The 69100-nt window shown below is 49.8% G+C and overlaps 2 protein-coding genes, 1 long non-coding RNA gene and 2 pseudogenes across 3 annotated transcripts; 2 read left to right on the top strand and 3 right to left on the bottom strand.

Annotated features, from left to right (window-relative positions):
• The first annotated feature begins 129 nt into the window (after window positions 1-129).
• On the top strand, window positions 130-10481 carry LOC116999772 (annotated as a pseudogene).
• A 9700-nt stretch (window positions 10482-20181) lies between these two features.
• On the bottom strand, window positions 20182-25154 carry LOC116999771 (killer cell lectin-like receptor subfamily G member 2). The gene is made up of 8 exons (XM_033066744.2): window positions 24996-25154; window positions 23529-23614; window positions 22391-22828; window positions 21972-22120; window positions 21494-21589; window positions 21214-21392; window positions 20935-21035; window positions 20182-20844 (listed from the first exon to the last, which is right to left on the bottom strand). Exons 1-8 carry the CDS (start codon window positions 25152-25154, stop codon window positions 20730-20732), a joined length of 1323 nt encoding a protein of 440 aa, XP_032922635.1. The 3' UTR covers window positions 20182-20729.
• Window positions 25155-32622: 7468 nt separating this feature from the next.
• LOC116999277 lies at window positions 32623-34679 on the bottom strand. The gene is made up of 4 exons (XR_004418548.1): window positions 34546-34679; window positions 34072-34167; window positions 33540-33970; window positions 32623-33449 (listed from the first exon to the last, which is right to left on the bottom strand). It is a non-coding gene; the product is annotated as an uncharacterized LOC116999277 (long non-coding RNA).
• Window positions 34680-48226: 13547 nt separating this feature from the next.
• Window positions 48227-54585, top strand: LOC116999769 (annotated as a pseudogene).
• A 2947-nt stretch (window positions 54586-57532) lies between these two features.
• On the bottom strand, window positions 57533-59473 carry LOC116999274 (C-type lectin domain family 2 member B-like). The gene is made up of 5 exons (XM_033065774.1): window positions 59068-59473; window positions 58593-58688; window positions 58313-58491; window positions 58031-58131; window positions 57533-57940 (listed from the first exon to the last, which is right to left on the bottom strand). The coding sequence occupies exons 1-5, from the start codon at window positions 59141-59143 to the stop codon at window positions 57826-57828; spliced, it is 567 nt and encodes a 188-aa protein (XP_032921665.1). The 5' UTR covers window positions 59144-59473; the 3' UTR covers window positions 57533-57825.
• Window positions 59474-69100: the final 9627 nt, after the last annotated feature.

The raw sequence follows: 69100 nt of genomic DNA, 5'->3' as shown, positions 1-69100 counted from the left end.
ATCCCGTGGCAGCCCTGAGCCGGGCAGGGACACCTCCCGCCTGAGCAGCGGCGCCGAGCCCGGGGCGCCACGGGCGGCAACTGTGGCGGGCACGGAGCAGCCACCTCCGGGCTACCGAGAGCAGCCGGGATGAGCCATCGCTGCTGCGGCACCGGCTCGTCCCCAGGGATCCGCGGCGAGGAGGAGACCGCGGGCAGCCGCTCCCTCCCTCCGCCAGCTCAGGCCAGGGGCACACGGGGGACCCCGGCCCGAGGAACTCGCCAGAACCGCCCCGTTCCCCTCAGCGCGGCCCCTCCGGCCGCAGCGAGCCCCGGGCTGGGGCACAGCCGAGCGCGGCTCCTACCTGGGCTGGAGCCGCTCCGAGCTTCAGGGATTGCTGCCCGACGCCGCTGCTTTGTTCACTGAAATACTCACAAGGCGTGACCGCTGCAATTTAAACCCGGACACAGTGGGCGGAGCCATTTTTGCCCTTTTGGACATTCAGCTTGCGGGTCAGAGAGCGAGGCAAGAGCGATAATATAATAGAGTAATAAAACGGTGAAGTAATTAAGCAACCCCATGCCCGAGTGCTTTCCCTCAATTCAGAGCCATAGAACAGCACCATGAAAGTATTATCCTTCCATTTAAACAGGAAATTAATGGAAAACCTGGATTCCACCTTGCCTTCAAGCATTTAAACATGAACTTCTGTTTAAACACGAACTGAATACTTAGGCTCTGTCAAAGCAGCAAGGAAGCAAGAGTATCAGTGTCTCGGATTTAACTGAGAATTCCATTATGTTCACTACGGGTTCTGTAGGTACACAAGTTGGTAAGAAACCACATTTTCATGGAGGAGAAATGAAACAAGTTTATAGACTTGCTAGCTATGTGGGAAGGGTGAAAGATTGGAGAGCTGCAACGCAAAAGCTCTGAAATTGGAGAGAAAATTCATAAAGTGTGCTGTGTCTTTCAAGGCATGTGGTGATTTGGGGGGCTCTAAGATGTTCCTGCGTGACTTACAGAGAAAGGAGAATTTGAGTGTCACAGAGTAGGAGTTTAGAAGCAACCAAGAAGAAATTCATAAGCTGCCGTAGATTCTCAGATCTCTGAAAATTTCTTGTTGCCAAAAAAAAAACAACTCCATAGAGAAATTGTCTGTCATGATGTCCTGTTTAGAGGACAGTATTCCCAGGAAAAAAAGCAAGAGTTTTTCCCAAAATGGAGAGTGAAAATCCCCTGCCTCCCAGTTTACTATAATTTGGAAATTAAGGGGCTCTCAGGTAAAAGGTGTGGGTTTAGGAATAACAGTTCTTTACTGATACATCTACAAGACAAACAAGAACAACATCAGCTATGAAAAATCAGTGACAAAACAGAACGAAACTCAGTCTCAGTCCTTTTGCCCAGTCAGACCCTCTTCTCCTCACAGCCCCGGTGGAGCGGGGCGGCCTTCTCTCAGTCGCAGCAACTGCAGGAGCAGGCAGGTGACAGCAGCAAGTCTGTCCCGGATGGGAGAAGGGTGAAGGAAAAAAAAACTCCGCTCACCGTTTGTGTCCCGGTTCTCAGTGCTGTTCTCAGAAGCAGGAAGCTTCAGCAGGGCTGGAGTGCAGGGCCCGGTCCACTGCAGAGAAAAAGAACCTCTCTGCTCCGCATCCGGGCCAGCAAGAGCGAGTATCCCTTGGGAGGACAGAGCAACTCCCAACCATCCATCCCTACCCTCTCTTTTGTCTTGAGCAATTAGAAACCAGGGAGTTGCCTGGCCAGGATTCTTTAACATGATAATGGAAAAAATTTCTCCACCAAGGGAAAGAGTAAAAACTCCCCCAACCCCCAACACATGACCAACATACTCTCAGACAGGAAAAAAGATTACAGTTAAAAACTATAATAATATGCTCTGACCGAAGCCTAAAGCCATGATGTTGTCGTCACAAATTTTGCCGAGTTCATCCTGGGTGTTAGCTTAACTTGTTTACTGTGCATCCAGAAAAATACCTCACATACAGAAATAAATCCTATTTCAGGAAGTTGAAACTTCCAGTTAAATAGGCCTTTCACCCTTACAATCAGAAAAATGCAGCACTTTACCCTCAATTCAAATGCAGAGAACAGCATCATAAAGGCATTTTCCTCAGCAGCTGTCTAAAAAAACAGATGGAGAAGGGGGCATTTCTGCCTTACAGACCCAGCTTAGGTGAGCTGGCTTAAAAAATACACACATATACACACACTCACAGGGGGACATATATATAGGTCTGGTCCAAAATCAGATCTGTAAATATATATTTATAGAGCTCCAAATATTTCAAACCCCAAAATTAACTGAATGAAAACGTGGGGTTTTTTTCTTTTTTTTTTTTCCTTAAAATTACCTGGTTTTTAACTGGTTAACACAAGCACCAGTCACAAACTTTCCTTGCTCACAGGGCAGGTCATTGGCTACCTGGCAGGAATAGAAATCATCTCCTAAGGCATTTGTCTTTTAAAAAAACCAGGATGTCTGCACAGCATTTGTCCCCTTATCTCACAACATTTATGTGACGAATTCAAAGGGCAGACCTCAAGTGCTCCAAGCACTTCCCCAATAAAAGCCATTGCACAGTCATGAGTCACCTGAAAAATCCCACACATCTCAGAGCCATGTGTCAAGGGGAAGCAGCAGGAAGAAGAGGTGGATGTTTTGGGTATAGGAACAGCTCCTTGGACGATCCCAGCACTAGCAGTGCCCTCACCAAGAGGGTTTCTCTAGAAGGATTTGGGGCTGGGTTCTCACAAAAAATTCCATCAACACTGTCCAGGGCAACAAGAGCACAGAGAAACCTCAGGTCCATCCAGAACCAGCAAAACCAAAAGACAAACCAGGACTGTAACACAGCCTAAAAACCCCACCCAAACTCAAGGCTGAGCTTCAATGGGCTCCCAGTCCATGGGCGTGGGTGGAGAGCACAGGTGAGGCTCATTGGGGTCATTAAAGTTCATTGGGGCCCGCAGGTGCTCACTGGACACACCTGGGGCCTCTTGACCCACAGAGCCCCAGGAAATCTCTCTATGCAGGGATTTTGGAGACTTTTGAATGCCACCAGTACAGTCATATAGGAATTGCTCATTCCCCTTCAGTTTTTGTCTTAGAGGGAAGGATTGGTGGAGTTCATTGTCACCAATGGCAAAAAGGGAGGTGACAAGGCAGGAAAAGATGCTGGGGGAGCAGGGGGTACTCTTGGAGCTGAAGGTCATTTGGAAGAGAAGAGAACTGAGGTTTGCAGGCTTTGATGCCACAGCCCCTGTTGCTTCCATCCAGGCAGGTACAGCCTGGGCACCCTTTGCCAAATCCACCTCGATGTCACAGCTCTGGCAAGGTCTGACCTGGGAGTGGTGACCTTGTCACACCGACTGCCCCTGCTCTGCTCTGCCCCTGGGTTTCAGCCAGGCACTGCAGCTGGAATCCCCCATGGAGTTCTGGATAGAAATGGGAGATCATGTTTCCTCTGAGTGATACACAAGTGGCTGGAGGAGCACCCAAGATCCAGCAGCACTGATTTTAGGGCCATGCATCTGTCCACAGGTGTCCATAGTTCCATAAGGCACCTTTCCAAGAGCATGGCAACCCCAGATGAATCTGAGAGAATGCTTCACAAAATTTTATAACTCCCTCTGGTTTCTTCTGCTTTATTTTTTTTTACAGATTCTCTCAGTGACAGGAGGAAGAACCAGGTTTTCCCCCAGTTTTTCCACATCCTAGTTCTGGAAGTTGTAGCAGCCAAGCCTAAATAACCAACCTGCCAAAGTTCAGTTTCACTCTGAGGCCTCCTTATCAGCAGGTTTTTTTCTCAGGCTATTTCTGTTTTGTTTTTTCCTCTCCAGGTACTGTGTTGAGATGCAGCCAGCAAACATTCCGGGGCCTTACCTTCATGGCTTAGCCTCTCCACAACCACTTCACTCTGAAATACTTCCTTTTCCCTATCCAGGATAAAGAACTAAAACTTTCTAGTTTTAGTTTGTTTTTTGGTGGATTTTTGTTTGTTTGTTTGTTTATTTGTTTTTCAGCAGCACTTCCATCCTCTGCTGTGCTGTGCTCTCACATTGCACTGCAGAGCACAAATCTCCCAGAGCCATAAAATGGTTTGTGTTGGAAGGAAACTTAAAAATCATCCAGTTCCAGCCCCCTGCCCTGGGCAGGGACAGCTTCCACTATTCCAGGGTGCTCCAAGCCCCTCCAGCCTGGGTCTTGGACACTGCCAGGGATGGGGCAGCCACAGCTTCTCTACCCATGACAAGGGATTGAAAGAAATCATCTTTAAGGTCCCTTCCAACTCAAAACCATTTTGTGATGCTATAAAACCTAAATGAAAATACTAAAGAGAATATTTTTTCAAGCTAATATGAGGTATTTGTCCATAAAGACCAAGTGAAGACACCACATATGGGAAACCTATAACTGAAGTTTCCCCAGGCTGCTCCCAGCTGGTTCTGTTCTGTTTTTCTGATCATAGCAGTGGCCCAAAAGCCCAGGGGTGATGCAGAGTTTGGAGATGTGCCCTTGAAAATGCCAAAACACCAAAGTCCCGGGGTTTTGATCCCACTGTAATATTCAGATCACTTCCACAATGACATGTGAAGTGCTCCCTCTTCCACTCCCCCATTCTTCTTAGCAAAAAACCTTCCAGGAGCCTGAGCTGCATCACCACCACTTACTTTGGTGTCTTTGGAAAACAATTAAACTCAGCAATCAGAAAGTTCATGCATTTAAAAAAACTGTTGTATGATTAGTGGGCCAAGGGATTAAAGATGGATTTCAAGATGGATTTCCTAAATCCTTTCCCTTTCTTTCTGGGGGTAGCAGTGCTCCCCATCCCCTCCAGCCTGGCCCTTTAAGTAACTTGAACCTCCGGGCTGCAAATCCCCGTCTCCAACTAGAAGGATGGAAAAGCTGTTTCCCTGCTTCCCCCTTCTGGTCTTTTCCTTTGGAAACAATTGTCTTCTATCCCGTGATGGGAAGAGAGAGCTCACCAAAGACAGAGCAGCTTTCTGAGCATCCCCTCCCACATCAGGACAAATGGGCAATTTCTCCACCCCGCAATGCTCCTGGCAGCTCTTTTCTTCCAGCTTTCCTCCCCTCCCGCCGGCTTTTGGCAAACCTCAGCTGATTTCCAAACCCTCCGTGGCTGCTGGGGGTGGGTACAAAGGTTTAATTATTCGCCTTTTCTTGGGTGAGGCGGGGACAGGAGAAGGTCGGGCCCCTTCGCCCGACACTGATCTCGCCCCTTTTGTTGGACGGTCCCTGTCCCCCACCCCCTTCCTTCCCCGTCTCCTGCCCAGCTTCCAGAGCTCACCATGAAGCCGCAGGCGGTTTGGGGATGCTTTTCCCTGCTTTGCTTTTCCCTCCTGAGAGCAGCAAAAGGTAAGAGAGACTTCGGGCTGATTTAGGACTCGGAGGGGTCTGGATGCCGGGAGGGGTTGGATGCTCATCCCAGCACTCACCTTCCCGGTCCCCAGCCAAGCAGGGAACAGGGACTGGGAACCTGCAAACAGCACGAGCATCTCCTGAATCCAATACAAAAATGGACATTGCCACGGAGACCCCACAGGCCCTGGCAGGGTCTCAGCACCACTTTGTTGTGCAAGTCCCTGTGGTGTCACCACTCTGCCCATCTGCATCAGCCACGGGTGAGAGCATCCCCTGCTGGTCCTCACCTGGTGTTGCCTTCTCCCACACCTGGAAAGAAGGCAGGCTCTTATGGATTTTCCTTTCCTACGTTTTGCAAGTGAAGTGGGTGACTTTGTGGGCTGGAAAGTTCTGTTTTCTGCTGATGTAAAGAGAGAAATCTCCTGGGGAGAGGACAAGAGAAAAAAAGGTTGCATTTTTTTCTCCTTGCTTTTGCTTTTCCAAGATTTTTGGAGTCGAGTGGCAGCCCTGCAGCAGCAAGCCAGTACGTGGTGAAAGACAACCTGCTCCAGTCAGTCCTGGCAGAGGAAAACCACGAGGTGGCTCCAGCCCTGAGATCCCGCTCCGGTGTCAGGATCAGTTCAAGGTGAGGATGATCCCAACCACAGAGGGGGAAATCACAAAACATTCCATTGACACTTTGTCCCTTCACAGGCAGCAGCTCCAGCTGGTGTCCCCTGCAATGCCTGGGCCAGCAGAGGTGTCTGGACAAAGCCTCAAGGATGTGCTGGCCAGCACGGAGGCACAGCCCCACCCCTGGGCATGGCCAGCCTGCCCTTCAGGAGGGTCTGCACCCACTGCCCGTCGGTCAGTGATGCTCCCGACCCCCAAAACTCCCCAGGGGCTCCCCCTCAAGCTGGACACTTGTGGGGTGTGGGGTTAAACCCCAGTGGTGCTTTAGGAGGGGCTGGTTACTGCTGCTCTGTGTAAACGTTATCCAATGATGACATGGGAAAAGAGGGTAAATCCCACCTGACAAAGCTCACCTTTCAGCTGAGAGCCTTCCTGAAGGCTTTGGACAGGCAGAGGGTCCAGACAGACACCTCGAAGGTGGCGACCACCTGGCAGTTCCAGAGGTTCATCCAGATGCTGCGCAGTGCCAAGAAGAGGGACGTGCTGCAGCTGCTGAGGAGAGCGCCCGAGGAGACGTGGTGAGAACCCCTGGGACTCTCTCTCCAAAATTCCCAGCGCTGGACACGACAACCAGGGACAGCTGGTGCTGCTCCATGCCCATCCCTGCTCCAGGCAGCCATCCTGACTAGTGGCAGTGTTCTCTGGCTTTTCCTGATGCCTGTCCTGTCCAGCCCTGCATGGATTTTGTGGCCATGCCGCTGATGACTTCCCTCTTCCGTTCCAGCCCCTTCCTCGTGGAGGCAGCAGTGGCCACACAGTCAGTGCCTTCCTTGGCAGCGCTCTCAGACTTCCTGGATTTCAGCAAGGAGCCCAAGTCCCTCCTGGAGACGTTTCTCTATGCAGCAGCTTTCTCTCCCCGGCCTTCAGGAGAGCTTCTCCACCTTGTCTTAGTGAGTATGGACATCTCTCTCTCCTCCCGAGGGTCCTGCATCTGGGATGGATCCACACACCATGGAACAAGGAAAATGTCTCTGTAGAAATCGATTTTCCTGCTCATTGTTTAGTGCATTTAAGGACACTGGTGGTGGGAGCAGATGCTCCTCAGAGGAAAATAATTCAGCAGAAAATGCTTTGTATCAGTGCATTAGGGATAATAAAATATAATTTAGAGCACAGCATTTTATATTAAATCATGGCCTCGAGAGGGAGAACTATTTTCCTTACTTATAGGAAACACTTTGAGGTAAGAGGTAAAGCATACTCCTTCTCTTTCCCCCCCTCATTTCTTTTTCCTTGCTCCTGTTACCCCTTTGCTGATGCCCAGGACAAGCTGGAAGGGAAGCAGCTGGCACCTGAGATCTGGGAGACAGGGATAGTTGCCGTGGGCTCTCTGGTGGGCAAGCTGTGCCAGCAGAAGCTCTGTGGGCTGCAGGTGGGTCTCTGCAATCCCTCAATTCCAGGAGAACCAGAAAATCTCCTGTCCCTCACCTCCCTCTCCTCCTGCAAATCCCGAGCAGGTGGTGGAGCGTGGGGTGGAAACCATCCTCAGGGGGCTCAGGGGTGCCCAGGAGGAGCCCAAAGCTCTGGCTCCCAGGGCAGTGCACAGTTTGTACCTGCATTGATCCTCCTGTCTGCACAGAACAAATCAAGCACTCACATTTTTCAGAGCTGAGCAAAAACTGCACAAAAAGTTTGCCTGGTTTATCCTAATAAGCCAGAGGAAAGGAAATTCCAGCCCAGGTTTAACGCTTCAATTTTTTACTCTGCTCTGGCAATCAGCAACCATGAGAAATATTCTGGCAAATTATATTTCCTTCTGTAGCGAGCACTGACATTTCTCTCCCTCCTCCCAGTGCTGACATGTCCTTTCCCTCTCTTTTCCAGGAAGTCAATGAAAGACATCATGGCATACCCATGGATAAATAATTACAACTTCTTCTCTAGAGCATCTCCTTTCTCAGGTGACAGGGCAGAGGACACTGAGCCCATGGCCCTCAGAGGGTTAAAGGAGGGTTGGTGGGAAAAGGCAGCTTCCAGAGGAGGGTTCAGCTCTATAGAATGCCCAAAATCTTGGGCAGATTTCTGAGAATGTCCCCAGCACCAGCTGGCTTCCCTCACCTGAGATATGAACACACCCTTCTCTAACAGAAACTTTGCCCACATCCTGCTGGTTTGAAAGAGGAGCTTCAGCTGGAGATGAAACCAAGAGCAGATTGCTGCTGGGGGTTCTGTGCTTTCCTGACAAGTCAAGATATTTCGCTCCACTCCTCAGTTCCTTTAGGATTTTTAAGAAATCTTCCAGAGGAGGATCCTGTACTAGATTTAAAAGAAAGAATCAAACTTCAGAGATGCAAAAAGCAGCACTTGCTAAATATCTGCTGAGTTCTTCATCCTTCAGCTGTCATTTCTGTCCTCTCTCCAAGTTAGCTCAGTCTGGCCTTGCAGAGGGTCAGTGAAGGTGAAATAGCCAGGGAGAAAGAAAACAACCTTGCAGTGCTAAATCATTTGAGTATTGCAAGAATGAAAGGAGGAAAGCAGAATGACACACAGGTTTGGGTTGGAAGGGACCTCAAAGATCATCCTGTGACACCCCTTCCACCAGACACCCAGGGGTGCTCATGGGCCTCTCTGTGCTTCAGTCACCCAGGACCTGACTTCCACTTTTGGGCTGGACCTGCTGTTTTTGGAGGGTGGATTCCTGAGGAAGAGCGTCTCCACTTCTCCCTGCTCAGCCACGGCCAGCGGCTCCGTGCAGCTCAGGTGGGAGAGGGGCTGGAAGGGCGTGACAACACCAACTCAGCATGCCACTGCTGTCCCTGTGCCCCTCTGATCCTCCTTGTGTGCTCTGCATGTCCTGTATCACAAACAGGCAAATCCCAAATCACCAGAGAAACCAAACACTCCTGATCTGGAGAAGGGAGCCCCAGCTACCCCAAAAAACAGAGGATGCAGCACTGAGAGCTCAGGGTGCTCAGGGATGGCTGGGATGCCTCATCCCAGTCACTCCATCCCAGTGTCCTGCTCCAAAGGCTCCCTCCTTCTGTCTCCCAGGTCACCTTTGAAGCACAAGGGATGGAGTCGATGATGGCAGAAAACCTCTCGGAAGGGGAAGAGGAGCCAGAGCTCATGGCCGGGATGTCGGCCACCTTCTTTGACGTCCAGCTGCGGCCAATCATCCTCTTCCAGGGATACACAGACCTGATGGCCAAGGTGCTGCTGAGCAGTGGAGGGCCCACCAGTGTGGTCAAAGGGAACCTCCTGCTGATGGACCATCACCAGGTACTGCACGGGAGGAGGCAGTGACTGTCTCCACAGCACATCCCAGTGAATCCAGTGAAATGTTACACACCACAGATGGAGATCTGAGAGCGAGGTGGCACTGCCAGATGTGTCTTGGGATTGGTAAAGCAATGGCTTTACCTGGCTCTGTGACAGGAAGCTCTGCTTTTCCATCTCCCAGGCCATTCCTCTGCAGTCTGGCCTCCAAGTGCCCATCAAACTCCAGGGTGGGCTGGGGCTGGACATTTCAGCTGAGCATTTGGGAGCAGGAGCAGAAAACCAGCGTCAGTGCGAGGTCAGCAGGCAAGGAAAGAGCTTGGCTCTGGGAATGGGAATACCTGGGGGTGAGGGTGGATTTCCACAGCTCCCTGCTCTTCTCCTGGTGGGCCCAGCCTTTCTGGTGGTTGCACACACGTTTTCCATGGCCAGACCTCTAATGAGGGGTTTATGGAGTTGTTCAGTGCCCAGTGCAGCCACTGCTCTGTGACCAGACCCTACGTGCTTCTCTCTCCCAGGGGAAGCCTTGCCATGGATTTCCAGGCAGAACTGGATTCCCCTTTCCTCCAAGCCACCCTGAGGAGCCAGACAGAGGTGGAGACCTCGATCCCTTCGACACCAAGCTGAGGTTTTCCAGCAGCCCTGTGCTCATGTGCCTGCAGCTGAGAGAGGAGCAGGTCCCATACAGGTAATCCCTGGGTACAGCCAGATCCTGTAGAAACATCCTGGTGGGCTTAGATAAGGAGACTTCTTGGGAAGAGGAGAGAATTTATGGTTGCACTTATTGGATTGGAATGGTAGGGATGAAGTTCCTGATATGGGTCCAAACACCATCCACAAACCATCAGGAGATGGTGGCTGGGCTGGGTGGAGAGAAGATGAGATCCACCACAGCCTCCTGACCATCCTGCTGTCGCTTTGTCCCTCAGAGAAGTCCTCACAGTTTCCCAGTCTGCCGGGAGCCAGGGCAGCACTGCTCGGAGAGGCCGGCGTGGCTCCGTGCCTGGGAGGGAATTTGCCTTGCACCAAACCAATTCCAAGGTCTGCAACCTCCTGCTGACTGCAGAAAAAGAGTGAGGAGTCAGAGCACTTTGGGATTCTCTCCACAACCACCTCTGGGTTAGAAAAATGCTGCAATAAGGACATCAGAAGGGATCACAGCAGGAACTGCTGAAGAACAGACACACCCCTTGCCTCCAAACCTGCCTCACACCCCAAGGCTGAGATTTCCTCCTCCTGGACTCCTCCCCTTCATGGGAATGGCTTTGCAGGAATCCAAGCTTTTCCTCGTGAAAAACAGCCTTGTTTTGCAAGTCAATGAGTTTCTGAGAGCCCAAGAAACCTCCTGGAAGACTCCATCCCAAAATGCCGTGTTCTGTCCCCATTTATCAGAGCTGCCAGGAGGGGACACATCTGCAGGCAGCTGAAAGTCCCCAGTGGAAGGAATAAATTACCTTCCTTGCTTGGGAGCTTGAATTGTTATCATCCAACACCCCCAGCACTAGAGGGAGGCTGGTGAGGAACAAGCAGCATTTCTCCATTCCTTCCTGATAATAATGTGCCTTGGAAGTATTTTTAGCCCTTTTTTTGGTGTGCGTGTTATAAAACAATCTTTCAGGAAAGAAAAGAGGGATATGAGATATTTTTTTAATTATGAGCTTGAAATGTTAGCACTGAGTATCCTGGATCAGTGAGGAACTTGCCTGGTTTTCCATGTGGAGACACCGATTACGAGCACTTTGGTTACGTGCAGAAATAAATTCTGTGTATTTTTATATTGTCTCTGTTGGACTTAACTTTCCTGGACACATGGATGGGAAGAAAGGAGAGGCACTTCCAGCGAACCTGCTTTCTGGGTCTGTATTTAGGGTGCTCCCTTTCCTCTTTCTCCTCCTCTAGAGATTGACAAAGACAGATTTTCCATTCAGCTGATCTTCACCCCACATCAGCTGAACTTCTAGTCCCAAAGGATACTTGTCCTGCCAGAGGGACCAGGTTGTGTAGCTGGGATTGGAGATGGGAATGTGTTTCCAGGCCCTTTGGAAGGGGTCAGTGTGGATAGTTTTACTGAGCAGTGGTTGAGAGACAAAGGACATAGGGATAATAGCAGACTGGCTAAAGTGTGAACAAGGGTTGCAGCAAGGACAGAATGCCCTTGCAGAGATAGAAGAGGAACGATATCAAGGGAGTATAACAGCATGGTGTGGGAAAAGCATACGAAAAGAAACAATTGTAACTGCAAGGTTTTCGCTATGCGCCAAAGGGCTGATAAATACTTGTACCGATCATGAGCTATAGTTTTGCAATATGCATGAGCTTAATTATTTACTGTATAAAAGGACAACAGCATTATAATAAAGTTGAGACTTGTTGACCATGATAGCATGAGACTTGTCTCCCGCGTCGTCTTTCAACAATTGGTGACCCCCGACGTGCCTCGCCCTTTTCGGAACCGGGGGAGGCCGTGGGCAGCCGTGCGGAGTACTGGCGACGCGTTGGGTTCGGGTCCTGCAAGCAGAGGGACGGCAGAAGGGCAAGCGGAGCCCCGTGCCCGAGGTGCCACAGCGGTGGGTCTCGCCGATACGTGCCGCCGAGACTTGGAGAGGCTGCAACAGCGCTGACGTAAGTATGCACAGGCAAGCGGCATATGAGTTATTAACAGCCACTTTGAAACATAGGCAGGTTAAGGGGATAGACTTAGATAAGGAACTTCCTGCTTTGCTACAGCACGCAGTATCTTATGGGTTTTTTGGGAATCCTCACTCGGTACAGACGCTGACTGAGTGGCGGAGGTACAGGGATAAATTGTAGGAGTTAACCCTAGACGAATGATAAGACAGCAAAAAAATACGGGAAGCTGTGGAAGATAGTGAATACTGAGTTACTTATGATACAGGCTGAGAAGAGGGCTGCAGAAGGCGCACGTAGTGCACAGGAAAAGAACAAGAACTATAGTATAGACTGGGGTACGGTGAACCCTCCCATGTTCACTTCGGTTACCCTGCCTTCTGCTGTGCCTTCAGCGCCCTCTAGCGAGGAAATGGCGGAGCAGCCTGGTCCGTCCACTCAGCCTCGGGGCGGGACGGAGCGGCTCGATCTGCCTTCCCAGCCTCAGGATGGGAACTCCGTCCTCGATCCACCTCTGCCACCGCCTCCAGGGCCCGTAGATTCCACCCCCTGAGATGAATCCGATTTGGGGGAATGCGGCCAGGGAACGGGCAAGCAGATGTGGAACATGCTTGCCCTGGAGGGTCATAGGATAAGGGGGATGAAGGACATGATAGGAGGCAGCGCTAAGAATATGTTGGCGATTCCCTGTGACTTTACACTCAGGACTGCAGGCTGGGCTACAAGGCCAACAGTTACATCATTGGATTGGAAGCTGCTTGCCTCAGTTCCGCTCCTACCATAGGGACTTACGGGGTGGCCAGTGAGCCTGCCAGGCAGATGCTAGATTATATATTCTCTGCATTTTGTGCTATTGCCCTACTGACATTCAAAGGCATAGCTAGCTATGATGTTCTCAGCGCATCCAGAAGTTATTGTTTGAATGCCCATTGGCAGCAAGAGGCTATGAAGGTCGGTGCCACTCAAACGTGGCCCTACTGACCCCTTAATGGCATAACCCTTGACGAACTAGTTGGGTTTTGATGCATATGCTCGGGTAGAGGCTCAGGCCTTTGATGGGGCCAGAACGCTGTAGGGAGGCAATGGCTGTGGCCAGACGGGGCTATGGATAAGGTTAAGGCCCCAGAGGGAGTGCCTATATATATGGGGATAAAACAAGGGAGAGAGGAGCCAGTTAGGGTCATTTGTGGATAAGGTGATAGAGGCTATAACAAAGGCAGGAGTACAGGAATTTATGCAAGGAGGGCTGCTGAAGCAGTGTATACTGCAGAATGGCAATGCCACACACGCTCTCTCGTTCAGTACAATGCCTGGGGATTGGACTATAGCTGATTTGCTAGAGAAAGCATCCTCAATGCCTGTAGGGCCACAAGCATTTCTAGTCCAGTGCATTAGATAAGATAGGAGAGGGAATGAAGGCGCAAGCTGAAGCTTTTCAAGAGCAGTCCTAAAGCAGCTCAGGAGTCAGGTGTTAGCTGCCCTTGCACCTCTCCAAGCGGCTGTGGCGAACCCCCACTCTGAAGGTCGCATGAAATGCTTCCGGTGTGGCAACTTCGGCCATATACGTCGTAACTGCCAAGCAACTGGAGTGTGGTGCGGAAAGTGTCAATCAAATACCCACAACACAAGTGCCTGCCGAAGGAAGTCGGGAAACGGCAAGAGCAGCGCGAACAGCGGCCGCGCAGGGACACAAGTTGCAGCTGTCACGTCACCATGCAATCACTGCAGCCAGCCACCGCAGGGAGCCTCGGCCTGGACCTGGCAGCCGCAGTAGACGTCACCTTGTTCAACAACCATCCTGTTAAAATACCCACGGGACTTTATGGACCAATATTGTTGGGGAACAGCCTGCTGGAGGACTGCTGCTTGGACGATCGTCAGCCAGCATGCAGGGTTTGTTTGTGCTTGCCCGGGGTGAATTGACTGTGACTATACAGGGGAACTTATGATAATGGCGTTTACTCTTTTTCCACCATTTACAATAACCAAGGGCCAGCGCATTGCTCAACTTATTCCACTCCCTCAACTGACCAAGGGTATTGCTCCCCTCTGTCGACAACCACGTCAAGATAAAGGTTTTGGATCTACTGGGGGTTTGGTTCTTCTTACACTGGATCTTACATTGCGGCCCCGAAAGACTTGTAAAATTACGCTCCAAGGAGAAAGCATCACTGTATCTGGACTTTTGGATACGGGAGCAGACACCTCTATCTTAGCACCTGAACATTGGCCAAGTGAGTGGCCCTACGCTCCCTTCTGTCTACAACTGTCACTGGCATAGGTGGCATGACCTTAGCTCGTCGTACTCCCTGTGGCGCAGGCTGGAGGTAGAGGGTAGGACTGTTCCTGTTACGCTCTCCATTGCCCCCTACCGCCAACGGTACAGTGCCTCCTTGGGCGTGGACGTACTGTCTCAATTGGGTTTAGTCCTCACAAATGACCACCCTTTAACGTGAGTGCCATTGCTTGGGACTTCCCAGCTACCACTCACGTGGAAATCTGAATCCCCCGTGATGGTTAAGCAATGGCCACTAAAGCGGGAAAACCTCCAACAAGCTCACCTGCTGGTGGAGGAACAGTTTCGGCAAGGACACTTGAAATTGTCAACCAGCCCATGGAACACACCCATCTTCGTCATCAGGAAGAAATCCGGAAAGTATCGACTTCTGCATGATCTTCGGGCTGTTAACGCACAGATGGAACCCATGAGGGCGTTGCAGCCAGGGTTACCGAACCCTACCATGCTTCCTGAGCGATGGACTTTGCTGGTAATTAATTTAAAGAACTGTTTCTTTACAATAGCCTTACATCCCAGTGATACAAAGAGATTTGCGTTCACCCTGCCTGCTTTGAATCGAAGTGAACCAGATAAACGATTTGAATGGTCTGTGTTGCCCCAAGGTATGCGCAATTCACCCACACTCTGCCAGCTATATGTCGATGCAGCTCTACAACCATTGCGCAGACAAATGCCAAGGACTATTATATATCATTACATGGATGATATTCTTCTCGCGCAGAAAGAGCAGTTCACACAGACACAGATCGATTCCATCATCTGGATGCTGGCAGAATTTTCGCTAGTTGTGGCCCCTGAAAAGGTGCAAAAATCGGCACCGTGGAAGTACCTTGGGTGGATCATCACAGACCAACGGATTACGCCTCAGAAACTGGACATTGCAACAGAGATTTCCACCCTACATGAAGCTCAGAAACTTCTTGGTGATCTCCAGTGGCTTAAACCAGTGGTGGGAATACCCAATGATTTGCTGAATGACCTACGCCCCCTACTCAAAGGGACTGATCCTTGCACACCTGTAGCACTCAATGATCATCAGCGGCAGAGCTTGGACAAGATACTGCACCGCATTGCTACTGGTTTTGTGGCTCGATGGGATCCTACAGTTCCCCTTGGCCTTATGCTTTGGGCCTCACAACAGCATTTGCTTGGCGCCATAGTGCAAACAGTAAAGAAAACGGGGGAGATATGGGTACTAGAATGGTTGACCCCGCCTCTTCAGCAGAGATAAACAATATCACCAAAACTTTTGCAACTGGCGTCTTTGATCAAGAAGGGTCGCATACGGACAGTGGAAATCAGTGGCATGGAGCCTGCGACGATACACCTCCCCATGGAACGGGATACTTTGGACTGGTACTCTGTGGGTCCCTTCCCGGTGGGCTCGACCAGCTGATGTTTCCAGCAAGCACTGCAGACCCGGAACTGAACCTCCTGCAGAATAAACTGTGTCTCCAGCATTGTGTGGAGGAGCTACAGAGTCCTATCCAAGAAGGCCATTGAACTGGGACTGGGAGAATCCTGAGTATAACATTGCCTAGAGGTGTTTTGGACAGGTGTGAACGTGAACACTGGGTACTAGATGCGTTGAAATGTCTATCATGCCAGGGCCACGGCAAGTGTTGTAACGGTAGAGCGCTGGTGTTAATGATTTGTGGGGGTTGCGGGAGGAAGGTGGTAAAATCACAGTGGGGTCATCCGCTTCTGCTTTGCCACACATGCGTTCCGTAAGCAGACAGAATCGTGGCAGAGAGACGCGCAGCAATTGACAGAGACTCGTTCCCTTAGGGAAGCCCTGTTGATTTTTGAAAACAGAGAGGATTGGGACAGGTTACAAGTCAAGTGGAAGGTCCAGCATACGGTGAAATATATAAAGCAAAGTAGGGCTAGTAAGATCCTTGCCTTCTGCTGTGAGTCTCCACGCAACAGGCAAGGCCCCCGAGAGTTAGAGACCCTTCCAGACAGGAATCCAGACCTAGTAAAAGCCCTGTTCAAATTATCAATATGAGCACTGTATCATTATAGGGATAGTTCTTTTTGCACTTATGCTAGTTGTGCCTTGCTTTTGCACATGCCTTAGAAAAACTCTAAATAGAATGATCACAGACAGCACAGCCACTGCTCTGCTAGCACATAAAGAAAACGGGGGAAGTGTGGATAGTTTCACTGAGCAGTGGTTGAGAGACAAAGGACATAGGGATAATAGCAGACTGGTTAAAGTGTGAACAAGGGTTGCAGCAAGGACAGAATGCCCTTGCAGAGATAGAAGAGGAACGATATCAAGGGAGTATAACAGCATGGTGTGGGAAAAGCATACGAAAAGAAACAATTGTAACGGCAAGGCTTTCGCTATGCGCCAAAGGGCTGATAAATACTTGTACCAATCATGAGCTATAGTTTTGCAATATGCATGAGCTTAATTATTTACTGTATAAAAGGACAACAGCATTATAATAAAGCTGAGACTTGTTGACCATGATAGCATGAGACTTGTCTCCCGCGTCGTCTTTCAACAGGTCAGGACATTTGAAAAGGGATTTTACCAGTTTGCATTGCTGCTGGTAGAATTTTTCCAAGCCCTTCCAATGAATTTTTTTTTACCCAGTCCAGGTTAGATGCTCAAGCAGGAAAAGCAATGAAGTACCATTGGCCTTTTGGTGAAGTCATTTGTTTCCTTGGCAATACTGCTGTCCCTGGGAGGGAGCTGGGAAATCTGTATTTCTGCTCCTGTGATCTTTCTCATGTTTGTCACAACTGATCGCAATGCCAGTCTTACCCACTGTAATGATGATTCTAGACATCCCTGAGTGTAACCACTGGCCTTGAAAACACCACTGATGGTCATTAAGAAAGGACAAGGCAAGTCACACCATTTCCAGGCTGGCAAGCCGGCTGTCCCTCGGTGCACCTCTTGTAGTGACAGCAGTCGGTGCCCATTCCTGGTGCGGTGCTTTCATTATTTTATCTCACACCATTCCCTCTATTTTATTCCCTTCACACTTCCCAGCCTTTCCCGTGCTTCTCTTTTTAACCAGCACCACCACGCCCTGGTCTCTCCTTGCAGCTCTTTCAGTCGTGGGGCAGCGACCACTGCAGGTGCAGCACTCGGAGAACATTTCACACCAGTCTCTCTCTATTCTATTCCCGTCACTCCTCCCAGCCTTTCCCGCTGCTCTTTCAGCCCCTCCGCCGTCCTGACGCTCCCTCGGTGCAGCTCTTTTTGGTGACACTTTGGCAGCAGCCACTGCTGGTGCAGTAGTTTCAGACTATTTTATACCATGCTCTGAATTTGATTCCCTTCCCATTTCCCGACCTTTCCCGTGACTCTTTTTAACCAGCACCGCCGCTCCGACGGTGGCTCGGCCCTGCTCCATCAGTGACAGTGGGCAGAGGAGAGCCGGCAGTGCAGCTTTTTATTCTGTTTCTTTGATTCTCTCGATGCCATTGCAGCAGCACCCAGCTGTCCCTCGGTGCAGCTCTGTCAGTGCCAAGGGGCTCTGGGCAGCTGAGCCAGGGCAGGGCAGGGCAAGACACAGCGCAGCGCTGGCGGGGGCGGCGTCCGGCGGGGCTCGGACTCTGCCACCCTTGGCACTGCAGGCACAGAAATGAATCCCAATTGTCACCGATATCCAGCACCTGCTATTTCTCCCCTCTTCTACTGCATGGATTTCACAGTTTTCCGTTTCCTCCCACAGAGCTGGAAAGCAAAATGCCCGCCCGCCCCATGCCCATCCCTGCCCCTTTCCACCGCTCCAGCCTTGTCCCTCTTTCTCTCCCGTCACTTTGCACCACTTTCTCCTCCTCCTCTCCCTGCCACCTCGCAGCAAAGACATTTCACCCCCTGGCACCAGCTGCCTCCTCTCACTCGAGGCACCTGCCCGTGAAGCCGGACCCGCTGTGGGACCGGGTAATGGTGGGATAGGAGTGAATTATGGCAGGGATGGTTGGGCTGGGCTGGGCCTGGCCAGGTGCCCGGTGCCAGCAAAACCGCTCTGTCCCTCTGCTCCTCACCCTGGGCAGGCAACAGAACACATCAGGAAAGGCTAAAGGGTCTCAATAAAGGCAGCGAGAGATCTCGCACCCATCATGGGCATAACAGTCCTGGACGGGGGAAATTAATGGAATTGACTGAATGGGGGTTAAAGTCACATTGTGTCACTGCTTCTCCTCAGAGAGTCAAATCCTTATCCTGCCCCAGAGTGGGATTCCTCCGCTGGTCAGTCAGATACTTTGTGACAGAGAGACAGATAGACACACAGAGAGATCAGTCTTCACACTCAGGTGCCTGATGCCAATAGTAGGAATTCTCCACAGCACATGTCAGCTCTTCTTCCTCTTCCAAGAGCAGTCCAAAAGTCTCACCCTCAGGCCAATTGGTGATGATTTCCAACAGCCCCCACCTTTTTTTTCCCTTTCTGTCCTTTTTCCCTGTTTTTTCCCTCCAGCACTTTTTTTGCCCCTCAATTGAAATCCCTCAAATGATGGAATCAGGGGGAGTTTCTACCAAGTTACACCCTAAAAAATAAGGCACAACAGAGATTCTCTGTGTATTTAAAGATTATGAAAATTAAGGGTTTGCTCTCATTTCAAGCTGATAAAAATACATCATACAGGGTGTCCCTGTTCTATTTAAACAAGAACATGGGGATTCCCAGTCAATTGATATCCTTGAAAAAAAGGCCAAGCCAAGTTTCCTTCCCTTCATACCCTTAATATTTCAGGGTATTGAATGGAGATTGCTCCAGTTTAAACACAGTCAATAAGGGAAAAGTAACCAGATAACTTCAGAACATACTTCAATAGAAATCTGTTGAAAAGAAAGCACACTGCACTTGCCATCCCTAATTATTTCCATCAGGCTTCCTTCACTACAAATACTCACAAAAGTAAAAGTAGAGATGCCTCATGTGTGACTTCAAAGCTGTTGTCTTGGTTTGAAAGGCAGGTGTCTGCTAAGAGATGCAGGAGCCTCCCTTGAAATGGAAAACATAAACCCCTTCCCTCCAAATTATTATGATTTTGAAATTAAGGGCTCTCAGGCAAAGATATGGGAATAGGAATAAGAGTTCTTTACCAGGAAAAATTAAACTAGAAATACACCAGGTGCCTGGTGCCAGCAAAACCACTCTGTCCCTCTGCTCCTCACCCTGGGCAGGCAACAGAACACATCAGGAAAGGCTTGAGGTGTCGGGATCTTTGAGGGTTTAAATCTTCAAAAGAGCTCAGCAGTTGTTAGCTGCTATAAAGTTGTTTCCTGTAAAGGCACTGCAGTCTAAGAAGCCAAAGAGGCCCAACTGTTCAAGTCCATGCTAAAAGCTTTCAGCACAGAGTCCCAAACAGAAGTAAAGCCCCCATGAGAAGCAGAAGCTATTCTGCAGTGCAAGGCCCTGGGAGGGCTGAAGGTGCATCTGCAGCTCCTGTCTGCTGCTCGGCGATGATGAGGGCAGGGAGGAGAAAGGAGAGAGAGACACTCCCTCCACAGTGCACCCATTCTTATTTACAAATTACTAAGTGAGAGAAAAACATCAATCTGAAGCATTTCTTCTAAACCTATTGGAATTCCAGTTCTTTAATACAAAAGTTTACATACATTCATCACATATAGCCTGTTGTATCTGAAAAATCATAGTGTAATTTTTATTATTTATAACATTTATTTATTTAAAAATGAAATACATTATAATTTATTCATTATTGTTTTATTCATTTTGATTATGTCTAAAACTATGTTTTTTGAGCTCTCACTGAGATTTCTTAGTGAGACTTTTTTGTGAGCTCTCACTAGAACTTGTTTTCCACACTAAATTCTAAGGCTTTTACTTCTTAAGGCACTTCAAATATATTCTTACATACTTAAACTGACTTACTTACACCTCTATTTCATGAATGAGTCGGTTAATACACTTTAATCCATCCAAAGGTGTTAATTCAATCCCTGTACTCTGATATCTGAAGAATTCTGAGAGGTCTCTCTTTCACACACTCCAATACAGATGGATGGGGGTTACAGTCACATCGTGTCACTGCTCCTCCCTCAGGGAGAGAAATCCTTGTCCTGCTCCAGCCTGACTATCCTGCCACAGCAGAGCAGTCAAATACTTTGCAACAAAGACAGACAGAGAGACAGAGAAACCATTCTGCAAGTCAGTTGCCTGAGGGCAAAAGTGGGATTCTTCCTCAAACCGGGTCACCTGTTCTTCCTCTTCCAAGGACAGTCCAGAAGTCTCACCCTCAGACCAATTGGTGATGATTTCCAAGAGCCCAGGGTGATTTGGATTTCCCATTCCAGCTTGTTGGGCGATGAGGGCAATCCCCTCACTCCAGCTAGCATGGCTGGCAGGATGGATTGCAGAGACTTTTCCTTTGAACAGCCAGCCCAGCGCTGGCACTGGGGATGAACAGGCACTGAGGTGACCCTGAGAGCAAGTGCAAGGCACAGGGTGCAGCTGAGAAAGGACAGCCCTGTGCCGGGCTCACAGGTGAAGCTGGGACTGCCCAGCGTGGAGAAGCTCCTTTCTCCAGCCCCTGTTACAGGGCAGCTCGGGTCTTGCTGCACAGATACCGATGCAGATTAGAGCAACTCTCACTCCAGAATTTATCGTCAGCCAGGCACACACACTCGGCATTGCCAAGGACAGGAACCCTGCAAGAAGGAGCAGAGACAGCGCTGGTTCCCAGGGGAACACGTTGTGCCCCTGTCCCCCCATGCCCTGCCCGGCTCCCCGGCACTCACGAGGAGCTGAAGCTGCTGCCGTCCCCCCACTGCAGGTGCTCGCCCCGTCTGCGCAGCCCGAGCCAGTAATCGACGTTCCCGCGGAGGCGGAAGAACAAATCCTGCCAAGGAGAGAGCAGTGGGAGCTGCCCCCCCTCGGGGGGACACGGCCCCGGGGCTCCTTCCCTGCAAGGCCCCGGCACAGGGCTGCAGCCCCAGCCCCAGCAGCACCGAGCCCGGCCCAGGAGCACCCCCAGGCTCCCCTCAGCCACCCCACAGCGCCCGCAGCCCCTCACTCACCATTTCCTCATCCTTCAGAATGGCCAGGGAGGCCCCGAGCTCGGAGCACCGCTCCTGACCCTGCTCCCAGGTGCCCTGATCCCTTGAGAAGTAGTAGCAGACTCCATTGTATCCAACCCAGCCATGGGGACAGCCCAGAACCAAGAGCGGAGTCGCAGGTGGAACTGGAACCTGTGGTGCTGCAGGGGAAGAGGAGAAGGGCTGAGGATTGCCCTGTGCAGGGAGCAGGGACCCCGCTGTGCCCCGAGGGGCTGGGCCCAGGCTGCTGCCCCTCCCTTACCTGACTGCACAGCCAAGGCCACCGCCAACGCCAGCAGCAGCGACAGGAGCAGGATCAGCACCAAGATGTGCACGGGATGGCAGCTGAACCCCTTGCCTGGAGCAGGAAAGAGCTGCTGGCTGCCAGAAGCACAGGCGGCCCTCGAAGCTGCTCCCCCAGTGCCCGGGGAGCACAGGAGGGAGCTCTCAGCCTGTTTGCTCCTCCCTCAGCTGGCAGCCAGAGAGCCAAGAGCCTGGACACAGGCAGGGACACAGCTGTGGGGACAGCCAGGGACACCGCGCTGGGGACAGGCTGCAGCAGGAGAGCTCGCACAGCCTTGGGGGCAGCTGCGGCTGCCGCTTCCAGCCACGGATGGGGCCCGAGCGGAGCACGAGGCCTCTTGCACACATCGGGAAACAGCCACACACCTGCCAGCCCTGTCCTTGCCAGCTGACACTGTCCCCTCCCTAGAGGCCACAGGCGTGGCCCTGCACTTCACCCGGCAATCTTCTGAGGATGCTTCTGTGTCCATGGCCGCTTGCTGATGTGCACCAGGGACACAGGGGCTCCCGCAGCCTTCCATAACAGGTGCAGATTCCATTGTCCACATCGTCACTCACTGCACGCTCACAAGTGGCTTCTTGTGCCCTTGGCAAGTGGTGTCAGCCCGGCTGCTGGTCCTTCCAGGAGATGCAGGAGCTCCTTCAGACGCCGGTGAATGGAGCAGAATTCACTCTTCTCCAGCTCACAGCCGGAATCTCTCTGCTCGGAACAATCAACGCCATGCTCCCGACAAATCAGAAGTGGTGGAAAAACCCTTCCCGAGATCGGCCATGGAAACAGCTTTACGCCCACGGCGATGTCCCCTTGGAAGGGACATGATGACAGGTCCCGGCTGGTCCCGGCCCTGCGGGACACCGAGGCTCAGGAAGGCGCTGCCAGCTCAGTCCCGCGCTGTCCCCGCTGCCCGGACGCTGCGGCAGCACCTGCGGACACAAGCGCAGCCTGCGGGAGCTCTCCGGTGCCCGCAGCCCCGGCCCCTCGGGCTCTGCAGCCGCTGCAGCCCAGCTCCGTGCCGGACAGGCGCTGACACCGCCTGGGAGCTGCCGCATGCGGGGACAGGACAGCTGCGCCTCGGAGTCCGCCTGCCCAGGAGAAAGAAGCAGCAGCCCCGGGCTGCTCAGCATTGTCCCCCGCATTCCCTGCCCCGCCGCCTCGGAGCCCGGCGACACCGAGCGCTGCCACAGCCGCAGCCACCTCCGGGCTACCGAGAGCAGCCGGATGAGCCATCGCTGCTGCGGCACCGGCTCGTCCCCAGGGATCCGCGGCGAGGAGGAGACCGCGGGCAGCCGCTCCCTGCGTCATATAAAAAACACGTTTCACTTTCTTGGTAAAATTTTAAAGGTTCTATAAAAAGAAAAGAGGACACACACATAAAGCCAAATGGTTTAAAAACGGCAACCTGCTTGGCAAGCTGCCAAGATTACACTGCTGCTTCGGGAACGCCCCTTTAAATACGTTTTTACAATTAATCTTCCCGTTGGATATTCATACTCTTTCATGTATAGTCAAACGTTTTGTAGGAAACTGTTTAACATGGCTAATTTCTGGGTCCGCTTTTTGCAGAGCATGCGTGTTTCTTGGCTTGTGATTTTAATTCTTTTCTCATTACGGCCTTTTGCAGCCGGTGAGTGTTGATAATTGTCGTGTCAGCTGCAGGGTTCCCATCACACGTTCACGGGCTGTTATTTTAACTAAGCGGGTACTTTAGCATACTATTTCTAAATAACTTATGTCTAACTTTTGCTATTAGAAGAAAAGAAAAAAAAGCCTATATTAATACAGAAAAGCTATTTTAAGATTATACATACAGCATTTATTCCAATATTTGCAAAATACCAACAGTGTGTCACGCACTAATAACAACCATCTCAGCCCAGGGGGACACGGGGGACCCCGGCCCAAGGAACTCACCACAACCGCCCCGTTCCCCTCAGCGCGGCCCCTCCGGCCGCAGCGAGCCCCGGGCTGGGGCACAGCCGAGCGCGGCTCCTACCTGGGCTGGAGCCGCTCCGAGCTCCGGGGGTCGCCCTTGCCCGGCCCGGCCTGAAGGAACCGGGACAGAGAAGCGCTCCGAACCCGCTGGCAAAGAGAGCGTGAATGGAGCGCGGTGCCGCTACAGCAAACAAGAAATCTGAGCACGGAGCGCTTTTGGCCCGTTGCCCCGCTCCACGTGCTTAAACAACAAGCCGTATTAAAGTTCCGGTTTCCCACTTGGTGGCAACTCGCCAGGCGTTTGCAGCCAGGGTCAGGGTCAGGAAGACAGCACAATGCCGGCGCGTGTCCTGCGGTGCTCGGAATCTTCCCGCATTTGACCCTTAAGATCGATTCAGTGGAGCACTTTACCTCGATTCAAAACCCCCTAGAACAGCACCATAAAGGCATTCTCCTTCCATTTAAACATGTATTTCGTGGAAAAGAGTGATTTCCCGCCTAGTGAGACAAAAAAAATCATGACAAAGGTGTATTTTCCTTTAAGGGAGACCCTTCAAATGGTAGGTGAAGTGGGATCCTCCCCAGTTCGAACACAATTACTGAAAAGATTTACTCCTTCGTTTTAAAACCCTTTTACTTCTCATAGCCCCTTTCACATTTTGTGGGGCGGGGAAGGTCACTGGGGAGTGGCTGGGGTCCCTTCTCCCTCTTCTCTGCTCACCCCAGTTCCTGCTGCACGCTGCCCAGTGCTGGGCAGTTCCCTCCCAGTTCCCTCGCACTATCCCTCTGCCTGCCAAGCACCGGCACGGATGGGGAGAGCACTGCCAAGGAACTGGGAGCACTGCACCTTCCAGTGCTCCTCATCCCCCTCCCAGTGCTCCTTCTTCTTCACTGCGCTGCTTCCACTCGCCCTCCCAGTTCCCTCCTAGCATTCCCTGTGCTCCCAGTTCCCTCCCAGTGTTCCCAGCATCTCTTCCAGCGCTCCCACCGACAGCAAAACCCTGCGGGGCACTGTGTGGTCTGGTCTTGAAGAGACAAGACTTGAGCTGTTCCCAGAGAAAACCCGACTTGGGAAAAGCTTTCCCTGCAGAGAGCTCCTGCAGGAAGGGCTCTCCCCCTCTTCTGACCGCAGAGGGAGCTCAGTCTCCAGTGTGAACTCCAAACCCTTCCAGCTCCAAGGCCGACTGACAGAAATGTCATTGGCCCCGCTCCGAGCACAAGACTCAGACCTCACACATGTGAGGGGGGCAGTGCAGATTCAATAATTAATGCTTCTGGGTTCTGTTTCCTCTCTAAACTACACACAATCACTGAGGAACAAAACCCTGAACGAGGATGGGTTGCTCTTGTTGGCACAAGAAGAGAAGGAGAAATGTGACAGGAATATTCTTCATCATTCTGCCCAGGCTTTGTCAAACACTCCAGCTCCTGCACTTTGAGAAATAACAAGTGGCTTACAAGAAGTGACTTGGATGTCAGTGAACATGTTATTATGGATCAATCTGACACTGGAAAACAGTCTTCATACCCCACTGCTCTTTGCATCACCCAAAGAGTTCAGAGGCTGCTGCCCAGTGAGCTCCTGAGTTGTGTCTTCCTTGTCAATCTTATCAGCCCCTTGTTCAATTTTAAAATCGTCAATAAAATGCAGTAATGGGGCTTTGGCCCAGTGCCTCAGGACGTGCATGTCTCTTCCAAATAAAGTGAAAAAAGTGTTGTTCCCAAACCACAGAGTTAAAAAGTTCACATTTTCTACATATATTTTTTAAAGGAAAAGAGGAACATTAAAATATCAATTACTATGGCAGCGGTGGTCTAGTCTATTTCTCTTCTTCCACTTGTACCATCTCTAAGAATACTTTTTAAAAATCCGCAAAAATATTGAATTTAAGCTGAAGGAGAAGCAATCTGGCTGCAGGTTTGTGGCACTCCACTGCCTGAATTCCGGTAAGGGAGCTCATCCCCTCCACAGTTACCAGCCAGATTCCAAAGTCCTGACCATCAGCTTTAAGCTTGTTTTCAACTGAACTGTAAGAAAAGCTGCTGAGGAGAGCCATGCTCATGGTACACCCCTGGGATTTCATCTGTACAGCTCTAAGCTCAACTCCTCTCTTTTCCTCCAGTTCCTGGGTTTGGCTCATGCATTTCTTGAGGGGATGGCCCTGCACTGATCAGAGATGTCTTGAGCATCACAGAAACAGCTTCTGTCAGTGTGCATCTGTCCTAAATGCACCCAAAAACTCCCAAAGTAATTCAAGTGCCTTAATGTCACTCACTCAGAGTGGCTTTTAGAAAACCTGCTTTATATACACTCCATTTCTAAACACCCAGTGGACAACGCCCCTCACTCCCTGCCAGGGTTATTCTTCGACCCTTGGAGAAAGGCTTGAAAGCAGCACAGAGCCTGTCAAGCACCAACAACGCAGTCAAAACTTCCAATCCATAGCATGGGCAGAGCCTGAGTTGAAAACCTATCTTAAAACAGAATTCAAAGCAGTTCCATTGCCCATTGACAGGAAGAGAAATGTTTCCTCAGCAGTTGTTGAGATTGACAAAGTAAGGGAGAGGACGGAGCATGGAGTGGGGGAGAGAAGGGGGAAACCTTCATTTGCACTGGGGGTTTGTAACCATCACGGTCACATCTCAAGGGCTTGTACAATCCATTGTAATCTCCAGAAAGGAAAAGCTTCCTGAATATTTTTGATTTCAGCAAGAGGCTAAGGAAGCCCTGAGCAGCAGGAGATTGGGAGAACTGCAATGCTGGTTTCTTGAGCAAAGGGAGCAGGGTGTGCTCCTCAAAGCCACCCCTTCACCCCCAGAGCCCAGAAGGTGGAAAACCAAGGACACAACAGAGCCTTAAGTGGGGAATGGATTATCAGGGGTTTTGTTAGGAAAGAACCAGGTCTGGGAAACAGGACCTGGAAGGTGAGAGAGGAAGGAAATAGGGAGGCAGCTGAGACCTCTTCAAATTTGAAAAGAAAGGGAGAAGCCAAGGAGGGAGAGAGACAGAGATGAGCCAAGGAGCAAAGAAAAGGCTGGGACTAAATTCTAAGTTGGCAGGGTTTAAGGGTAATAGGAGGAAATTGCAAAAAGAGGAGAATTCTTTATAGCAGCAAAGCACTGGGATAAACTCAGTCTAGAAAATGAGAAATGTCTATCAGCAGCAGCTCTTCCAAGATTTGTCATGCATTCTCTGCACGCATTCATCATGACTAAGCCCAGCTCTATCCAAAAATAGCACTGAAATATAATTGTGCATTAACACACCACCCTGTAAGAAGGGGCTCACGAGCCTCTGCACGGGACTGGTGGGGAGCAGCTCCTTTTATGCATCTCACATCAGCCTCATCCCTGGTGTGGACTGCTTCCCTCCACAAAATCCTGTTTGTATCACCAGTTAGTTGTCCTTTACACCATTATAAGTTTCACCTTCTCTTTTCAACCTTGAAGTATGCCTATAAATAATTCAAGTGTCATTATTCTTCCTTGCCAACTTTATGTATAACGAAAGTAAACATTAACTCACTCTTCAGAATGGACTCTGAACTTTGTGAGTGTTTGTATGCAAGGATCAGTCTCACACACCCACTAACCTAACCCAGTTACTTGTGTAAAACTCATTGTTTTAGCCTTCAGTATTTATATCCCATTATTTTATTAGGCTAAACCCAAATCTGGTGTACAATCATTCTTTAAAAAGCTGCAGCAGTTGAATTCCTACTGAAATTCATGTTGCTACGATCTCAATACACTTGTTTACTTGCATGTTTAACTGCTGTATGATAAACTTTCTGTAACTTTTTGTAATGATAGAGTCAAAATGAATTAAGTTTCTGTTATGGTTAAGTACTGTTAATTTCTGTTAAGATTAAGTATTAGAGCTAAGCAAAGTTAAATTTATGTGTTATCCAATCCAATTTAAGTTATATTTCTTTATGTTCTCTTAAGTGCTATTAAGATCATTTGAGAAATATTAATTTGAAGTTCTCTTAGGTGTACCTTTTCTTATTTCCAAGTAATGTTGAGATTCACTGAAATTAATTATAAGTTCTGTTCAAATACGTTTGAATTACAAGATGCAATTCTATTGATATAGAGATGAGGAATGTGAAGTTTGCATGGTGCTAACCTCTGATAAAATACTTTCTTTTCAACTCCAAGATGCAGTTATTTTATTGTAGAGATAAAATGGAACTAATTAGTTCAGCTATTTAGTATTTTCTTTCTTACTTGTTTTTGCTTTAATGCCATCTATGCATAAATATCAAAGAAAATATTACCTCAATTCCTTAAGATGGTTACTACTGATATATTAATGTCCTGGTTTAGGGCAAATTTGGGAGAAAACCTCCAAAGGGCTCCCCCAGGAAGGAAACCCAAGCGTCCCCTCCCCCAACCTGTTAGAGATGAAATTTCCTCAGGGAGAAGTGGCGAAAAATCTGTTTATTCAACAGGCAAAGCACTGCCCAGCACAAAACAATGAACAATACCAAACAGTGAAACCTCTCACCACTCTGGAGAGATAACAAATTCAGGAAGTCTCTCTCCTGTGGGGGTAGCTCGGCTCAGTCTGTTCTCAGTCCCTCCAGCTCTGGAAAATGCCGCTGCCCAGCCCAGGCCCTGCTGGCCACAGCTCCAAGCTCCTGGTGCTCCCCCAGGGTCCCAGTCCAGAGCAGCTTCAAATAATTGCAGAAAAAAACCGGAAAAACCTGTCCTGGGAACTTCTCTGCTTCAGTCAGTCAAAACCTCACTAAAAGCAAAGGAGAGCTCTCTCCCTCTATCCATCACAGGGACACAGTCCAGGAGAGGAAGCGATGGAACTCCTGTCTCTGCGTTTGAAACAACCCCCTCAGACATTCCATCACTTCTCCTTCCCCCCCGTCACTCTCAAATCCAGCCTGAAAGGTACAAAACTGATTTCTGGGCTAAACAGACGAATGGTGACACAATTCAACAGCACAAAGTCACCCCAGGACAGCACTGTAAGCTTCAGTCTCCCCTTGCATTACTGTGGAAAAAGCACAGCTACAGCTGGCTCTGCAGTACCTAAAGCCTTTCTCACAGCGTTCCTGACATCTCCTGACACAGCTCTGGGCAGCACAGCCTGATCCTGGCGCTTGTCATACGGGGAATCCCCAGCGAGCTGAGGCAATTGTGAGCTGAGCACTGGCACTGCCAGCACAACTTCTCTGAGTCTGTTCAGATGCTTTCTGCACTCCAAGTCCCGCAAGAGAGATTGAGAGTTGGATAAAATCAGGGAAGCCACATTACAACAATCTGTGGGAGTGAGATCACAGGAATTAAAAATACTTTTTATTGTGTTCTCAAAATAAGGAGAAGCCAGGCCATTCTCCTTTATAGCTTGTCTGAGTTCTTTGATGTCATGATGAGAGAGGGCCTCCTCTTGTGGATTATGATGATTTCTACCAGATCTCACAGGCACAGCAAGAAATTGCTCCTTGGAGGAATCAGAATCTTTATTAGGCTCAAGATTCCGTCTGATTTCTCAGAAATTAGATAGACACAATGGAGTGTTTTTCACTTTCACTTTTAGAATCAGTTTTAGGCAGGGCAGCATTTCCATTTGCTCTCTCTCCGGCTCTACTGTTTGAACAATGATCCCAGGCTGTGCCCCAGGTTTGGCACTGGCTGGCACACGTGGAACTGCTCTGAAATTCTACTCCTGAAATTTTGACCTGCCGAAGCCTGGGCAGTCTCCCTTGTGTCTGACAAGGAGCAATCAGTGTCGGATTTTAAGACTGACTCATTGTTACACCAATGAGAAGTTTATGCATCTTTGTGAAACACACATGTAAAACCAAAAATGCCCGGACAAGCTCTCTGTCATTCCCAGCCTCTCCAAAGAGAACTGGCCTGGCTGGGCCGGGGCAGGGGGGGCCGGGCCAGTCCTGCCTGCCCTGGCCCCTGGGCCGGGGAGGGCGAGGCTGAGCCGAGTTTCCATCCTGACTGGAATGCAGCCAAGGAATTCATCAGCGCTTGCTGGCTGAACCCTTACAGTCCTAGCCCAGCTCAGCGTGGCCTTAAAGGCTCTGTATCATAAAATAACTCCCAGCCTCAGCCTAGATGAGATCACAGAACCATCCACTGCCTGGGCAAAATATTCACTCTTTGAGTGCTGAGAATAAAACTTTGCAGACACTTTGTTCTCTCTCCTGAGTGAAAAAAGAAAACCAAGACGATGAAACACAGAAAAACAGTATAAAAACACCACGGTCAAACAAAAAAATACAAGTCCCAAATAAGGAAAAGAGGAAAGTCATAAACTGAAATTTCTCTCTTTTTTTTTTATGCTATAGAAAATACCCTCTTGTTTCCATATAAGACACAAAGATCCTATTGAATGAATATAACTGTGCTGACTGTAAATATGAGCAAAGGCATTAGTGTTCAAGTGAGTAGATATAAAAACTGCTGTAATCCCCTAAATTTAAATAGTAAGAAGCCCCCTGCTGTTCCACAGGGAAGAAGAAGAAAACCCTCTATTCTCAAAAATAGAGTAAGCTTCTGTTTAAACAGTTATCATCTGTAAAGAGTGCCTCCTAAGTTAATATAGTTCACAATAATAATTATAGAAAAAGCTGTTAATCTGAAAAAAAGGTTTCCGCATAGTGATCCGATTTCCACTCTCTCATGCAGCTAATCACTGTGACATCACAGCCATAAGAAAATGGTTTCTAGTAAAAAAACTCAATAAACTAAAAAAAAATGCAAAACCCCCCCCCCCCTCCTCTTTCAAATAAATTAGTAAAAACACTATTTTAAAGATAATAAACTGAGTTGTTTTGTGTATGTTTTCAGTGTGAAAAAAAAGATGTGTGGAAGAAGAAGAAAAGTGGTCTAAATTTAATTCTGAGTTTTTTTCTTACAGTTACAAGCAATAAAATTTCTTTTTGTACCATTTAAAATTGAGCCTGTTTTTTGCCTTCCTCCTAATCCTATCTCACAATAAGAAGATCTCCAATTACTAAACCAAAACCACCACATAAATTAGTATTTCTGCCCAGTTTTGAAGTAAAACCAAAGCAGAAATACAGGCTGAAAAAATGTGAGGCAGTAAGGCAGGAGGAGAGACGCTGTGCTGAGGGAGAAAAGGAGCAGGGTGCTCAGTTTGAATTAGGCAATCATTCTCGGATGGGGAGAGTTTTGGGGATTCGTTTTGGGCTCCAGGGGAAAGCACGGGTGGAGTCGGTTGTTGAAAAATGTTCATGATCATTGGACAAGCAGCAATAATTTTAACCTCACTCTGATCCTGTTCAAAAGTGAATGGATTATAAAGTTTCCAGTGGCCAACATCCCAAAAAGAGAATGTGAAGACAGAGTTAAGGTCTGTGCTCAAATAGTTCGTCTTGACCCACGTTAAAAGGTCTTTCAATTCACCATCCTGAATATTAATACGAGGCTCAGCAGTAATAATTGTCTTTAGCCAGTGATAAATGTCCCATTTCTCAACAGACAAATCTTGTCCCGTGATTTCTTTTCCACAGAGCTCCCCTTGATTCTCCATAAGGGTTCTTCCTCGGCTCCATCCTGGGGTGTCCAGCAGCCAGGAGGAGAATAGGATCCATTTCTAATCCAAAAGGATTATTCCACAGATGTCCCTTTTAACTATCTGGGGATTTGTCCTGCTTGGAAAGACAGGTATTTGTCAAGAAAGGCAGGAGCTCCTCCCTGAGATGGAGAGTGCAGACTTTCCCCCCCTCTCCCCCCCAAATTATTATAGTTTTGAAATCAGTTTTTTACTGATGTGTACATACATATATATATACACATATAACAAGGCAAACAACAACTCTGAAATTACCAACAAACAGAACAGGAACCAGTAGCAGTTCTTTCGGCTGTGGACACCTTTCCCCTGCGGTGCAATTCCCGTCCCAGCTGGCAGGCAGCGCTGCCAGCTCCCGGCAGTGGGGAGGTGCTGCGGTTCCCTGTGACTGCAGGAGCGCTGGCAGTGATGGCAGCTCCTGAATGGGAAGGGATGCAGGAGCAGACGGTGTTCACGGATCTCGGGGCAGTGTCGGTCCCGGTGCTCCAACAGGATCCGTGCAGTGGAGGTGGGAGGGTGTCCGGTGTCGGTGTGGCAGGGCGGGGTTTTTAAATCGACCGTCCTTCTCCGAGTCAAACCAGCGAGACAGAGAGCGCAGCTACTCTCATCCATTCCTGGGTGCAGCGAACAAGTTCTTAGCATCACAATGGGGAAAATTCCACAGAGAGAATAGGGAAACAAAACCCATTCCCCGATATACGTGGGTAAGAAATTTAGTTTTAAAAGGTTTCCATGTATTAGGCATTATAGTATGTATTGTTATAATTATCCCTTGTATTTTACACTGTGTGTAAAAAAATAATACACAAGTCATTAAAGAATATATTCTTAGTTGAAAGAAACGGGGGAGTTGTGGGAGCTAAGACAGAGAGTACTGTGGATAGAATTAGCATGAGCACTTTGATAACCAAACAGTCTTGGCAAGAACAAACAGAGTAAGAAGATTCAAACAACACTGACAACAGGAAAGAAGATTGAATCAAGAAGAGAGGTTGCAAATGTATAAACTTGTCTGTGTCATGTTTAACCCAACGAATGTAGTAAAAAATTACTAGCCATCACAAAATGGTTGGTTTATAAGCACATGTAGCTCACAGAACATTTGGATTCTGATCACCAGGCAGTGTCCCCATCTCTCTCTCAATTGTCGATAACAGCAGGAAAGACAGAAAAAGCAGCAAGAAATGTCTCACCCATGATGGGCTTAACAGGCCTGGAGCGGAGAAATTAAATGAATTACAATAATTTCACAACTATAATGTGCACCCTTTTGACTAAAATTTTCCCTCAAACCCGGAAGTGCGCCTTATAGTCCGGTGCGCCTTATCTGATGTACAAAGTTGAGAAATTTGCCAAACTGGAAGTGTGAGCTGTGAGCTGTGAGGGGAGCCGGAAGTGCCACGGCAGTCGGCTGGAGGCGGGCCTACGGGCCAATGGCTGCTGGGTTGAGGCGAGGCCTAACCCAGCAACTTCGCGGGGGGAGCTGGGGGTGGAGCCTTGCTGCAAAAAAAACGTGCGCCTTATAGTCCAGTGCGCCTTATATGATCTACAAAGTTGCGAATTTTGCCGACTCCGGGGGGTTGCGCCTTATAGTCCGGTGCGCCATATGGTCGTGAAATTACTGTAATTATCAAGGCAATCAGAGAGAGAAAATGAGAAGCATGCCAAAGCCAGAAAATGGACATTGCCCACACTGTTGTCTCCTTCCTGGGCTTCATTTTATCCTTGATTACCTCACTCCTCACCACACAGTGGATAAGAGGAACGGGGGTTGGAGTCACATTACATCATTGTTCCTCCCACAGGAAGGCAAATCCTTGACCTGTTCCAGTCTGGGATTTCTCCTACAGCAGAACAGTCAGATCCTTTGCAACAGACAGACAGACAGACCGACAGACAAACCTTTCTCCACAGTCAGGTGCCTGACGCCAAATGTGGGATTCCTCCTCAGCAGATGTCAGTTCTTCATCTTCTTCCAAGGACAGTCCAAAAGTCCCACCACCTTCAGCCACTTGGGGATGATTTCCAAGAGCCCAGGGTGATTTGGATTTCCCATTCCAGCTTGTTGTGCAATGAGGCCAATCCCCTCACTCCAGCTAGCATGGCTGGCAGGATGGATTGCAGAGACTTTTCCTTTGAACAGCCAGCCCAGCGCTGGCACTGGGGATGAACAGGCACTGAGGTGACCCTGAGAGCAAGTGCAAGGCACAGGGTGCAGCTGAGAAAGGACAGCCCTGTGCCGGGCTCACAGGTGAAGCTGGGACTGCCCAGTGTGGAGAAGCTCCTTTCTCCAGCCCCTGTTACAGGGGAGCTCGGGCCTTGCTGCACAGATACCGATGCTGATTCGAGCTGCTCTCACTCCTGAATTCATCATCAACCAGGCACACACACTCGGCATTACCAAGGACAGGAACCCTGCAAGGAGGAGCAGAGACAACGCTGGTTCCCAGGGGAACACGTTGTGCCCCTGTCCCCCCATGCCCTGCCCGGCTCCCCGGCACTCACGAGGAGCTGAAGCTGCTGCCGTCCCCCCACTGCAGCTGCTCGCCCCGTCTGCGCAGCCCGACCCAGTAATCGACGTTCCCGCGGAGGAGGAAGAACAAATCCTGCCAAGGAGAGAGCAGTGGGAGCTGCCCCGGCCCCTCGGGGGGACACGGCCCCGGGGCTCCTTCCCTGCAAGGCCCCGGCACAGGGCTGCAGCCCCAGCCCCAGCAGCACCGAGCCCGGCCCAGGAGCACCCCCAGGCTCCCCTCAGCCACCCCACAGCGCCCGCAGCCCCTCACTCACCATTTCCTCATCCTTCAGAATGGCCAGGGAGGCCCCGAGCTCGGAGCACCGCTCCTGACCCTGCTCCCAGGTGCCCTGATCCCTTGAGAAGTAGTAGCAGAATCCATTGTATCCAACCCAGCCATGGGGACAGCCCAGAACCTGTGGTGCTGCAGGGGAAGAGGAGAAGGTCTGAGGATTGCCCTGTGCAGGGAGCAGGGACCCCGCTGTGCCCCGAGGGGCTGGGCCCAGGCTGCTGCCCCTCCCTTACCTGACTGCACAGCCAAGGCCACCGCCAACGCCAGCAGCAGCGACAGGAGCAGGATCAGCACCAAGATGTGCACGGGATGGCAGCTGAACCCCTTGCCTGGAGCAGGAAAGAGCTGCTGGCTGCCAGAAGCACAGGCGGCCCTCGAAGCTGCTCCCCCAGTGCCCGGGGAGCACAGGAGGGAGCTCTCAGCCTGTTTGCTCCTCCCTCAGCTGGCAGCAGAGAGCCAAGAGCCTGGACACAGGCAGGGACACAGCTGTGGGGACAGCCAGGGACACCGCGCTGGGGACAGGCTGCAGCAGGAGAGCTGCACAGCCTTGGGGGCAGCTGCGGCTGCCGCTTCCAGCCACGGATGGGGCCGAGCGGAGCACGAGGCCTCTTGCACACATCGGGAAACAGCCACACACCTGCCAGCCCTGTCCTTGCCAGCTGACACTGTCCCCTCCCTAGAGGCCACAGGCGTGGCCCTGCACTCACCCGGCAATCTTCTGAGGATGCTTCTGTGTCCATGGCCGCTTGCTGATGTGCCCTGGGGACCCAGGGGCTCCCTCACACTGCCTTCACTGCTGCAGATTCCATTCTCCACATCTTCACTCACTGCACGCTCACAAGTGGCATCCACCTGCTTATGACAAGTGGTTTCTTGCACCTCTGGCAAGTGTATCAGCTCAGCTGCTGGTCCCTTCAGGAGCTCCTTCACAGGCCCATGAATGGAGCAGAATTCACTCTGTTCTACCACACAGCCAGAATCTCTCTGCTGGGAACAATCAGCACATTGCTCCGGAGTCCTCTGGCGTGCTAGGAAAACCTTTTGGAGATCGGCCTCGGGAAGAGCTTTACACCCACCGGGATGGCCCATTGGAAGGGACACGATGACAGGTCCCGGCTGGTCCCGGCCCTGCTGGTCACCGAGGCTCAGGAAGGCGCTGCCAGCTCAGTCCCGCGCTGTCCCCGCTGCCCGGACGCTGCGGCAGCACCTGCGGACACAAGCGCAGCCTGCGGGAGCTCTCCGGTGCCCGCAACCCGGCCCCTCGGGCTCTGCAGCCGCTGCAGCCCAGCTCCGTGCCGGGACAGGCGCTGACACCGCCTGGGAGCTGCCGCATGCGGGGACAGGACAGCTGCGCCTCGGAGTCCGCCTACTCAGGAGAAAGAAGCAGCAGCCCCGGGCTGCTCAGCATTGTCCCCCGCATTCCCTGCCCCGCCGCCTCGGAGCCCGGCGACACCGAGCGCTGCCACAGCCGCTTTGGGTCCCTGCCTGGCAACGGGAAGCGGCTGCTCGCCCAGAAGGCAGCGCCGAGAAGGCTCCAGAGCCCGGAGCAGGCAGGATGCGGCGCTTTGTGCCTCCACTCGGTGCCTGCAGTGCTTTGGGCTCTGAGGCGCGTTCAAATTGATCCCGTGGCAGCCCTGAGCCGGGCAGGGACACCTCCCGCCTGAGCAGCGGCTCCGAGCCCGGGGCGCCACGGGCGGCAACTGTGGCGGGCACGGAGCAGCCACCTCCGGGCTACCGAGAGCAGCCGGGATGAGCCATCGCTGCTGCGGCACCGGCTCGTCCCCAGGGATCCGCGGCAAGGAGGAGACCGCGGGCAGCCGCTCCCTCCCTCCGCCATCTCAGGCCAGGGGCACACGGGGGACCCCGGCCCGAGGAACTCGCCAGAACCGCCCCGTTCCCCTCAGCGCGGCCCCTCCGGCCGCAGCGAGCCCCGGGCTGGGGCACAGCCGAGCGCGGCTCCTACCTGGGCTGGAGCCGCTCCGAGCTCCGGGGGCCTCTGCCCGACACTGCTTCTTTGTTCGCCGGAATACCCACAAGGCGTGACCACTGCAATTTAAACCCGGGACACAGCGGGCGGAGTCACTTTTGGCGGTCAAGAGAGCGGGTCAGAGAGCGGGCAAGAGTATTAAAGTAATATAGTAATAAAACGATGAAGTAATTAAGCAGCCTCGTGCCCCAGGGAAGGTACTCCTGGGCATTTTACCAGGCGGGGTCAGCCAGGGCAGGGACACGGCAGCACTGGCAGGCATTGTTCGGATTCTGCTGGCCTTTCACCTATCAGAGCAGTAAAATTGAGCGCTTTCCCTCAATTCAAAGCCATAGAACAGCACCATGAAGGTATTATCCTTCCATTTATACAGGAAATTAATGGAAAACCTGGATTCCACCTTGCCTTTAAACATTTAAACATGAACTTCTATTTAAACATGAACTGAATATTTATGCCCTGTCAAAGCAGCAAGGAAGCAAGAGTATCAGTGTCTGGGATTTAACTGAGAATTCCATTATGTTCACTAGAGGTTGTGTAGGTACACAAGTCGGTAAGAAGCCACATTTTCATTTTCCTTGGGAGTGCTTACGTGACTAGTGGAGGTGATCGGCTGTCTGATATGTGCTACTTGACAAGTTCATCCATGATCTTTGCCCCTCCCTGTGGAGATTGCCAGGCTAAGTCTGTTGATATGCTAATTACGGCCGTTATCCATGGCCTCGGGTGCTTGATGTTTAAGAGGTTCTTTTTATTTTATTTTATTTCATACAACCTTCTTATATTATATAAACACGAATTATAACAACATACAGTAAATTCACGAATACAAGCCGCACTGAGTACAAGCCGCATCTCTGGGTGTTGGCAAATATTTCGTTCTTTGTCCATAAATAAGCCACACCTGAATATAAGCCGCTCTGTCGTTCGCAGCGAGGACCCGCATGCAACAAAGTTGCCAAATAGTAACAGAATGGCAGCAGGGCAGGGTTTACTGGCTCAGCTAAGGTTGTGCAGGCACGGCCTGCTAGGGGCTGCTGACGGGGCCAGGTAGCCCAGCCCGGCGCTGCCGCTCGGCGGGGACACTGGGGGCCAGCGGCCGCTGCCACTGGGCTCGGTCACCACGGTCCGGCGCTGCCCTGTGGTGGCAGGCAGGGACGGACCCCCCCGCCGCCTCCCCGAGCCGCGGCAATGGCGGCGCAGGTGCCCCCGTCTCTCCCCTGGGCTGTGGCAGAGGAGGAAAGAGAGCTCTCCCGCCTCTCTCCCAGCCCCCCGTGCTGCCTGCAGACAGCCAGGCTCCACCCGCAATGCAACAGAGTAGCAATTTGTAACAATCGCAAAATGTGGACTTTGTAGCAGCTCGGTTCTGCACTCTGACTGGCACTTCTGAGGTTGTAAATGTCAGAAAATTATTCACATATTAGCCGCTCCTGAATATTGGCCGCACTTCCGGTTTAGGAGCAAAATCTTAGTCAAATTGGTGCGGCTTGTATTCGTGAAATTACTGTATATTGTATTAGGGTCATTAAAGTTCATTGGGGCCCTCAGGTGCTCACTGGACACACCTGGAGCCTCTTGATCCACAGAGCCCCAGGAAATCTTTCTGTGCGGGGATTATGGAGACTTTTGAGTACCACCAGTACAATCACGTGGGAACTGCTCATTGTCCTTCAGTTTTTGTGTTAGAGGGAAGGCTTGGTGGAGCTTGTTGGTAGCAATGGCAAAAAGGGAGGTGACAAGGCAGGAAAAGATGTTGGGGACAGGGATTACTCTTGGAGCTGAAGGTCATGTAGAAGAGAAGAAAATTGAGGTTTGCAGGCTTTTGTAATATATGTTGTTATAATTCGTGTTTATGTAAGAAGGTTGTATGAAATAAAATAAAATAAAAAGAACCTCTTAAACACCAAGCACCCGGGGCCATAGACAACGACCGTAATTAACATATCAACAGACCTAGCCCGGTGATCTCCACAATGGACATCACAACTAACGGGAAGAGATCATCGATAAAATACCTGCCAAAGTACCAATCACCTCCGATGGTTCCCATAAGGGAGAAGACAGCACTTCATTACACATCAATACAGAGCAGACACAGCCTTCATCAGCATGCAGGAAGGACCTTTTGTCCAGGGCAGCACCAGAAAAAGGATTTAGTCTAAATATGAGAATCTGCAGCAGAAACAAAGGAAACTCTCGCCTCAGACCAGAAAAAACTGTATAAAGCTGGACTCTCTGGGATGACAGTGTGTGAACACAGAGGGGTCTGATGTGATAGAGGTCAGATCAGCATGTGTGTCCACCCAGTGCTGACCCCGGGCTCGGCGCTGTCGTGTTTTCGCTTGTGGCTTCCCAGGACCATATTTTCAGTTGCAAAAATAAAAATTGCTGTTTTGCTATTTAACTCGACTTGATTTGGTTATTATCTATAACAATCTGGTGACCCCGACCTGATCCTGATTTGGGGTTCAGGTGTGACCCGCTTTCCATCCAGGAGGCACCTCGCTGACTTCAGCGACCTGGCGGGCTCGGGAAACTCCCCAGCACAATTCAGGAACCCGAACAAAAACCAGAACCACAATTGAAAAGGGGGGAAAAGGGCCCAGAGCTCTCGGATAACCGTGGCAACTTTTCACTCATAAAACTCGACGTGCAGGAAGAATCAACACAGGAAAAGGAACCATAAGTATTGTGTGGTTGAGTGAGGTGTGACTGAGCGCATGAGTGAGACATGATTTGATCACGAAGCGATAGTGAACCCCGAAATTGCAGTTCCACAGTCCCGCGAGGGACGTGGTCAATCACGGGGGAAGCGAACGTTACGTGTAAGAACTCTTTCTCGCGTGTCAAGCCTAAAACTAAGGGTGTTTTGGGGGTTGGTCACGGGGGGATCGGGAGGGAGGTACGTTTCCTAGGATTTGGGAACTGGTAAACCTCTTGGTCCAGGGGCTAGCTCAAGCCCAGGAAAAGAGAGCTTGTCTCCTTTAGAAAAGCTCCATGGAACGGTTCTATGTGTGAGGTGAGTAGATTGGAAAAATTGAAATAAATAAAGTTTAAACTGCAGTTCAATATTTCTCCGATTCGGCGTGAAACACGGTAAGAAGGTATACTAAGGTAGCTTGGGATTTTTTTATTTGTAAAAGAAATAAGACAGAAAAAGAGCAAACCCCAGGGAAAATCCCTGGAGAAACTGAAAAAGAAGAAAAAAAAAAAGGTAAGTTACCCGAAATAACAAGGGACAGCCCGCTGGGTTGGATGATAGAACACTGGGAGGAGAGTTCCGATAAGAAAAATAAGTCTAAAGAAAAATTAATCCATTATTGCATAAAAATTTAGGGAACAGAGGGAGCAGCTGCAGGTCTCCTGTGTCCTCCACTTCCAGAGCGAGTGTGAGCGGGTAGTGAAGGCGATCGGGAGCGTGTATCCACAGCGGCAGGGGGGGCGAGTGGTGTCTGTGTGTTACGACAGAGTGTGCAAAGATATGAGTGAAAAAAATAAGTAGCCAGGCCGAGTGCAGAGGTGCGGGTCTGGGAGCGTGGCCTGTGGGGGATGGGGGGGCTGAAGGACCGCGGGGACTCAGCATCCGAGCAGGAGCGACCTGGTCGCTGGTCCCTGTGAGGCTGTGGGATGCCCTGGCCCTGTGCTGCTGCCGGCCGTGCCGCTGGGAGCACTGGTGGGGGAGGAGCGGTGTTTAAACTGTAACAGGACAGAGACTGGCCCTCGGATACCGTGTGTGATAGAGAGAGAACAGGGGTAGAGAAATATCCGGGAAATGCAAATTGTATGTAGAAAAATTAAGCTTCTGTTTTCTTGTGAATTCTGCTATAAAATGAGAGTAATACAGAAAAAGCCGTGAAAGTTTACTGAATGTATGAAATGAGTTTGAAAAGCATGAGTTTCTGATTGTGTTTGTAATTTACTGGGAAAGTATTTAACGGAACACTGAAGAGTGTGGTGAGGAGGTAGAAGAAAGGGGAAAGAGAAAGATTCCTTTGTTCCAGGTTGGGATTTTGAGTGCTTGTGAGAACGGTTGGGGCAATCTGGGGAGATGATGTGGAGTTCGTGCTTCTCATGTGTACTGTTCTCTGTGAATCAATCCTGCTCCCCGGCACGCGTAAAGAGAAATGCCTGAAAGAAAAGAGAGAGAGACCTGGCCCTTCCCAGGGAATGCATGCTGGTGCTTTAGCTGTTGCTAGAAGATGTGCAGGGACAGCGCTGAAGCGATTTAAGGTTGTGAGCAGAGCAGCTGGAAAGGGTGTTACTGTTTTATTTTGCTCCTCTCAGAAAAACTCAGCCCCTTTTGAGGAGAGGGGCTTCCTCATAGATATTGCTGGGAGATGTCCTGGTATTTAAAGTGAAAACTGATAGTGCTGCTCCACTGTGACCAAGGGTGGGGATGAAACCTCATTCCCAGGTGCTGTGTGAGTGCAGGGTTCCAGCTCCAACAGCTCTCCCCAGCCCTCTGGAGCTGTGTGTGCAATGCTGGTAGTGACACTAGTGTCCCTGTACTCCCCAGGACTGTCAGGGCCAGTGGGACACTTGGATTTCTAATATGGTCTAGTTGAATTAACCTTGTTCATTAACAAAAGCTGAATTAAGATGTTCTTAGGAGTGTTTCACATGTGTAGCTATTCCTAAACCAATGAAGTTGCAGTTGTTTTTAATATGTGTGAAAAGGGTGTAGAAAAGAGCATTCTGCTCTGTGTCTGCCTTCTACCATCCTGAAGGAATTTCATCGTAAATCCAGAACTGTCTGGATGTGATGTGAGGCAGGTGCAAAGCAAGTTGTAGAGCTGAAGGTTTTACAGGAGCTGTTGGTGTGTGAATTTTCCCTTCTCAAAAGCCTGTGCTTTGGTTTTTCCTTTTCTTTAACCTGTTTAAGTTAAGAAGAGATGTATGTTTTAGTAAAGTAAGATGGCCCAGGAAAAGATCTGGGGGGCAGAGGTCAGAAATAGGATGTTTGGGCCTGGGAGAGGATGTAGTGTCTGTGTAAAAGTAGAGAAGTTTCATCGAGATATGCAAACATAGATGGGAAAACAGGAGAAGTAATTAAATCAAGACCCTTAAATGCGAGTTGGTCAGCTCAGGCATGTGAATTGTATGCAGTTTTATGGGTATTAAAAAGATTAAAAGGAAAGAGAGGAATGATATTTACAGATTCAAAATGTGCCTTTGGGGTGGTTCATACCTTTGGGAAAATTTGGGAAGAAAGAGGACTAATAAATACTCGGGGACGGGGACTGGTCCATGGAGAAATAATAAAACAAATCCTAGAGGCTGTCCGAAAGCCAGAAGCAATCTCAGTCGTGCATGTGAAAAGACATCAAACAGGAATACAATTTCGGATTAGAGGAAACAATTTAGCAGATAGGGAAGCAAAAGGTGCAGCACTACTAATGGTAAGTACCCCAGAATTCGGGGAAAGTGGGACTCAGGGATATCCCCCTTGTCCCTCCCAAAAAGAGATTGAAGAATACAAAAAGATAGGGGGTATATTAGAAGAAGGTAAGTGGAAATTAGAAGATGGGAGGGAATTAATATCTAAGGATTATACCAGAAAAATTCTAAAGAGACTACATTTGCAAACACAGTGGAGATCACAGGCTCTGGCAGAACAATTTCTGAGATTCTTTGGGTGTAAGGGGATTTATGAATTAGCTAAACAGGAAGTGCAGGGGTGCCTGATATGCAAAAAGGTTAACAAAGACAGGACACGACAGGTAATTTGGGGTAGTCGCCCTATAGCGTATCGTCCATTTGAAAGAATCCAAGTGGATTTCACTCAGTTACCAAAGGTTGGGAAGTATAAATTCTTGCTAGTAATAGCAGACAAATTAACTAATTGGGTAGAAGCTTACCCAAGCTCGAGGGCTACAGCCCAGATAGTATCTAGATTTCTTCTGGAAGAAATCATCCCCTGGTATGGTATAATCAACTGTATAGACTCAGACCAAAGAACACATTTCACCTCAAAGGTTATTAAACAACTGGCTGAAGCCCTAGTAATTTGGTGGGAATATCATACACCATGGCATCCCCACAGTTCTGGACAAGTAAAAACAGAGAATTGTCACACAAAATGCTCCTTTGGGGATCGCCATACACAAAATACAGCCAAAAAAATCAAATCCTCATTAAAACCTGAAAAAAAAAAATTTCTCTCCCTCTTCTCTGGGAAGGTCTTTTTTTGTCCTTTTAACTACAGACACAGCAGTCCAGACAGCAGAAAAAGGCTGGACACACGCCTCCAGAGTGAAAAAGATAGAGACAACCGAGGAAACACCCAAGTGGAAAGTGGCTTCCTGCCCTGGAGACCTCAAGATAAAATTGCGCTGAACAAGCCGTTAAGCAACCTAGATCAAATATGATGTATAGCTTCCGGGTGCAGGTGTTTCCTTTTGTTCATTTCAGGTGCCAGATCTGTCGTGGGGTTTGGGTTACACATTGTGTATGGGGGGGTCCAACCTGGAGGGCTCTGTACTAAGTGTTTTGAAAAGAGCTGTCTCTGACTGACCAAATTCTAGTACTTGCCACTGAATTGGATATCGTTGAACTAGATTCTGTAGAGTGGTTTCTCTTATACCAACACTGGATTAGTGAGAAACTAAATTGCAGAACCGAAATTTTAAGAGTGCCGGAGAACAAATAAGATACCTTGTTGGACAGACACGATAAAATTATCAAGGTGGGATGTCTTTAAGAGGCAATATGCAGCTCGGACTTTGTGTTGGTCCCCTGAAGAATACCTCTGCTGCCAAGAAGATGGTTTCTCTTGCCACTAGCAGCAAACTAGTGGGGGTAGGCAGAGGCAGAGAGGTACGCCTGTGGGGAATCCTGGTGAGCCTGAGCCTGAGCCTAGTCATGTTCCCACCGATTAATGCATACCCAAGGAATTCTGCAAGCCCTGTGGCACAAAGCTGTAACAATGAGTGTGGGGGATGCCCATTAACTAGCATCCAAACTCACTCTGTCCTGGCCAACTGCACCCGTAAAGGAAAGGAGGAGTAGTGTACCTTTAACAGCACTCAGTATGTGAAATGTGAATGGGGAAAGAAAATGATATGCTATGATCTCAAGGCAAGACATGGGAAAGGGCAGTCAGAGACATTTGCTCACAATATCCAGAAGAGAAATGCCAATCAAACACCTTTTCCCACTTGTGGACAATGCAATCACTCGGTGTGGGTAGGGGGAAAACAAAAGTCGGTATTTGTGGCTTATTTTCAGGTGAATGAGTTATGCTATGACAATACCTGATTAGGTATGCGTATCATGGAAGGGAAAACCTATTGGATGGGCAAAAATCTTAAGTTTGAGGATGGGTTAATCTCAGACAGTAAACCAATCATCATCAACCTACTTGAAGAAAATGATGAACGGGTTTGTGCCCAATTCGATAACGCTTTTTGTTTCTCCAGAAATAAGGAAGGCATGGATCCTGAAAGTAAGATAGAACAAATAGCCTTAGAAATGAAAAGGCAGGAATCAGAAATGAGAAAGAGGAGACTAGAACAGGAAAGATTAAGAACCTTAAGTGAGCAATATGATTTACTCGAGAAACAGTACGACAATTTTGGTCTGCCAAGATCGGACAAAAATTTGTTTATTGATTTGATGCAAAAAAAATGCAACTGAATTAGGATTGTCCAACTGCTGGATTTGTGGAGGACTCAAGTCAGCAGAAAAATGGCCCTGGAAAGGTGAGAGTTTAACTCCAGAGCAGCTCCTAAGGTGGGACAAACACGAATCTCAAAGTCACTCCGAAGACCCGAGGGTTGGGTCTTAGATAAAAGAGTAATTGGGACCATTTGTGTCAGTCAGGAGGGCAAGGAATGTACAGAGGTGGTGGGATACACCCTGTGCATCTCCACCCTAGCAGTAAACTCAAACAACAAAAGCAAAACTTGGCAACCAGACACCCCTGCTGGATACTGGAACCTAGAAAGAGGGAATAATTGTGAATGGAGTGACAAAATTGGGCTTTGTTGGAACAAAGGCTCTGGAGCTAACCCTTACCAATCACTAGAGGAGTTAAGTACTTATTGGACCAAACCAGAAAGCACAGAAATCACCTGGAAAGCTCCAGATGGGATATACTGCGTATGTGGAAAGAAACCATATGGTGAATTACCACAAAGGTGGAAGGGGTCATGTACTTAGGGGATAATTCAGCCTGTTTTCTTTACCTTGCCAAGATCTGACAGTGGAATGTTGGGGGCACCCCTCTACGAGACACTGAAACAGGAAAAAAGAGAATTGAAAAAGATACTCCCTGATGTGGGTGGTAGCCAAACTTGGGGAGGGGAAGAATGGCCAGCTGAGAGGATAATAGAGTATTATGGTCCTGCAACCTGGGCACAGGATGGGAGTTGGGGTTATCAGACTCCGGTGTATCTGCTAAATAGGCTAATAAGGCTGCAGGCAGTGGTGGAAATTGTGTCCAATTACGCTTCAGATGCTCTCAAATTATTAGCTAAACAGTACTCCCAAATGCAAGCTTTTGTAAATCAAAATAGAATAGCCCTGGACTACGTGTTAGCTGGGGAAGGAAGGGTTTGTGGCAAGTTTAATGAATCTGAATGTTGTGTGGAGATTGATGACTGTTATAGATAATAACCAAATCAAGTCGAATTAAATAGCAAAACAGCAATTTTTATTTTTGCAACTGAAAATACGGTCTTGGGAAGCCACAAGTGAAAACACGACAGCGCCGAGCCCAGGGTCGGTACTGGGTGGACACACATGCTGATCTGACCACTATTGCATCAGATCCCCCCTGTGTTCACACCCTGCTATTTCGGAGAGTCCAACTTTATACAGTTTTTTCTGGCCTGAGGCGAGAGTTTCCTTTGTTTCTGCTGCAAATTCTCATATTTAGATTAAATCCTTCTTCTGGTGCTGCCCTGGACAAAAGGTCCTTCCTGCATGCTGATGAAGGCTGTGTCTGCTCTGTATTGATGTGTAATGAAGTGCTGTCTTCTCCCTTATGGGAACCATCGGAGGTGATTGGTACTTTGGCAAGTATTTTATCGATGATCTCTTCCCGTTAGTTGTGATGTCCATTGTGGAGATCACCAGGCTAGGTCTGTTGATATGCTAATTACGGTCGTTGTCTATGGCCCCGGGTGCTTGGTGTTTAAGAGGTTCTTTTTATTTTATTTCATACAATCCTTTTATATAAACACGAATTATAACATATATCACAATGACTATGGAGAATCTATAAGGGATCTTGCTACAGAGATAAAAAGGATGGCACATGTCCCTGTCCAAAAGTGGAATTGCATTCTCCAGTCATCTTGGTGGGAACAGTTATTCTCGGGAGCATGGTGGAAAAAGGTTGTGTTCCTCATCCTGCGCTCAGTAGCTGGAGTCTTCTTCCTACCATGATTAATACCTTGTTTCATCAGATTAATACACTCAGTGGTGCAGGGTATGCAAATAGCCGCTATGCCCATGGACCCAGAAATTGCACCTGGGAGAGCGAATGGCAAGGCATCCAAATTACTAAAATTGGGAGAAAGGGAGGTAGATACTAGTGCAGTAGAGGCACTTGCAAAATTTGAAAAGCAAAAGGGGAAAAATAAACGCCCTTACATAGATTATCGAGAAGACTCAATAGAAGAATGGGATAGCAGTGATGAGTCTGGAGAAAACTGAGAGGGGAACACGAATTAATTTGGTTATATAGAAGGGGAGGGATTGTAAAATATGTTGTTATAATTCGTGTTTATATAAGAAGGTTGTATGAAATAAAATAAAAAGAACCTCTTAAACACCAAGCACCCGGGGCCATAGACAACGACCGTAATTAACATATCAACAGACCTAGCCGGGCGATCTCCACAATGGACATCACAACTAACGGGAAGAGATCATCGATAAAATACCTGCCAAAGTACCAATCACCTCTGATGGTTCCCATAAGGGAGAAGACAGCACTTCATTACACATCAATACAGAGCAGACACAGCCTTCATCAGCATGCAGGAAGGACCTTTTGTCCAGGGCAGCACCAGAAGAAGGATTTAATCTAAATATGAGAATTTGCAGCAGAAACAAAGGAAACTCTCGCCTCAGACCAGAAAAACTGTATAAAGCTGGACTCTCTGGGATGACAGTGTGTGAACACAGAGGGGTCTGATGTGATAGAGGTCAGATCAGCATGTGTGTCCATCCAGTGCCGACTCCGGGCTCGGCGCTGTCCTGTTTTCACTTGTGGCTTCCCAGGACCATATTTTCAGTTGCAAAAATAAAAATTGCTGTTTTGCTATTTAATTCGACTTGATTTGGTTATTATCTATAACACTTTGATGCCACAGCCCCTGTTGCTTCCATCCTGTTTCCATCCAGGTGCATGCAGCCTGGGCACCCTTTGCCAAATCCACCTCGATGTCACAGTTCTGGCAAGGTCCCTGTAAGCCTCTCTGACCTGGGAGTGGTGACCTGGTCACACCGACTGCCCCTGCTCTGCTCTGCCCGTGGATTTCAGACCAGGCACTGCAGCTGGAATCCCCCATGGACTTCTGGATAGAAATGGGAGATCATGTTTCCTCTGGGTGATACACAAGTGGCTGGAGGAGCACCCAAGATCCCTGCAGCACTGATTTTAGGGCCATGCATCTGTCCATAGGTGTCCATAGTTCCATAAGGCACCTTTCCAAGAGCTTGCAACCCCAGATGGATCTGAGGAGAATGTTTCACAAAGTTTTATAACTCCCTCTGGTTTCTTCTGCTTTATTCTTTATCACAGATTCTCTCAATGACAGGAGGGAGAACCAGCTTTTCTCCCAGTTTTCCACATCCTAGTCCTGGAAGTTGTAGCAGCCAAGCCTAAATAACCAACCTGTCAAAGTTCAGTTTCACTCTGAGGCCTCCTTATCAGCAGGTTTTTATCTCAGGCTATTTCTGTTTTTTTTTTCCTCTCCAGGTACTGTGTTGAGATGCAGCCATCAAACATTCCGGGGCCTTACCTTCAGGGCTTAGCCTCTCCACAACCACTTCACTCTGAAATACTTCCTTTTCCCCTATCCAGGATAAAGAACTAAAACTTTCTAGTTTTAGTTTTGTTTTTTGGTGGATTTTTGCCTGTTTGTTTGTTTGTTTTTCAGCAGGAATTCCATCCACTTTTGTACTTTGCTCTCACATTGCACTGCAGAGCACAAATCTCCCACAGTCATAAAATGGTTTGTGTTGGAAGGAACCTTAAAAATTATCTAGTTCCAACCCCCTGCCCTGGGCAGGGACAGCTTCCACTATCCCAGGGTGCTCCAAGCCCCTCCAGCCTGGTCTTGGACACTTCCAGGGATGGGGCAGCCACAGCTGCTCTGCCCATGAAAAGGGATTGAAAGAAAATGGTCTTTAAGGTCCCTTCCAACTCAAACCATTCTGTGATGCTATAAAAGCAAAAGGAAAATACTAAAGAGAATTTTTTTAAGATAAATATGGCATATTTGTCCATAAAGACCAAGTGAAGACACCACATATGGGAAACCTGTAACTGAGGTTTCCCCAGGCTGCTCCCAGCTGGTTCTGTTCTGTTTTTCTGATCACAGCAGTGGCCCAAAAGCCCAGGGGTGATGCAGAGTTTGGAGATGTGCCCTTGAAAATGCCAAAACACCAAAGTCCTGGCGTTTTGATCCCACTGTAATATTCAGATCACTTCCACAATGACATGTGAAGTGCCCCCCTCTTGCACTCCCCCATTCTTCTTAGCAAAAAACCTTCCCAGGAGCCTGAGCTGCATCACCACCACTTACTTTGGTGTCTTTGGAAAACAATTAAACTCAGCAATCAGAAAGTTCATGCATTTAAAAAAACTGTTGTATGATTAGTGGGCCAAGGGACTTAAAGATGGATTTCAAGATGGATTTCCTAAATCCTTTCCCGTTTCTTTCTGGGGGTAGCAGTGCTCCCCATCCCCTCCAGCCTGGCCCTTTAAGTAACTTGAACCTCCGGGCTGCAAATCCCCGTCTCCAACTAGAAGGATGGAAAAGCTGTTTCCCTGCTTCCCCCCTTCTGGTCTTTTCCTTTGGAAACAATTGTCTTCTATCCCGTGATGGGAAGAGAGAGCTCACCAAAGACAGAGCAGCTTTCTGAGCATCCCCTCCCACATCAGGACAAATGGGCAATTTCTCCACCCCGCAATGCTCCTGGCAGCTCTTTTCTTCCAGCTTTCCTCCCCTCCCGCCGGCTTTTGGCAAACCTCAGCTGATTTCCAAACCCTCCGTGGCTGCTGGGGGTGGGTACAAAGGTTTAATTATTCGCCTTTTCTTGGGTGAGGCGGGGACAGGAGAAGGTCGGGCCCCTTCGCCCGACACTGATCTCGCCCCTTTTGTTGGACGGTCCCTGTCCCCCACCCCCTTCCTTCCCCGTCTCCTGCCCAGCTTCCAGAGCTCACCATGAAGCCGCAGGCGGTTTGGGGATGCTTTTCCCTGCTTTGCTTTTCCCTCCTGAGAGCAGCAAAAGGTAAGAGAGACTTCGGGCTGATTTAGGACTCGGAGGGGTCTGGATGCCGGGAGGGGTTGGATGCTCATCCCAGCACTCACCTTCCCGGTCCCCAGCCAAGCAGGGAACAGGGACTGGGAACCTGCAAACAGCACGAGCATCTCCTGAATCCAATACAAAAATGGACATTGCCACGGAGACCCCACAGGCCCTGGCAGGGTCTCAGCACCACTTTGTTGTGCAAGTCCCTGTGGTGTCACCACTCTGCCCATCTGCATCAGCCACGGGTGACAGCATTCCCTGCTGGTCCTCACCTGGTGTTGCCTTCTCCCACACCTGGAAAGAAGGCAGGCTCTTATGGATTTTCCTTTCCTACGTTTTGCAAGTGAAGTGGGTGACTTTGTGGGCTGGAAAGTTCTGTTTTCTGCTGATGTAAAGAGAGAAATCTCCTGGGGAGAGGACAAGAGAAAAAAAGGTTGCATTTTTTTCTCCTTGCTTTTGCTTTTCCAAGATTTTTGGAGTCGAGTGGCAGCCCTGCAGCAGCAGCCAGTACGTGGTGAAAGACAACCTGCTCCAGTCAGTCCTGGCAGAGGAAAACCACGAGGTGGCTCCAGCCCTGAGATCCCGCTCCGGTGTCAGGATCAGTTCAAGGTGAGGATGATCCCAACCACAGAGGGTGGAAATCACAAAACATTCCATTGACACTTTGTCCCTTCACAGGCAGCAGCTCCAGCTGGTGTCCCCTGCAATGCCTGGGCCAGCAGAGGTGTCTGGGCAAAGCCTCAAGGATGTGCTGGCCAGCACGGAGGCACAGCCCCAACCCCTGGGCATGGCCAGCCTGCCCTTCAGGAGGGTCTGCACCCACTGCCCGTCGGTCAGTGATGCTCCCGACCCCCAAAACTCCCCAGGGGCTCCCCCTCAAGCTGGACACTTGTGGGGTGTGGGGTTAAACCCCAGTGGTGCTTTAGGAGGGGCTGGTTACTGCTGCTCTGTGTAAACGTTATCCTATGATAACATGGGAAAAGAGGGTAAATCCCACCTGACAAAGCTCACCTTTCAGCTGAGAGCCTTCCTGAAGGCTTTGGACAGGCAGAGGGTCCAGACAGACACCTCGAAGGTGGCGACCACCTGGCAGTTCCAGAGGTTCATCCAGATGCTGCGCAGTGCCAAGAAGAGGGACGTGCTGCAGCTGCTGAGGAGAGCGCCCGAGGAGACGTGGTGAGAACCCCTGGGACTCTCTCTCCAAAATTCCCAGCACTGGACACGATAACCAGGGACAGCTGGTGCTGCTCCGTGCCCATCCCTGCTCCAGGCAGCCATCCTGACTAGTGGCAGTGTTCTCTGGCTTTTCCTGATGCCTGTCCTGTCCATCCCTGCATGGATTTTGTGGCCATGCCGCTGATGACTTCCCTCTTCCCGTTCCAGCCCCTTCCTCGTGCAGGCAGCAGTGGCCACACAGTCACTGCCTTCCTTGGCAGCGCTCTCAGACTCCCTGGATTTCAGCAAGGAGCCCAAGTCCCTCCTGGAGACGCTTCTCTATGCAGCAGCTTTCTCTCCCCGGCCTTCAGGAGAGCTTCTCCACCTTGTCTTAGTGAGTATGGACATCTCTCTCTCCTCCCCGAGGGTCCTGCACCTGGGATGGATCCACACACCATGGAACAAGGAAAATGTCTCTGTAGAAATCGATTTTCCTGCTCATTGTTTTAGGTGCATTTAACAGGACACTGGTGGTGGGAGCAGATGCTCCTCAGAGGAAAATAATTCAGCAGAAAATGCTTTGTATCAGTGCATTAGAGATAATAAAATATAAATTTAGAGCTACAGCATTTTATCCAATTAAATCATACATGGCTTCCTTCGAGGCAGGTGAGAACTAGTTTTTCCTTAAATGATTAGGAAACACTTTGAGATAAGAGGTAAAGCATGCTCCTTCTCTCTTTTTTTTTTTGTTTTTTTAATTCCCCGCATTTCTTTTTTCTTACTTCCTGTTACCCCTTTCCTGATGTCCAGGACAAGCTGGAAGGGAAGCAGCTGGCACCTGAGATCTGGGAGACAGGGATAGTTGCCGTGGGCTCTCTGGTGGGCAAGCTGTGCCAGCTGAAGCTCTGTGGGCTGCAGGTGGGTTCTGCATTCCCTCAATTCCAGGAGAACCCAGAAAATCTCCTGTCCCTCACCTCCCTCTCCTCCTGCAAATCCCGAGCAGGTGGTGGAGCGTGGGGTGGAAACCATCCTCAGGGGGCTCAGGGGTGCCCAGGAGGAGCCCGAGGTGGTCATTTACCTGCTGGCCCTGGGCAATGCCAGGCTCCCTGAGACCATCCCCACCCTCCTGGAGCACGCTGAGGACGGTCCCACAGCTGTCACAGCCGCAGCCACCTCTGCCCTGCAGCGATTCCCCGCTGCCCTCATCTCCAGCAAGGTAGGAAAAGAAGTTGCTGAAGTTTGGTGCTCTCTCCCCACTCAAATCCAAGCTGCTGGGGTGCAGCTGTACTCTTTTCATTGCCCCTTCTCCTCAGGTGAAGCGAGTGATGAGGAGGATTTTCCACCAGAAGAGGAGGAGTTATGACAAAACCTGTCGCCTGGCTGCTGCAGAAATCCTCCTGGACAACCATCCCTCACCCATGGATGTCATCAACATCCTGCTGGCCACCAGCGAGATGGAGGCTGAGATGGCCACGTTCCTGCTGCTGAAAGTCCAGCACAGCCTGCGTGACCACCAGCACCCCCTGGCAAAGTGGGGATTGAGGGGATTGGAGCATTTTCCCCTCTGCTCTAAATCACCTTCTTCTCCTCCTCCTCCACAATCCAGCTGTGGGGTTTGGACCAATATGTCTTTAAAATGTGCTAGCATCACTTCATGGGGGCTGCCTGGACATTCCTGGAGTAACAAAAGGGATGCAGATGCCACACAGCCAGGCAAAACCTGACATTCCTTGTCATCCTGCCCCATGGCAGTGGGACCCAGGCATGTGGTTTTGGGAGAGCCCTTGGAGGCCAAAGCTCTGACTCCCAGGGCAGTGCACAATTTGTACCTGCATTGATCCTCCTGTCTGCACAGAACAAATCAAGCACTCACATTTTTCAGAGCTGAGCAAAAACTGCACAAAAATATCTGCCTGGTTTATCCTAATAAGCCAGAGGAAAGGGAAATTCCAGGGTAGCCCTGGTCTAATGCTTCCATATTTTACTCTGCTCCAGGTAGTCAGCAACCATGAGAAATATTCTGGAAAGTTATATTTCCTTCTGTAGTGAGCACTAACCTTTTCTCTCCCTCCCAGTGCTGACATGTCCTTTCCCTCTCTTTTCCAGGAAGTCAATGAAAGACATCATGGGATACCCATGGATAAATAATTACAACTTCTTCTCTAAAGTCGGCATCTCCTCTTCTTTCTCAGGACCTCTGACAGGTGACAGGGCAGAGGACACTGAGCCCATGGTGCCCTCAGAGGGTTAAAGGAGGGGTTGGTGGGAAAAGGCAGCTTCCAGAGGAGGGTTCAGCTCTATAGAATGCCTCAAAATCTTGGGCAGGTTTCTGAGAATGTGCCCCAGCACCAGCTGGCTTCCCTCACCTGAGATATGAACACACCCTTCTCTAACAGAAACTTTGCCCACATCCTGCTGGCTTGAAAGAGGAGCTTCAGCTGGAGATGAAACCAAGAGCAGATTGTTGGTGGGAGGTTCTGTGCTTTCCCTGAAAAGTCAAGATATTTCACTCCATTCCTCAGTTCCTTTCGTATTTTTAAGAAAATCTTCCCAGAGGAGGATTCCTGTACTGAGATTTAAAAGAAAGAATCAAACTTCAGAGACTGCAAAAAGCAGCACTTGCTAAATATCTGCTGAGTTCTTCATCCCTCAGCTGTCATTTCTGTCCCTCTCTAAATTAGCTCAGCATGGCCTTGCAGAGGGTCAGTGAAGGTGGAATAGCCAGGGAGAAAGAAAACAACCTTGCAATGCTAAATCATTTGAGTATTGCAAGAATGAAAGGAGGAAAGGCAGAATGACATCACAGGTTTGGGTTGGAAGGGACCTCAAAGATCATCCTGTGACACCCTCCTTCCACCAGACACCCAGGGGTGCTCATGGGCCTCTCTGTGCCTTCAGTCACCCAGGACCTGACTTCCACTTTTGGGCTGGACCTGCTGTTTTTGGAGGGTGGATTCCTGAGGAAGAGCATCTCCGACTTCTCCCTGCTCAGCCACGGCCAGCGGCTCCGTGCAGCTCAGGTGGGAGAGGGGCTGGAGGGGGTGACAAAACCAACTCAGCAATGCCACTGCAGTCCCTGTGTCCCCTCTGATCCTCCTTGTGTGCTCTGCATGTCCTGTATCACAAACAGGCAAACTCCCAAATCGCCAGAATGAAACCAGACGCTCCTGCTCTGGAGAAGGCAGCCCCCAGCTACCCCAAAAAACAGAGGATGCAGCACTGAGAGCTCAGGGTGCTCAGGGATGGCTGGGATGCCTCATCCCAGTCACTCCATCACCAGTGTCCTGCTCCAAAGGCTCCCTCCTTCTGTCTCCCAGGTCACCTTTGAAGCACAAGGGATGGAGTCGATGATGGCAGAAAACCTCTCGGAAGGGGAAGAGGAGCCAGAGCTCATGGCCGGGATGTCGGCCACCTTCTTCGACGTCCAGCTGCGGCCAATCGTCCTCTTCCAGGGATACACAGACCTGATGGCCAAGGTGCTGCTGAGCAGTGGAGGGCCCACCAGTGTGGTCAAAGGGAACCTCCTGCTGATGGACCATCACCAGGTACTGCACGGGGAGGAGGCAGTGATCTGTCTCCACAGCACATCCCAGTGAATCCAGTGAAATGTTACACACCACAGATGGAGATCTGAGAGCGAGGTGGCACTGCCAGATGTGTCTTGGGATTGGTAAAGCAATGGCTTTACCATGGCTCTGTGACAGGAAGCTCTGCTTTTCCATCTCCCAGGCCATTCCTCTGCAGTCTGGCCTCCAAGTGCCCATCAAACTCCAGGGTGGGCTGGGGCTGGACATTTCAGCTGAGCATTTGGGAGCAGGAGCAGAAAACCAGTGGCAGTGCGAGGTCAGCAGGCAAGGAAAGAGCTTGGCTCTGGGAATGGGAATACCTGGGGGGTGAGGGTGGATTTCCACAGCTCCCTGCTCTTCTCCTGGTGGGCCCAGCCTTTCTTGGTGGTTGCACACACGTTTTCCATGGGCAGACCTCTAACTGAGGGGTTTATGGAGTTGTTTAGTGCCCAGTGCAGCCACTGCTCTGTGACCATGCTTCTCTCTCCCAGGGGAAGCCTTGCCATGGATTTCCAGGCAGAACTGGATTCCCCTTTCCTCCAGGCCACCCTGAGGAGCCAGACAGAGGTGGAGACCTCGATCCCCTTCGACACCAAGCTGAGGTTTTCCAGCAGCCCTGTGCTCATGTGCCTGCAGCTGAGAGAGGAGCAGGTCCCATACAGGTAATCCCTGGGTGCAGCCAGATCCTGTAGAAACATCCTGGTGGGCTTGAGATAAAGGAGGACTTCTTGGGAAGAGGAGAGAATTTATGGTTGCACTTATTGGGTTGGAATTGGTAGGGATGAGGGAAGTTCCTGATATGGGTCCAAGCACCATCCATAAAACCATCAGGACATGGTGGCTGGGCTGGGCTGGGAGGAGAAGAATGAGATCCACCACCACCACCACCACCACCACCACCACAGCCTCCTGACCATCCTGCTGTCACTTTGTCCCTCAGAGAAGTCCTCACAGTTTCCCAATCTGCCAGGAGCCAGGGCAGCACTGCTCGGAGAGGCCGGCGTGGCTCCATGCCTGGGAAGGAATTTGCCTTGCACCAAACCAATTCCAAGTTCTGCAACCTCCTGCTGACTGCAGAAAAAGAGTGAGGAGTCAGAGCACTTTGGGATTCTCTCCACAACCACCTCTGGGTTAGAAAAATGCTGCAATAAGGACATCAGAAGGGAGCACCGCAGGAACTGCTGAAGAACAGACACACCCCTTGCCTCCAAACCTGCCTCACTCCCCAAAGGCTGAGATTTCCCCCTCCTGGACTCCTCCCCTTCATGGGGAAGGACCTTGATGGAATCCAAGTTTTTCCCCATGATAAACAGCCTTGTTTTGCAAGTCAATGATTTTCTGAGAGCCCAAGAAACCCTCCTGGAAGACTCCAACCCAAAATGCCGTGTTCTGTCCCCATTTATCAGAGCTGCCAAGAGGGGACACATCTGCAGGCAGCTGAAAGTCCCTAGTGGAAGGAATAAATGACCTTCCTTGCTTGGGAGCTTGAATTGTTATCATCCAACACCCCCAGCACTAGAGGAAGGCTGGTGAGGAACAAGCAGCATTTCTCCATTCCTTCCTGATAATAATGTGCCTTGGAAGTATTTTTAGCCCTTTTTTTGGTGTGCGTGTTACAAAACAAGCTTTCAAGGAAAGAAAAGAGGGATATGGAGCATATTTTTTTAAATTATGAGCTTGAAATGTTAGCACTGAGTCTCCTGAATCAGTGGAGGAACCTTGCCTGGTTTTCTGTGTGGAGACACCGATTACGAGCACTTTGGTTACGTGCAGAAATAAATTCTGTGTATTTTTATATTGTCTCTGTTGGACTCTTAACTTTCCTGGACACATGGATGGGAAGAAAGGAGAGGCACTTCCAGCAAGAACCTGCTTTCTGGGTCTGTATTTAGGGTGCTCCCTTTCCTCTCCTCCTCCTCTAGAGATTGACAAAGACAGATTTTCTATTCAGCTGATCTTTACCCCACATCAGCTGAACTTCTAGTCCCAAAAGATACTTGTCCTGCCAGAGGGACCAGGTTGTGTAGCAGGGATTGGAGATGGGAATGTGTTTCCAGGCCCTTTGGAAGGGGTCAGGAGATTCGAAAAGGGATTTTACCAGTTTGCATTGCTGCTGGTAGATTTGCCACTGAATGCTGAATTTTTCCAAGTTCTTCCAATGATTTTTTTTTTACCCAGTCCAGGTTAGATGCTCAAGTAGCAAAAGCAATGAAGTACCATTGGCCTTTTGGTGGAGTCATTTGTTTCCTTGGCAATACTACTGTCCCTGGGAGGAAGCTGGGAAATCTGTATTTCTGCTCCTGTTATATTTCTCATGTCTGTCACAGCTGATCGCAACGCCAGTTTTTCCCACTCTAATGATGATTCTGGACATCTCTGAGTGCACCCACTGGCCTTGAAAAAACCACTGATGGTTATTAAGAGAGGACAAGGCAAGTCACACCATTTCCAGGCTGGCAACCCGGCTGTCCCTCGGTGCACCTCTTGTAGTGACAGCAGTCGGTGCCCATTCCTGGTGCGGTGCTTTCATTATTTTATCTCACACCATTCTCTCTATTTAATTCCCTTCCCACTTCCCAGCCTTTCCCGTGCCTCTCTTTTTAACCAGCACCGCCACCCCCTGGTCTCTCCTTGCAGCTCTTTCAGTCGTGGGGCAGCGACCACTGCAGGTGCAGCACTCGGAGAACATTTCACACCAGTCTCTCTCTATTCTATTCCCGTCACTCCTCCCAGCCTTTCCCGCTGCTCTTTCAGCCCCTCCGCTGCCCTGACGCTCCCTTGCTGCAGCTCTTTTTGGTGACACTTTGGCAGCAGCCACTGCTGGTGCAGTAGTTTCAGACTATTTTATACCATTCTCTGAATTTGATTCCCTTCCCATTTCCCGGCCTTCCCCGTGACTCTTTTTAACCAGCACCGCCACTCCGACGGTGGCTCGGCCCTGCTCCATCAGTGACAGTGGGCAGAGGAGAGCCGGCAGTGCAGGTTTTTATTCTGTTTCTTTGATTCTCTCGATGCCATTGCAGCAGCACCCAGCTGTCCCTCGGTGCAGCTCTGTCAGTGCCAAGGGGCTCTGGGCAGCTGAGCCAGGGCAGGGCAGGGCAAGACACAGCGCAGCGCTGGCGGGGGCGGCGTCTGGCGGGGCTCGGACTCTGCCGACCTTGGCACTTCAGGCACAGAAATGAATCCCAATTGTCGCCGATATCCAGCACCTGCTATTTCTCCGCTCTTTTCCTGCATGCATTTCACAGTTTTCCGTTTCCTCCCACAGAGCTGGAGAGGAAAATGCCTGCCTGCCCCATGCCCATGCCCGCCCCTTTCCACCGCTCCAGCCTTGTCCCTCTTTCTCTCCCGTCACTTTGCACCACTTTCTCCTCCTCCTCTCCCTGCCAGCTCGCAGCAAAGACATTTCACCCCCTGGCACCAGCTGCCTCCTCTCACTCGAGGCACCTGCCCATGAAGCCGGACCCGCCGTGGGACCGGGTAATGGTGGGATAGGAGTGAATTATGGCAGGGATGGTTGGGCTGGGCTGGGCATGGCCAGGTGCCTGGTGCCAGCAAAACCGCTCTGTCCCTCTGCTTCTTACCCTGGGCAGGCAAAAGAACACATCAGGAAAGGCTCAAGGATCTCAATAAAATCAGCATGAGATCTGTTACCCATCATGGGAATAAATAGCCAGACAGGGAAAATTATAGTAATTTCACGAACATAAGGCACACCGGACTATAAGGCGCACCCCCCGGGAGCCGGCACATTTCGCAACTTTGTAGATCAGATAAGGTGCACCGGACTATAAGGCGCACTTTTTTTTTGCAGCGAGGCTCTGCTCCCAGCTCCCCCCGCACGCTTGCTGGTTGAGGCCCCGCCTTAACCCGGCAGTCATTGGCCCCCAGGCCCGCCTGTATCTGGCGGGACCGGGCTATGCCCGCCGCTGCTCTGTGCAGCGTCCCCAGAGCTCTACTGCTCCAGGAATTCCCTGGCGCTCCGGGTGTCACGCGCCACCCTGGCGCACCGGGAACCCCACACTGCCGGTACACTCCGGCAGTCCCCTGGTGCTCTGGGTGACCCGATGCCGGCAGGCTCGCCCCATGCCACAGCCGCACCAATTCCAACGGCTTTCCCTTCCCCGCGCGGCAGCCACCTGGATTCCAGCGGCTTTCTCCCTCCCTGCGCGGGGACCGCCCCAATGCCACCGGACTCGTCCCGGCCCGGCACTGGCCTGATGCCACCGCTAGGTGGGCTCTGCTCGGCTGGGGACTGTTGCGGGCTCACACTTCCAGGGTGGCAAATGTCGCTACTTTGTACATCAGATAAGGCGCACCGGACTATAAAGCACACTTCTAGTTTCGGGGGGAAATTTTAGTCAAAAGAGTGTGCCTTATAGTAGTGAAATTACTGTAATTGAGTTTATTATGGAGCAAATCCGAGCAAGGGAAAGAGCATATGTCTGTTGTATTTTTTCCTCTTCAAAGGACAGTCCCAAAGTCTCCCCTTCAGCCACTCGGTGATGATTTCCAAGAGCCCAGGGTGATTCGGATTTCCCATTCCAGCTTGTTGTGCAATGAGGGCAATCCCCTCACTCCAGCTAGCATGGATGGCAGGATGGATTGCAGAGACTTTTCCTTTGAACAGCCAGCCCAGCGCTGGCACTGGGGACGAACAGGCACTGAGGTGACCCTGAGAGCAAGTGCAAGGCACAGGGTGCAGCTGAGAAAGGACAGCCCTGTGCCGGGCTCACAGGTGAAGCTGGGACTGCCCAGTGTGGAGAAGCTCCTTTCTCCAGCCCCTGTTACAGGGGAGCTCGGGCCTTGCTGCACAGATACGGCTGTGGATTCGAGCAGCTCTCACTCCTGAATTTATCGTCAGCCAGGCACACACACTCGGCATTGCCAAGGACAGGAACCCTGCAAGGAGGAGCAGAGACAACGCTGGTTCCCAGGGGAACACGTTGTGCCCCTGTCCCCCCATGCCCTGCCCGGCTCCCCGGCACTCACGAGGAGCTGAAGCTGCTGCCGTCCCCCCACTGCAGGTGCTCGCCCCATCTGCGCAGCCCGAGCCAGTAATCGACGTTCCCGCGGAGGCGGAAGAACAAATCCTGCCAAGGAGAGAGCAGTGGGAGCTGCCCCGGCCCCTCGGGGGGACACGGCCCCGGGGCTCCTTCCCTGCAAGGCCCCGGCACAGGGCTGCAGCCCCAGCCCCAGCAGCACCGAGCCCGGCCCAGGAGCACCCCCAGGCTCCCCTCAGCCACGCCACAGCGCCCGCAGCCCCTCACTCACCATTTCCTCATCCTTCAGAATGGCCAGGGAGGCCCCGAGCTCCGAGCACCGCTCCTGACCCTGCTCCCAGGTGCCCGGATCCCTTGAGAAGTAGTAGCAGAATCCATTGTATCCAACCCAGCCGTGGGGACAGCCCAGAACCACCGGCGGAGTCGCAGGTGGAACTGGAACCTGTGGTGCTGCAGGGGAAGAGGAGAAGGTCTGAGGATTGCCCTGTGCAGGGAGCAGGGACCCCGCTGTGCCCCGAGGGGCTGGGCCCAGGCTGCTGCCCCTCCCTTACCTGACTGCACAGCCAAGGCCACCGCCAACGCCAGCAGCAGCGACAGGAGCAGGATCAGCACCAAGGTGAGCACGGGATGGCAGCTGAACCCCTTGCCTGGAGCAGGAAAGAGCTGCTGGCTGCCAGAAGCACAGGCGGCCCTCGAAGCTGCTCCCCCAGTGGCCGGGGAGCACAGGAGGGAGCTCTCAGCCTGTTTGCTCCTCCCTCAGCTGGCAGCCAGAGAGCCAAGAGCCTGGACACAGGCAGGGACACAGCTGTGGGGACAGCCAGGGACACCGTGCTGGGGACAGGCTGCAGCAGGAGAGCTGCACAGCCTTGGGGGCAGCTGCGGCTGCCGCTTCCAGCCACGGATGGGGCCGAGCGGAGCACGAGGCCTCTTGCACACATCGGGAAACAGCCACACACCTGCCAGCCCTGTCCTTGCCAGCTGACACTGTCCCCTCCCTAGAGGACACAGGCGTGGCCCTGCACTCACCCGGCAATCTTCTGAGGATGCTTCTGTGTCCATGGCCGCTTGCTGATGTGCCCTGGGGACCCAGGGGCTCCCTCATACTACCTTCACTGCTGCAGATTCCATTCTCCACATCTTCACTCACTGCACGCTCACAAGTGGCTTCTTGTGCCCCTGGCAAGTGTGCCAGCCCGGCTGCTGGTCACTCCTGGAGATGCAGGAGCTCCTTCACAGGCCCATGAATGGAGCAGAATTCACTCTGCTCCAGCTCACAGCCGGCATCTCTGTGCTTGGAACAATCAGCCCCTTGCTCCTGACACTTCAGGAGTACTGAAAAAGCCTTTTGGAGATCGGCTTCAGGAACAGCTGCACACCCACGGCGATGGTCCATTGAAGGGGACACGATGACAGGTCACGGCTGGTCCCGACCCTGTGGGACACCGAGGCTCAGGAAGGGAACCAGGATGAGCCATCGCTGCTGTGGCACCGGCTCGTAGGGTTAACTTCTATGGGGTTAACATTTTGATGCTTTAGGCACTAACTTTGTTGGGTTATCTTTTTAAATGAACATGCAGCTAATAGTTGTTACAAAGCTGTGTATTCCAAAGGTCCATCTGTGTTGAAAGCAAAGTCACAAACGTTAAACTTTATGCAAAGTTTTGGTACAGAGTTTCATAGAGAAGCAGAAGCTGCTCTTGTTAAGGTCCAGGCAGCTGTTGTTGCTGTGGCAGCTTTTATCTTTTTTTGGGTTGGTTGATGATGGTGATGAGTAACATAAAGCAAATTAAATGGCAATAGCAATGATAAAAGCAGTGACAAAAGTACTAGCTCTTTCTAATGTATGTTTTTATATGGAATTTTTTAAATTAAGCTTAGACACAAACTCGGACCTCCACTCCTTAGTAGAATTTAAGTTTTTTAACATGTCAGGTTACATACAAGCTTAGTATATTGGCTATTGTATTGTATTTGAAAAATGTGAGCAATGTTTTTACTATAGTTTTATTATGTTTAAAACTATCTTCCTGGAGCTTCCACAGTTTGGAGGGTTTGTTTTTTCTTTTCTTTTCCCCTGTCCTCCCTGTCGGGAATTTTTTCCCATTGACATGTTAAAATAGCTAGTGATAGGGAAGACTCCTTTTCCCTTTATCTTAGAGTTCTCTCTCGCAGGGGGGGCCAGGGGAACACTGCGACACCAGTGGGCGGCTAAAGGTAAAGTGGGAGCGGCTTTGCCCTTCCGCTCCTTTGTCTCGGAGAAGGACGGTCTGTGCAAAACCCCGCTCTGCCACAGCGATACCGGGAGCTGCTTTCCTCGGCTGGGGGACCCCACAACCCCCTGCTCGGACACCCTCCCACCTGCATGGATCCTGTTGGAGCTCCGGGACCGACACTGCCCCGGGATCCGTGAGCAGCGTCTGCTCCTGCATCCCCTCCCATTCGGGACACAGCTGCCATCACTGCCAGCGCTCCTGCAGTCACAGGGAACCGCAGCATCTCCCCGGCTAAATGGAATCTGACCGGGGCTGCCTGCTAGCTGGGATGCTAACTGCACCACAGAGGAGAGGTGCTCACTCTACTGGGTTCCTGTTCTGTTTGTTGGAAATTCCATTGTTGTATAACTAACTAGTGTGTGTATATATATACATACACACAAACACACACACACACACACACACACACACACACACACACACCAGTAAGGAACAGTTATTCCTACCCCATATCTTTACCTGAAAGCCCTTTAATTAAGGGAATTTGCACTCTCCGTTTCAGGGAGGGGCTCCTGCCTTTCTCGGCAACTACCCATCTTTCAAACCAGGACACACAGAAAACACTGGTATTTATTTTTCAACTTTCACTCAAACTCGCACTGTTACTTTAGCATTTAAAACCTTTTACGTACTACAAGCACTTAAGCTCATTTTAAAGCTTTTTTTTTTTTTGTTATCCTAAAACTTAAATTTATACCTGTACTTTGTGTGCAAGTCGCTTAACAAACTGAAAACTATCCAGAAGTTTTCATTCAATCACTGCACTCTGATTTCTCACTGGAAAATTCAGAGAGACCCCCGACTCACTGACTCCAGCAGTCCCCAGGGATCCGCGGCGAGGAGGAGACCGCGGGCAGCCGCTCCCTCCCTCCGCCATCTCAGCCCAGGGGGACACGGGGGACCCCGGCCCAAGGAACTCGCCAGAACCGCCCCGTTCCCCTCAGCGCGGCCCCTCCGGCCGCAGCGAGCCCCGGGCTGGGGCACAGCCGAGCGCGGCTCGTACCTGGGCTGGAGCCGCTCCGAGCTCCGGGGATCGCACCCAGCCCGCTCCGACACGAAAGCACCGGGACAGAACCAATACCCCCACCCGGCCAGAGAATGAGGTTCCGCCAGCCTCTGGCAGCGAGCCAAAACATGGGGCGGAGCTGGGGTCGGTATCTTCGACCAACCATGGAGGCGAATCGCGCCGGCGGGGCAGGGCCGTGCTGCTCTGGGCCCGAATCCACCAATAAGGAATGAACCGATCGCGCTCTCCCTGTATGGGCGTTATATAAGGGTGAGCGCTGTTACGGTTGGGCTGGTGCCCCTGACCGCTGGAGGGTGACTCCAGAACTCAGCTCAGCGCTCGCTGCGTCAGCGGATTTCGGAGTCTGCCCGTCTTACACTCTTAAGATCTTTAAAGTAGAGCACTTTGCATCAATTCCAACCCATAGAACAACACCATAAAGGCTTCTCCTTCCATTTCAACATGAAATTAATTGAAAACCGTGATTTCCCACCTATTCCGATGCCAAACATCGTGACAAAGGTGTCTTTTCCTTCAAGTGAGACCCTTCAAATCGTAGGTGAAAGGGGTCCTCCCCAGTTCAAACGCAGTTACAGAAAAGAAGTTTGACTCATCATTTTAAATCCCGTTTCTTCTCATAACCCACCCCTCGTTTCATGTTTTGCGGGAGTGAGTCGCACTGTGACTGGGATCACTTCTCCCTCCTCCCTCCTCACCCCAGTTCCTGCTGCACGCTGCCCAGTGCTGGGCAGTTCCCTCCCAGTTCCCTCGCACTATCCCTCTGCCTGCCAAGCACCGGCACGGATGGGGAGAGCACTGCCAAGGAACTGGGAGCACTGCACCTTCCCAGTGCTCCTCACCCCCCTCCCAGTGCTCCTTCTTCTTCACTGCCGCTGCTTCCACTCGCCCTCCCAGTTCCCTCCTAGCAGTCCCTGTGCTCCCAGTTCCCTCCCAGTGTTCCCAGCATCTCCTCCAGCGCTCCCACCCACGGCAAAACCCTGCGGGGCACTGCGTGGTCTGGTCTTGAAGAGACAAGACTTGAGCTGTTCCCAGAGAAAACTCGACTTGGGAAAAGCTTTCCCTGCAGAGAGCTCCTGCAGGAAGGGCTCTCCCCCTCTCCTGACCGCAGAGGGAGCTCAGTCTCCAGTGTGAACTCCAAACCCTTCCAGCTCCAAGGCCGACTGACAGAAATGTCTTTGGTCCCACTCCCAGCACAAGACTCAGACCTCACACGTGTGAGGGGGGCGGTGCAGATTCAATAATTAATGCTCCTGGGTTCTGTTTTCTCTCTAAACCACACACAATCACAGAGGAACAAAACCCTTAACAAGGATGGGTTGCTCTTGTTGGCACAAAGAGAGAAGGAGAAATGTGACAGGAATATTCTTCATCGTTCTGCCCAGGCTTTGTCAAACACCCCAGCTCCTGCACTACGGGAAATAACAAGTGGTTTATGAGAAGTGACTTTGATGTCAGTGAGCATGTTGTTATGGATCAATCTGACACTGGAAAACAGTCTTCATACCCCACTGCTCTTTGCATCACCCAAAGAGTTCAGAGGCTGCTGCCCAGCGAGCTCCTGAGTTGTATCTTCCTTGTCAATCTTATCAGCCCCTTGTTCAACTGTAAAAACGTCAATAAAATGAAGCAATTAAGAAGTGTCCCAGTGCCTCAGGACTTGCAGGTCTCTTCCAAAGAAAGCAAAAAAAGAATGTTTCTCCCAAACCAAAGAGTTAATTATTTCATATTATCTACATGCATTTTTAATAGGGAAAGAGAAACAGTAAAATGAACAATTATTGTGCCTTTAGTGCTCCTGTGTATTTCTGTTCTATTCTTTCACTTATAGCATCTCTAAGAGTACTCAAAAAAACCCAAAAACCAAAAAGCTGTTGAATTTGAGTTGAATAAGAAGCAACCTGACTGCAGGCTTGTGGCACTCCACTGCCTGAGTTCCAGTAAGGGAGCTCATCCCCTCCACAGTTACCAGCCAGATCCCAAAGTCCTGAGCATCAGCTTTTAGCTTTTTTCAACTGAACTGTAAGAAAAGCTGCTGGGGAGGGCCATGCTCATGGTACACCCCTGGGATTTCATCTGTACAGCTCTCTAAGCTCAACTCCTGTCTTTTCCTCCAGTTCCTGGGTTTGGCTTATGCATTTCTTCAGGGAATGGTCCTGCACTGATCAGAGCATGTCTTGAGCATCCCATAAACAGCTTCTGTTAGTGTGCATCTATCCTAGATGGACCCACAATTTCTCAAAGTATAGTAATTTCACTATTATAAGCCACACATCCAGGTGTCAGTAACTGTCTTGGGTTACAATACAGGGTGTGATAAAAGGTATCTATTCTATCATCATCTGTTGAGGGTGGGGGCAGTGATCCTTATCTCCACGGGAGATATTCTGCTAATGGGCCATCCATTAAAACCAAGTAAAGCATTGTTCTTTATCTTTTCACAACCCATCCTTTTCTGCTAATGGCCCATTGAGTCCCACTGTGGGACTGATAAAATTACTGCATCCCATTGGAAGTTGCTCCAGCCAGGGGGAAGAGCCCAACATTTCTTGCCAAGATAAAAACAGAGGTTTTGGGACACTAAGGGAGCCCCTTTCTCCACTGGACTCCAGAGGAAAACCGGATTTCTCCACATCACCACTGGACCTCCGGAGGGAAACTGCACCTTGTACAGGAGCACTGCTCCAACTGAGCCACATCTGTCACTGCAGGAGGATGCAGCCACCATGGAATGGGACTGCTACCAACACCCTGCCTGACGGGGTGTCAGGTTGTACTCTGACTTTGTCAGGGTTTGGGGTTTGTTTCTTTGTAGTACTGTATTTCTATTTTAATTTCCCTAGTCAAGAACTGTTGTTCCTAATTCCCATATCTTTGCCTGAGAGTTGTTTGATTTCAAAATTATAGTAATTTGGAGGGAGGGGGTTTATATTCTCCATTTCAAAGAGAAGCTCCTGACTTTCTCAGCAGACACAGGGGTTTTAGAAGGAAAGAACAAGGTCTGGGAAACAGGACCTGGAAGGTGAGAGAAGAAGGAAATAGGGAGGCAGCTGCGGCCTCTACGTCTTCAAAAAGGGAAGGGAGAAGCCAAGCAGGGAGAGAATAGGAAACAATGCAAGCAGGGATGCAAGAAAACAAGCTAAGCAGGGAGAGAGAAGGAAATGAGCCAAGCAAGGACAGAAGGAAAGAAAAGGCTGGGATTAAATTCTAACTTGGCTGGGTTTAAGGGTAATAGGGGGAAATTGCAAAAAGAGGAGTCTTCTTCATAGCAGCAAAGCACTGGGATAAACTCACTCTAGAAAATGAGACAATGTCTATCAGCAGCAGCTCTTCCAAGATTTCTCATGCATTCTCTGCATGCATTTGTCATGACTGAGCCCAGCTTTATCCAAAAATAGCACTGAAATATAATTGTGCATTAACACACACCCTGCAAGGGGGCTCACGAGCCTCTCCACGGGGCTGGTGGGGAGCAGCTCCTTTTATGCATTTCACAACAGCCTCAGCCCTGATGTTTTCCTCCACAAAATCCATAGCTATGTGCTTGTATAGGAAATTCCTCAGCAACTACCTAAAATAACAGGTAGGGAAGGGGGCATTTCTGCCTTATATACCCAGCCTAGGTGAGCTGACTTTAAAAAAAAATATTATATATGTATATATACAGACACATGTGTATGTCTGATCCAAAACCAGACCTGTAAATATATGTTTATATAGCTCCAAATGTTTATAACCCCAAAATTACCTGAACAGAATTGATTTCTTTTTTAAATTATCTGGTTTTGAACCAGTTAACACAAGCACCAGTCACATACTTTTCTTGCTCACAGGGCAGGTCATTGGCTGCTTTGCAGGAATAGAAATAATCTCCTAAAGCATTTGTCTTGTAGGAAAACCAGGATGCCTGCACAGCATTGCTCCCCTTATCTCACAACATTTATGTGAGGAGTTCTAAGGGCAGACCTCAAGTGCTCAAAACACCTCCCCAGTAAAAACCATTGCACATTGAAGAGCCACAGAACACATCCTGCCAAACTCAGAGCCATGTGCCAGGGGAAGCAGGAGGAAGAGTTGGATGTTTTGGGAATAGGAACAGCTCCTTGGACAATCCCCAGTGACACACAGCACAGAGAGATGAGATGGGGTGGCTCAGCACTGGCAGTACAGCCCTCACCAAGAGGGTCTCTCTAGAAGGATTTGAGGCTGGGTCCTCACAAAAATCTCCATCAACACTCTCCAGAGCAGCAAGGGCACAGAGAAGCCTCGAATCCATATCAAAGGACCACAAGTACAGTGAACAGCAGCTCACTCTTTAGAATAAACTCAACCCTTAACTTTGTAATTCTCTGTGTGCAAGGATCAGTCTTACAGACCCACTAACCTCACCAAGTTACTTGTGCAAAACTCATTGTTTTAGCCTTCAGTATTTATATCCCATTACTTTTATTAGGCAAAATTCAAATCTATTGTACAAGCATTCTTTAAAAAACTGCAGCAGTTGAATTCCTACGGTAAATGCATGTTGCTACTATCTCAATACAGTTGTTTACTTGCATGTTTAACTGCTGTATGATAAATTTTCAGTAATTTTTGTACGGAGCAACTCAAAATGAATTAAGATTCTCTTCAGGTTATGTACTGTTAATTTCAGTTAAGATTAAGTATTAGACTAGGCAGAGTTAAATTTCAGTGTTATTAAATGTAAGTTCTATTTTTTAAAGTTCTGTTAAGTTCCATTAAAATCAATTCAGCAATGGTAACTTGAAGTTCTCTCAGGTGTACCTCTTAGGTGTACTTGTACCTCTAAGTAATGTTAAGTTTCAGTGAAATTAATTTTAAGTTCTGTTAAAATATGTTTGAATTATAAGATGCAATTCTTTTGATATAGAGATGAGGAATGTGAAGTTTGCACTGTGTTAACTTCTGTTAAAATGTGTTCATTTAAACTACAAGATGCAGTTATTTTATTGTAGAGATAAGCCAGAACCAATTAGTTCAGCTCTTTAGTACTTTTTTTTCTATTTTTTATTTTGTTTTAATATCATCTATGCACAAATGTCTAAGAAAATATTACCACAATTTTTTAAGACAGTTACTACTTATATATTAATGCCCTGGTTTAGGGCAAATTTGAGAGAAAATCTCCCCCAACCATTTTGGGAAGAAATTTCATCAGAAAGAAGGGTTAAAAATGTGTTTATTCAACAGAAAAACCACTGCCTGGAGTAAAAACAAAAAAAACCCAGTACCGAAAATGAAACCTCTCACCACTCTGAAGAGAGAACAAATTCAGGAAGTCTCTCTCCTGTGCGGGTAGCTCGGCTCAGTCTGTTCTCAGTCCCTCCAGCTCTGGAAAATGCCGCTGCCCAGCCCAGGCCCCGCTGGCCACAGCTCCAAGCTCCTGGTGCTCCCCCGGGTTCCCACTCCAGAGCAGCTTCAAGTAATTCCAGGGAAAAAAGGAAAAAACTGTCCCAGAAACTTCTCTGCTTCAACCAGTCAAAAACTGACTAAAGCAAAGCAGAGCTCTCTCCCTCCACCACAGTGACACAGTCCAGGAGAGGAAGCGGTGGAACTGCTATCTCTGTGTTTGAAACAACCCCCTCAGACATTCCAGCACTTTTCCTTCCCCTCCTTCACTCTCAAATCCAGCCTGAAGGATACAAAACTGATTTCTGGGGTAAACAGACGAATGGGGATACAACTGAATAGCACAAAGTCACCCCAGGACAGCGCTGTAAGCTTCAGTCTCCCCTTGCATTACTGTGGAAAAAGCACGGCTACAGCTGGCTCTGCAGCACCTAAAGCCTTTCTCACAGCGTTCCTGACATCTCCTGACACAGCTCTGGGCAGCACAGCCTGATCCTGGCGCTTGTCATATGGGGAATCCCCAGCGAGCTGAGCAATTGCGAGCTGAGCACTGGCACTGCCAGCACAACTTTCTCTGAGTCTGTTCAGACGCTTTCTCCACTCCAAGTCCCACAAGAGATATTGAGAGATGGTTAATATCAGGGAAGCCACATTGCAACAATCTGTGGGAGTGAGATGATAGGAATTAAAAATACTTTTAGTCCTGTTATCAAAATAAGAAGAAGCTAGGCCATTCTCCTTTATAGCTCGTCTGAGTTCTCTGATGTCATGATGAGAGAGGGACTCCTATTGTGGATTACGATCATTTCTACCACATCTCACAGGCATGGCAATAAATTTCCCCTTGGAGGAATCAAAACCTTTATCTGCCTCAAGATTCCATCTGATTTCTCAGAAATTAGATAGACACAATGGAGTGTTTTCACTCTCACTTTTAGAATCAGTTTTTGGCAGGGCAGCATTTCCATTCGCTCTCTCTCCCGGCTCTACTGTTTGAACAATGATCCCAGGCTGTGTCCCAGGTTTGGCACTGGCTGGCACACGTGGAACTGCTCTGAAATTCTGCTCCTGAAATTTTGACCTGCCGAGCCCTGGGCAGTCTCCCTTGTGTCTGACAAGGAGCAATCAGTGTCGGATTTTTAAGACTGACCCATTGTTACACCAATGAGAAAGTTTATTCATCTTTGTGAAACACACATGTAAAAACCAAAAATGCCCGGACAAGCTCTCTGTCATTCCCATCCTCTCCAAAGAGAACTGGTCTGGCTGGGCCGTGGCAGGGGGGGCCGGGCCAGTCCTGCCTGCCCTGGCCCCTGGGCCGGGGAGGGCAAGGCTGAGCCGTTTCCATCCTGACTGGAATGCAGCCAAGGAATTCATCAGCGCTTGCTGGCTGAGCCCTTACAGTCCTAGCCCAGCTCAGCGTGGCCTTAAAGGCTCTGTATCATAAAATAACTTCCAGCCTCGGCCTGGAAGGAATCCAGAGGAGAAATATCCGGTGACTGGGACAAGTATTCACTCTTTCAGTTTTAAGAATACATCAAGGTCAAACAAAAAAGAAAACAAGAAAAACCCAACAACAACAACAAAAAAGAGTCAAGTCCCAAATAAGGAAAATAGGAAAGTCATAAACTGGAAATTCTTTTTTTTTTTTCTTTCTTTTTTTTTAATGATAGATAAAAAAGCCCTTTGTTTCCCTATAATACATAAAAATATTATGGGGTGAATATAAGTGTTCTGATAGTAAATATGAGCAGAGGTGTTAGTGTTAATTGAAGCAGATATTGAAACTGCTGTGATACTTTAAATTTAAATAGTAAGAAATCCCCTACTGTTCCCCAGGGACGAAGAAAAAATCCACTCCATTTTCAGAAACAAAGTACAGTAATTTCACGACTATAAGGTGCACCCTTTTGACTAAAATTTTGGCCCGAACCCAGAAGTGCACCTTATAGTCCAGTGCACCTTATATAATGGACAAAGTTCTGAAATTTGCCAACACGGAAGTGTGAGCTGCGAGGGCGGGTGGTGCCGCAGGAGCGCCGAGCTGCGCAGGAGGGTAGGGAGCTGGTGACCCCGGCCCGGCAGGAGCGGCGCATGGGGAGGGAGGGAGCTGGTGGCCACCCTGAGCCAACTTGGAAATGCGAGCTGCTGCCCACGCCACAGCAGCCCTGAGCCGCCCCGGAACGCAGGCAGTCACTAATTCATTACTTTGTTGCATGGCGCAGGGCTCCTCACTGAAAAAAAAAAACAAAAACAGTGCACCTTATAGTCCAGTGCGCCTTATATAATGTACAAATTTGCAAAATTTGCTGACTCCCGGAGGTGCATCTTATAGTCATGTAATTACTGTAAGCTTTTACTTAAACGGTTTTAATCCTTAAAGTGTGCCTCA

Source organism: Catharus ustulatus, chromosome 8 (genome assembly GCF_009819885.2).
Source record: "Catharus ustulatus isolate bCatUst1 chromosome 8, bCatUst1.pri.v2, whole genome shotgun sequence".
Lineage (NCBI taxonomy): Eukaryota > Metazoa > Chordata > Aves > Passeriformes > Turdidae > Catharus > Catharus ustulatus.
This window is presented reverse-complemented; position numbering and strand designations above follow the sequence as displayed.

Excerpts from the sequence above, each read along its gene's own strand:
- LOC116999771 (XM_033066744.2), bottom strand. The coding sequence starts at position 25,154 with ATGCACGTCCTGAGGCACTGGGCCAAAGCCCCATTACTGCATTTTATT. Across the intron at positions 22,829-23,528 it reads TCGGAGCGGCTCCAGCCCAG|GGAGCGGCTGCCCGCGGTCT; the intron begins GTAGGAGCCGCG and ends TATATGACGCAG. Across the intron at positions 20,845-20,934 it reads GGCAGCAGCTTCAGCTCCTC|GGTTCCTGTCCTTGGCAATG; the intron begins GTGAGTGCCGGG and ends TCCTTCTTGCAG.
- LOC116999274 (XM_033065774.1), bottom strand. The coding sequence starts at position 59,143 with ATGAGGGAGCCCCTGGGTCCCCAGGGCACATCAGCAAGCGGCCATGGA. Across the intron at positions 58,492-58,592 it reads GGCCTTGGCTGTGCAGTCAG|CACCACAGGTTCCAGTTCCA; the intron begins GTAAGGGAGGGG and ends CTTCCCCTGCAG. Across the intron at positions 58,132-58,312 it reads TTCTGAAGGATGAGGAAATG|GATTTGTTCTTCCGCCTCCG; the intron begins GTGAGTGAGGGG and ends TCTCCTTGGCAG.